This window comes from Pinus tabuliformis, chromosome 1_2, assembly GCF_031772625.1.
Source record: "Pinus tabuliformis cultivar Carrire ecotype Pingquan chromosome 1_2, CPIR1, whole genome shotgun sequence".
NCBI classification, from domain to species: domain Eukaryota; kingdom Viridiplantae; phylum Streptophyta; class Pinopsida; order Pinales; family Pinaceae; genus Pinus; species Pinus tabuliformis.
In genome coordinates this window covers 43,998,088-44,070,176 of record NC_142298.1, presented here as the reverse complement: position 1 = coordinate 44,070,176, position 72,089 = coordinate 43,998,088, and the positions used below count along the sequence as shown (strand labels likewise).

General features: G+C 37.1%; 1 protein-coding gene across 1 annotated transcript; it reads left to right on the top strand.

Annotated features, from left to right (window-relative positions):
- The first annotated feature begins 19,996 nt into the window (after positions 1–19,996).
- On the top strand, positions 19,997–58,112 carry LOC149204344 (uncharacterized). The gene is made up of 2 exons (XM_089397099.1): positions 19,997–24,044; positions 57,751–58,112. Exons 1-2 carry the CDS (start codon positions 19,997–19,999, stop codon positions 58,110–58,112), a joined length of 4,410 nt encoding a protein of 1,469 aa, XP_089253225.1.
- Positions 58,113–72,089: the final 13,977 nt, after the last annotated feature.

Below are 72,089 nucleotides of genomic sequence, written 5' to 3'. Positions count from 1 at the left end.
TGACATACTTTCTTCCTAAAGGTTGTGACATCAATAACATATGTCTTGTAGTTAATTTGTTGTAGCTGCGAGGATATTTTCATGGTCATACCCATGTCTCTTGAGGTTTTGTGAACTCACAAATTTTGTGGCTGTCTACAAGTTCGGAAGCACTTCCTCTGGTTCACAATGTTTGTTAGTTATGCATTAAATGCTTTGCAGAATAATTGTGTGTCGGCAAAGATTTTATGTCAGAACTTACCAAATCCATTTTTCATTTGGAACACTGTGTATAAATGTTAAATCTTACGTCCAACATGCACGAGGGTTTGAGCTATTATAATGTTTTTGGTTTTCGAATTTACAAGATTGTCTGCTCTCTGAAAGACTATGTTTGATGGGATTTCTTGTAATACATAAATTCCGATGTAATTATGAATTCGAGGGTTTCAGGTTGCTAAGCCATTTTGTTGTGGAGAACTTAAGTTATGCTCTTCTCTACAGTTGGATATACATGATCCATGATCTTTTATTAAAAGAATGAATATGTAGTTTTATCTCTATTAGTGTCTTCTCTGGAATGGTCGATAGATTTACTTCTGTTTCCCCGTATTACTGTAATAACTTTGACAATAGATGGACATGTTCTGTATGTTAGACTCAATTTTCTCCTTCTTCATTTATCTGTTTGGACTTCGTGTTACAGTCTTTCCAAAAGGATTAGTCTTATAGTTAGTCGGAAAGAATTACATATTTAAAGATCATTCCTTTCTTTGTCATAGTTCAAAAATATTATTCTTACAGTGAGTCGGAAAGGATTTCTTTTCCAATTTAAGAGGGAAATATGCTTCATATATTGCTTGTATAATTACTGTCTTTTATGCATTACTGTACATTTATTGTTTGCTCCTTTAGTTATAAATTCAACTCTGGTTTCTATTCTAATATACTATTAAGGAACATTTAAATTATTCTGTCAATTTAAATGAGTAATTTTCTATAAATCAATATCATTTCTTAAATTAGATCTATGTTACTTATATGTTTAATTCTTGTAAGCATATAGCTCCAATTTTGTCTGGAAAGTCTCTTCTTCCAGTTGTGAGCCTGGAAATCACATCTAGACTCTCCCTCGAGCACTTTATTTTGTTCACAGTCATATTAGATCCAGCTTCAGTCGAGTGCCTTGGGCCTCAGGACTCCCTGTTAGCCTCAAGTCCTGTACTTTTTAGACTGTTCTAGAGTAATTTCCCACTGGTTTATTCCACCCAGCTCTAGGATTCTTCACTGGACTCTTTCACTTATATATCTCCCTTCCCAGGGAAGACAGTGACTGTTTCTTTATAACTGTTTCTTTTAACTATTGCAAACAATTTCTATTTTTAGTAACATATCTGAACTCCTAATTACCCATTAATTAGGAACCAATTGTATCTCGTCCTTCTAGCCTTAGTCATTATCATAAAGTAAGAAATTAATGCAGTAAGACATAAAAATGAACTTAGTAACTATAGTAATTTTTTCATGTAGCCTGGGGTGTTACATATATTCAAGAAATTTCATGAGAAAGGAATTTTACTTCTTGCTGCTACCATCACCATTTTTACTGAGAAGAAGGGTAGGAAAAATAATTCTTTTATCTCTAAGTAGTATTAATCATAAAGTGAAACAATAAATATATATGTGTATCATCTAAGTCTCAAGGTTATAATAGGTATGAAGTTACTTGACACTGTCCAACATAGACTAACTTAATTCAATAAGAACCAACCCTATATGGGTTGTAGTGTAGAACCAAACTTAAATTTATAACAATAAATAAATAATAACCAACACATGTTGAACTACAAGACTAAAAACTATTGTATACAACCCTAGTCGGCACCCTAGGTTAAGAAAAGGAAGACTCTGAAAGCTTGTGCACCTTTCTTAGTAGATAGAAGCCGAGAGAAGCCCCTTAAAATCGTTCCAGTAATCATTCCAACAAATTGTAATTGGATATTTGTTTGCTTCAAAAATTCCAACAACCCAAGCACTAAGAAATGCATGCATCTAGGGAGCACTGCTTTGCTTATAATAGATGGAGTGGTGATGAATAACAGGTACAATAAATATTTAATGACAATTTGAAATGCTCAGCCAAGAAACCTTTCTCTTATTCCTCCACATTACAATCCTACATGGAGTGGCGGAGTAATAAAACATAAAACGTAATATTTAATGACATGGTGATGAATAACAATAAATATTTAATGACAATTTGAAACGCTAAGCTAATAAACCTTGCTCTTATTCCTCCATGTTGCCATATATTCCTCCACGTTTTAGCATGCAAAACGTTGCAAATGAACCATAATAGGCACAATAAATATTAGTATTGAAAACAAGTACAATAAAAGAACCATTACTCATACTGTTAGCTTTACGAAGTTGGAATTTGAATTTGAAGTGGAATTGGAAGTTATATTCCAAATTTAAATATAGAATTCAAAGTCATAAAATAAATTTAAATACTAAAATCTAAAAATAACACCTTAATTAATCTCAACAAATAATTATAAATATAAAAATTAAAATAAAAACTATATATTATCAATATAATTTATATTGAAATACATTATCAATTTTCATGAATTTATTTGTGAAATGGAAATGTTGTATAACTAATAAGAATCAAATTAAGAAGCATAACTACATTATATAAATTTCAAAATGCTAAATTATAATTAGTCCAATAAAAATTAGAATATTACATTTTTTTTCACATTTATTACAATGTTTTACAAATTTTGCATAGTACTGCACTTTTAATTTTAAAGCTATAAAGAATGAATGAAAAAATGAATTTATTTGGATAAAAAATTGCTTTGTTTAGGTTATCTCTCTAAAAATTATTATTAAGAACATGTAAGGGTGAAATTGATGGACAAGTTAATGAAAGTGAGGGACAAGTGTTATTTGGAATTGGACACACCTTATTAATGTTTTGAAATGGATAATCATGTTATTCTGGAATACACCTTTCCATTACTATGACAAGTGTATGCGTAAGGTTTTGTAATCCTCCTATTGTTGTTATGGTACATGTGTGTAACGTTTTGAAGTCTTCCCATTCTCATTAATCCTGATAGGTGTCAATTAACAAATGGCATGGTAATTTTTTTTTCACAATTATTACAATGTTTTACAGTACATAAATGAATTTTGCACAGTACTAAACTTTTAATTTGAAAGCTATAAAGAATGAATGAAAAATGAATTTATTTGGATAAAAAATTGCTTTGTTTAGGTTATCTCTCTACAAATTATTATTAAGAACATGAAAGGGTGAAATTCATGGATAGGGTAATGAAAGTGAGGGACAAGTGTTATTTGGAATTGGACACACGTTATTAATGTTTTGAAATGGATAATCATGTTATTCTGGAATACAACTTTCCATTACTATGACAAGTGTATGCGTAAGGTTTTGTAATCCTCCTATTTTGTTATGGTACATGTGTGTAATGTTTTGTAGTCTTCCCATTCTCATTAATCCTGATAGGTGTCAATTAACAAATGGCATGGTAAATTTTTAGTCAAGATTTGTAAAAAATTAATTTAAACAAGGTTTAATAATGTGATTTAGATATGCAGGGAAGTTAGTGGTGTGAATTCCATCCATTGATATTGTGGCAATGACGAGAATATACTGGAATCTTTAAATTTAAACCATTCGTTCAATTTTTTTAATTAGTAAAATTATTAAAGTGCCCAATTCCAATAGGAGGGACGCCTATCGACATAATAAAACGTAGAGGTTTATAAAATTTAAATTCATATTGTACCTTCGTAACTATGTATACGTTTTTATAAATTCATACAACTATGTAAAAGCATTATTGGTATGGCGTCAACTACTACAACATATTCACATAGAGATGAGAGGTGTGAAAAAAAGTTAAATCATGGCCCCTGAAATAGTGCCCCCTGTTTATCATATTGGCCTATGCCGATCGCTTTGAAACTTAAGTTCCACCAATACTTTCAAATGCCCCACATTTTGTCAGCTTCTTCTTTTGTTGCTGCTATGTATGTCTCGCCTGTCATGTTCAAGAAACTGTAGGTATCTCACTCCTAAAATCCCCTTGCACCAATAATATATTAACATATCTGAAAATTTGAACCACAACAACAAAAATGGAATGGAAATTGAAATTATTTTTTACTTGTCTCGTTTAGCCATTTTTTCTTGTAGAAGGTATTTGGCGACATGTTAACTGCTGCTTCCGACATTTTCAAATATTCAATTCTAGTGAAAACACGCAATCTATAGGCCATTTTTGTGTTTTTGGGGGAGTCGAGGGAGTAATAGATGAAGGTCCCTGAAGAGTCTTCATGCAATGCCAAGATTCAAAATTCAAATTTGAAACATGGGACTTTGTCTTGCCGACTGTGGAGTGTGCTATGCCAATTTCATGTAATGTGACAGTAACATGGAGGAGAGTTGTGTGGAGGTTGAGGAACTGTCAGAAACCAGGAAAAATAAATCACGTTCGTCAGATTCTATTTCAAAAAGTTGCACTAAAGACAACTCCCATGTGTTTTGATTCGATGCATATTTGTACTCTCGAACTATGTAATATTATAAATATGACAAAGTTTTAACTTTTGTTTCTGATTAACTTAATTTATCTGCCACAAGTCATATTGCAAAAGTGAGAGTTTGGGCTTTATAATTAAAGTCTTGGCAACATTTTTTTTAAAATTGGTTCACATGTTTATATTTCATATAGTTTATGCCGTTGGGTATATACATGAAACATGCTTTGGAATACTTTGATATTTTACAATATACCCCCCTTTAATCTTTCCTCGGGATGTGCGACACTTCTAGATCAATGGTGTGACTAGTCTTAAGGTTACATTTACAGGGAATAATAGAGGAGGTGGTTAGAGGGTAACCACTTGCATTCCCCAGCCATGCCTGGTCATTTTCTCTCTTCCACATGTCGAAACTTGATTTGCAACTACCTTTTCGTTTCTAGGGGAGCCGATGCCCAAAATGGCTTCTTTGGCTTATTTCGATACAATTATCCCTTCTTAGGTAATACCTAACTCGTTTTGGTCCTGTTTTTGGCTAAGGGCGAGGGTTTTTATCTCAGATGCTCTAACTCTATTTTCTTTATGGATTTTTTTCCCTTTTGTTGAAAGGTAGTGAACATGGTTGTTTTATACAACCATTATGATGGTTTCCCATATGCACTTCTTTTGGGAGAGTTGCGCGGTTCTAGCATCATCCTTAATTAAATTTTTAGCAAATACAAATCACCAGAAGGTATAGATCATTTCCTTCTCCAACTATTTCCATTCATTTATTTATACAGTGCTTTGATGTATTTCCTAACCATATGGGTGCACAGGTCAGTTTTGGGGGGTGATTGGACAAGATTCTCAAGTGAAAGTGATGCAGGAGCATTCAACTCAACAATATCATTGTATCTTAGTAGACATAGGGGGTCTTGTATTTTTAAGGAAGTTGGTTTCCTATGTTTTGAATTAATGTAATTATTAATGTTTTGAGTGATTTTAATGAGAAAATCTAGAATAGGGATTTAAATTGAGTATAGTGAGGCATATTAGTAAATATTCCCGAATGTAGGAGAACATGAGAGAATCAGGATATTTGAGAGATTTAGAGATTTGAGAATTAATTGTAAATCATTGATTAGGAGATAATTCATGATTTTGTGGATTGGAGAGGATCCTTAGAGATAAGGAAGAGATTTTAGGGTTTTGTTGAGAAGATTACGGATCTAAACCAGGAATTGGTTGTAGAATCTCTTTTGTATAAATGTAAGCCTAAAAGGCATAGTCAGGGGTTGGTTAGCTAATTAGGCAAGTCAAGTTAGTAGTTAGAGGTTTGAATTGTAACCCTACGGGTAGATTGTGAAACAAAGGCCATTGATATTGGAAATCAGGCATGAGAGAAGAAACTGTGTAAATATATGGTTATTAATACAAACAACTCAATTTTGAGTTTGCGTGTGTGTGGAGTAATTTAATTATAATCTATGTGTGAACTAGAGTAGTTCTATGTAACAGAGGTTGCAGGCGGAGTTTGGTAGAACACAAAGAAGAAGAATGATATGGAGGATCGTATGGATCGTTGAATCTAATTGAATGATCAAAGACAAGCTCTGGAGGTAAAATTAATAAAGAAACACACAAAGTTGAGCTCAGGAGAGAGTTATGTAGAAGAACAACAGAAGGACCAGAACTCTGAAGAAACCCAAAACCACATAAGAACATTGAAGAACTGGCGTAGAAACCCAAGTGAAGAGAAGAGTGAAGAAGTGAAGTGTCGATGCACATGAGTTGTTGGATCTATATGATCAATGGACAAGATTTGTTTGTGATAAGAGGCCAGGATTAAGTCACACATAATGGAACCAAGAAATGAATGGCGAAGATTCAATCTAAGTATTTGAGGAAGGAGAAAGGCGGGAGTCGATCTAGACCGTCAGATCGATAGATTTGGTAGATCAACAATGATCAACGACTAAGTGAGGATAGAGAGTACAGGCTGCCTTGATCGCGGTTGAAGGCCCACAATTTTTATTAGCTGTCGATCGCAAAAGTTAATGCTTATATCACAGTCCGCTACAACATTAAACCTGTAGTTAACCCGCGTGCTAGTTGGAGGGTCATAGACTGTAGGATTTGTTGGCTTCCGTCATCCAACAGATATCGGCCAAAAATATGATCAAACGATAATTTATGAATGGACCCGAACTTTTATAGACCGAGGACTTATAATTTGTATCGCCTCCGGGAGGCAGTTAAACATCGTGCAAGTTTCTTATGCGATATCATTATAGACCGTCAGATCAAATGGGTTTTGATCTACAACGCAGGATCACCGAGAAACTCTATTGATCGAAAAGGACATCAACTGTCGAATTAAAGGTAATATTGATGGTGGAGATTGAGCAATAAGACTTGGGCAGAGTGGACCCGAGAAAGTTATAGGTGAAGTTTTATGTTATTTGAAGTTTGGTTGTGTTATCGCATATTACACGCGAGAGGTGATAAAGTCACAAGTTGGTACGATGCGAGATTGCAACAACTGTTGATCTGGCGGATGAAATCAATGGTGGAAAGCGTGATCACATTCCACAGATCGGAAGTTCTGAATGCAAATTCTTAAGAGTCTTTGAATCTTGTGATAACGATAAAGGAAAGCATTGATAAATGTGAAAAGGCCGAGGAAATGGGGAAAGGTAAGGTTTACATTTGTTTGTGGAATATTTCTATTATAAAAGAATTATAATAGAAATAAAGTGACTAAAGGTTTATGGGGTAATTCAAATATAACCAAGGTTAAAGTGTGGGGTTGGTTATATGTGTGATGCATTAAGGAATAACGAAGTTTTAGTGAAGAGGGTGTATAGAGTCGCGATGAAAGGATTGACTAAGGGACAAACTGGGTTTAGTATCAAATCATTCCGCATGAGATTTAATTAAGGGGGCCTTAAACCTAAATTAATGGAGGCATATGACCAGGCAGGTCATGAAATTCCTGGGGCAAATAGGATATATGCATGATATATGCATACTGTGGGTAACGCAGGTATTTCCTGCGTCATTTGGTATCAGAGAAGAATTGTGACTGAAACATTTGATATTAAAGAACAAAGAAATTCTGTGAAAAATTCTTTGAAAAGAATTTAGAACAAAATTATGCTTTGGAGGTGTGTATATAGATAATTTGCGATGAAAGAAGGCAAGAGGAGATTGGATCTAACAGACACTAAGCACACAAAAATAAAGTATAGCAGAATATTGGGAGAATTGTAGATGCAAGGGAACATAGGACAATCCATTCCAAATGGAAGTGAATGGTAGAACAAGATCGTGTAGAGATCTTGAAGGTGAGATGGTATGTTTTTATTTTAGTTTGATTTGAAGATTGGAGTATGTGGTGTTTATATTGGTACACAGGTAACAACAAAAGAAGGTGAGAAGATTGCAGCAACCTAGAGCAAGGAGTGCTCAATTGGTTCTAGAGGAAAGAACCAGAGAGATGCTAGAAGACTGAGCTCAGAGGAGAGAAGCTTAGTGAGGCATACGTAGCAAGAAGGAGACTTGTTACTGCAGAGGCATTGTTGCAACTCACAAGAAGATCATAAGGGAAATTCCACAGAGGATGTGGGTAGAATTGCTAAGTAATGAAGGAAGTTGATAAGACTTTCTAAGTGAAAGAAGAAGTGATCAGAACTAGTGTTTCATTGTGATTGAAATATGAGAGGACAGTTGTGTTCTTAGAAGATGTAGATGAGTTGAAGCCTAAAGGAGTGGAGAGAAGTGCTCAAAAGAGGTTCCAGAGATAGAGAACCAAGGGCTTGCCAAAAGACCAAGTACCGAGGAAAGCTTGGTGAGGTAAGTGGCAGCAGGGAGGACTTGTTGTTGCAGAGGCTTTAATGCAGCTCATAGTGAGTAAGTGAGGAACTCATAGAGATGGAGGAGAAAATGACTATTGATAGTCACAACAGAGGTTCTGAGGAAAACCATAGTAGAAGAAAAGTGAAGGAGGATGCCAAGGCAAATGCCAAGAGAATGAGTCAAGAGGAATTTGACAAGGAAATTGCAGAGATGAAAGAACAACTCAATGTGTTAATGATGATACTTGAGGAAAGCCATAGATTAGGTTGGGTATTAAAGAAGAAGCCAGTAAAGTGGCATAAGCTACAAAGAAGGATACAACAGAGGCAAGTAAAGTGGTTGATGGGAAAACTCAGAGAGGCTAAGTTGGAAATGGAAGTTTCCATTTGTAAACCAGAACAGGGTGAAATTCTGGGTGAAGATGAAAAATGGAGATCAGTGAGTTATTGGGATAGTTCAAAGCAACATACTGAAGTGTTGCCAAAGGAAGAAGAGACACTGAGGTCTTATGTTTTTAATTATAATGATTTTTTTATGAGTGTAGGTTTTGCAGAGGATTGGCAGCCTTATGAAACTGTCATAAAACTTGATAAAAAGTACCAGAGTTCAAAGGAGAACTTGGATCAACATACAGATGTAATAACAGAGGATGAAGATTACCTTTTGGAGGATAAGTATTCTGGAGCAGAGTATGATGAAGAATGCCTCTTAGATGAGGAAAATATTAAATTGTTGCAGCGTAAAGAAATTATTGATGAGTTAATTTTTGGAGCTGTTACAAAACAAGGGCAATTCCTTGTGGAAAAAGGAGATGAAGATCAGTCTGAAAAGCTGACATGTGAAACATTAGTTGAGGTTTTTGAGCCGTACATTTTTCAAACTGACAATTTTTTTATGAATACAGGGATTATAAGTGTTGAACAGGAACTTATTTCTGTGGAGATGAATGAGGCAGAATTGTCTATGGAAGGTAGTTTGATTGAATTGTTGGGTGATAGTGACCGTGTAAAGGATAAAGTTGGAAATGAAGAGCATTATGATAAGACACTTGCTAAATGTAAGGAGGAAATTGAATTGTTGGAGAAGTTTCTAGGAGGAAATGGCAATAGAAAAGAAGTGGTTACAACAATACTTAACTGTATCAGAGGGTCTTTAAAAGACATGGCGATAGAAAAGTGTTTTAATTTACAAACCAGTAGTTTGTTTGCAGGAACAGTGAATAGAATGAGTGAGTGTGATGCTGTGATCGAAGAAATTGAATAGAATTTATTTGGAAATGAAATGGAAGTTTAGAAGCAATAAGAGGGTAAGGATGTAAGGGTGGAAGTAAGGAATTAACAACTAAAAAGTGAAGGTAACCAACCGAAGATTAAAGGCAAATTTAAAGAAGAGACTATGTTAGCTGAAAACATAGTAAATGATCATCATTCCATCATGATGACAGGCACAACGAAGATAACCAGAGAAGCTATTGAGGCAGTCAATAAAGAAGAAGGACTAAACTCTCATCAAAGGATCAATGAATGGGAGACCGAATTGGAGCTACTAGAGAAATGGTTGAAAGCACTAGTGGGGAAGAAAGAAACTGATGAAGATTGCAAAGGATATGCAAGAGAATAAGAGGAAAGAGTCCAGCAAAGAAGTGAGTTGGACATAGAAATTGAATTGATGATAGATTTTATGAGAAAAGAGTCTCAAAGAAAGGAGACAACAGAAAGAAAGCAAAGCAACAACAAGAAAAAGACAACAACAGACTGTCAAAGCATAGCTAGTGGGGAAATGCAGCATAAAGTGTGGAGACCTGGAGAACAACAACAAACAACAACAACAACCAAGGAAAAACTACAGAACAAAGTATGGGATCCAGGAGGACACAGATCAGAAGCACATGATCAGGAGATCATGATTATTTTCAACCTTGAGAGTCTGATGCAGGAGCATTCAGCTCAACAATATCATTGTATCTTAGTAGACATAGGGGGTCTTGTATTTTCAAGGAAGTTGGTTTCCTATGTTTTGAATTAATGTAATTATTAATGTTTTGAGTGATTTTAATGAGAAAAGCTAGAGTAGGGATTTAAATTGAGTAAAGTGAGGCATATTAGTAAATATTCTCGAATGTAGGAGAACTTGAGAGAATCAAGATAGTTGAGAGATTTGAGAATTAATTGTAAATCCTATATTAGGAGCTAATTCATGATTTTGTGGATTGGAGAGGATCCTTAGAGATAAGGAAGAGATTTTAGGGTTTTGTTGAGAAGATTATGGATCTAAACCAAGAATTGGTTGTAGAATCCCTTTTGTATAAATGTAAGCCTAAAAGGCATAGTCAGGGGTTGGTTAACTAATTAGGCAAGTCAAGTTAGTAGTTAGAGGTTTGAATTGTAAGCCTACGGGAAAATTGTGAAACATAGGCCACTGATATTGGAAATCAGGCCTGAGAGAAGAAATTGTGTAAATATCTGGTTATTAATACAAACAACTCAATTCTGAGTTTGCGTGTGTGTGTGGAGTAATTTAATTATATACTCTGTGTGAACTAGAGTAGTTCTGTGTAATAGAGGTTGCAGGCGGAGTTCAACAGAACACAGAGAAGAAGAATGATATGGAGGATCGTATGGATCTTTGAATCCGATTGAATGATCAAAGAAAAGATCTGGAGGGACAATGAATAAAGAAACACACGAAGTTAAGCTCAAGAGAGAGTTACGTAGCAGAACAGCGGAAGGACCAGAACTCTGAAGAAACCCAAAACCACAGAAGAACATTGAAGAACTGGCGTAAAAACCCAAGTGAAGAGAAGAGTGAAGAAGTGAAGTGTCGACGCACATGAGGTGGAGTTCAATAGAACACAGAGAAGAAGAATGATATGGAGGATCGTATGGATTGTTGAATCCGATTGAATGATCAAAGAAAAGATCTGGAGGGACAGTGAATAAAGAAACACGCGAAGTTAAGCTCAGGAGAGAGTTGCATAGCATAACAGCGGAAGGACCAGAACTCTGAAGAAACCCAAAACCACAGAAGAACATTGAAGAGTTGTTGTGAAAACCCAAGTGAAGAGAAGAGCGAAGAAGTGAAGTGTCGATGCACATGATTCGTTGCATCTATATGATCAATAGACAAGATTTGTTTGTGATAAGCAGCCAGGATTAAGTTGCACATAATGGAACCAAGAAATGAATGACGAAGATTCAATATAAGTATTTGCGGAAGGAGAAAGGCGAGAATTAATCTAGACCGTCAGATCGACAGATCTGGTAAATCGACGGTGATCAATAATTGAGCAGGGGTAGAGAGTACAGGATGCCTTGATCGCGGTTGAAGGCGCACAATTTTTATTAGTCGTCGATCACAAAAGTTAATGCTTATGTCACAATCCACTATGGCATTAAACCTGTAGTTAACCCGCGTGCTAGTTGGAGGGCCGCATACCGTAGGATTTTTTAGCTTCCGTCATTCAATGGATATCGGCCATAAAGATGATCGGATGATAATCTATGAACGGACCCAAACTTTTATAGACTAGGGACTTATAATTAATATCGGCTCCATGAGGGCATTAAACGTCGTGCAATTTTCTGATGCAATATCATTATAGACCATCGAATCAAATGGGTTTCGATCTACGACGCAGGATCACTGAGCAACTCTATTGATCGGAAAGGACATCAACTGTCGGATTAAAAGTATGATCGACATTGGAGATTGAGCAATAAAACTTGGGCTGAGCAGACCCGAGAAGGTTATAGGTGTGGTTTTATGTTATTTGAAGTCCGATTATGTTATCGCATATCGCATGTGAGAGGCGATGAAGTCACAAGTTGGTACGATGCAAGATTACGACAGCCGTTGATCTCGCGGACGAAATCAACGGTGGAAAGCGTGATCGCATTTCGCAGATTGGAAGTTCTGAATGCAGATTCTTAAGAATATTTGAATCCTACGATAGCGATAAAGGAAAGCATTGGTAAATGTGCAAAGGCTGAGGAAATGCGAAAAGGTAAGGTTTACGTTTGTTTGTGGAATATTTCTATTATAAAAGAATTATAATAGAAATAAAGTGACTAAAGGTTTTATGGGGTAATTCAAATATAACCAAGGTTAAAGTGTGGGGTTGGTTATATGCATGGTGCATTAAGGATTAACGAAGTTTTAATGAAGAGGGTGTATAGAGTCGCGATGAAAGGATTGACTAAGGGACAGACTGGGTTTAGTATCAAATCATTCCGCATGAGATTTAATTAAGGGGGCCTTAAACCTAAATTAATGGAGGAATATGACCAGGCAGGTCATTGAAATTCCTGGGGCAAATAGGATATATGCATGATATATGCATACTGTGGGTAACACAGGTATTTCCTGTGTCAGAAAGCCTAGCGTTGTCTCCCTTTGCTAATTTGTTCAGGATTGAATGGTTAGGAAGAGTCGAGTTAGATATTGTTACTTTTCTCTAGGGTTTCAGAGAAGCTAGTTTACTTGTGCAAGGTATTATGCCTTGGCTCCCTCTTCCCATTCATGACTTCACTGATTGCAGTTGGAGTTTTGGTATGGGATGCAAACCCTAACTGATATGGTCACAACTTGGCTCTGTCTACTCCACAATGTATCCCGAAAATTTATTTCCTGTGAACTGTTCCATTTTATCGGTCCAGGATATATATATATATATATATATATATATATATATATAGAGAGAGAGAGAGAGAGAGAGAGAGAGGACAATTAAGAGGATCAACCTACCATTTCTGGTCTCATTGTAGTATTCTATTTTTAATGTTCTCATCCAGATATCTTCGGTGTTCTCGGGAAAAAATCTCTCCTTTGGTGATCTAGTCTCCAGTTTCTATTGCACTTTCTTGCATATTTCATATACTAAATTTATAGTCCTTCTTAGAGGTGCGGTGAGGTGTAGCAAGGACCTCTTCACGACTTTGCGGTCTTCAGGTGGGTATAGATTTGATAATTATTATACATTATTTGACCATTTTTCCCTTCACTAGAACGATACGATCTAATTCTTGGTATGTTATCGTTCTCTCAGGTAGAATGTGTCTACAAGGGCTAGGGAAAATTTTAAGGATACAAATTTATCTTAAATTTTAGAAGCCTTGGTGAATCTTACTAGTCCCTAACATGCAAATATAAAAAAATTGGTGACATTTTTGGTAAAAATATTCAAATGTATAATGGTTTTATATATTCTTTGTAAAATTTTGGCAATTTTTCAGAGAAAATAATTTTATACTATAAAATTTGTGCAAATCATTTTAAGGAAAAATGGAAATTGACAAATATTTTTTTGGAAAAAGCGTGGAAAATTAGCCCACCTGTGAATATTAGCCCCTAAAATTTTCCCTAGCAAGGGCTATGTTGAATATGTGCTTATATCTTCATTTAAGCTTCATGCCACAGGTGCTCACAATTTAACTTTGTTTTCCCTGCAAGGTTCATGCTCTTTTTATGGGTGACCTAGTTTATGCTTGCCCTGGTTCTCTAGGATTGTTCACAGCCTGTTGGCCTTATGTTTTCGTTTATTGTTGCGTATATATTACTTCCAGGGTCCTTTTGGGAAACCCTTGGGTCTATTATATATTGTTAAGTCCCTTCTTGACTGCAAATCAGTGTAATTTCCCTAAATATTTGTAATAAATTTTATAAACTTTGTGATTCTAAACATTGCCACAATTTTTATGGGTTGATAAAGGTACCTTCGGTTTTCTAGTCAATTAGCCCTATAATAATTTGTCTTAATTGTTCTAATATAATTTGTAGTTATTTAACCTAATATCCAAGGTTTGATTGCCACATGCCTTCATCAGATTTCTCAATTCTCCTAATTCAAGATTTGCACACTTTATTTGTATATCATAGTTTACGTTGTTACTGGTGTATCTAAATGTAAATGTGAATTTAAGGTTAATGGGGTCGTTCACAACCCTTAACACTACTTATTTTTCATGTTAATTTTTTTTAATGATTCAATTATATGCTTCATTACTGCTATAATAATATATGCTCCTTACCTATATATTGTTTTTAGCTATTCGATAGATATAGATCCCTGTCAATTGCTCCACACTTTTCCAACTCATACTTTCTAACGACTCCCTTTATTGTTTTATTACCATTGTTCACTTAGGTAAGCGAGTCTTTATCCTTCTTTGATATATTTTACTCAACCTTCCTAACTGTTTAAATATATTTAGGTATTTTCCAGAAACAAGAAATGTCCCACAAATGGCCTACGATTTGTTAGGTTGGAACTAAGCAGTTTCAAAAGGTCTTTCTTTGAATTAGTATGTTCTTTCAATTACATCTTATCTTTCAACAACCATTCCCATCTTTTCATAATAGATCCAATACAAATTTCTTAATGGAAAGATCATTATTTCACAACAAATCATTGTTGTACATATTACAAAATTCTTACAAAAACTTTTATAGTATCTTCCTCTATTCTGGAAAAGAGAAACAAATAACTCATAGTACTTATCTGCTGAGGTTTAGGATGCTTGGGAAAATTATAGAGAAATATGATCACTCCACCCCAACCAACGAGAATGGTTACCTTTACTCTCTCTCGCCTCGTGCCAGTTTCCATTTGCCGAATAGTGGCAGACAAAGAAACTCATATACTCACAAGTCTATTTTAGAGTTTCCACTAGCCACCACCATCTCATGAACACCGTGATCTGGCATCATCCTGCCCTTCCTCAATAACTTCATGTTTAAGGAAGAAAATTCTTTCCAGTATCCCTCTCAGATGCCACATGTATAATTCGTCTGCTCCCTCTTGGCTTTTTTTCCCTACCTGAGATGATTTATCTCTAGGGGTGGGAGTAACTATCCTCTAACTGTCTAGTAAATGGAATGTTCACTTAGTTTTTTTCCTCACAAATTCGCAGACTAACCATAACTAACTTTTGAATAAATCAAAATAAACCTTAAACATTAATTTTTTCCCACCAGGCTTCCACACAACCCATAGTTTACTGACTTACTACAGTAAAAGTAAATTCGATATTTACTTTTCACTTAGGGATATTACTTCTTCCCCCCACCGCCCCCCCCCCCCCCCCCCCCCCCCCCCCCTTGAACGAAACATTGTATTTAATGTTTCTTGCCATCAAAACAGATCGGAATGTGCCTCACACATAAAATCTTAACCTCTCTTGGCTGAGGTGTTACCACTGTACTTACCCTAGGTAATCGCTTTCTCCTGCACCATAATTTCATTTGATTGAGAATACATAGAGGTTCAACCAATGTTGCTATGTTTAGTTTGACCTACACCAACAATTATTATGGTAATTAGTTTCCATCCATCATTTCTTATATATATATATATATATATATATATATAGAGAGAGAGAGAGAGAGAGAGAGAGAGAGAGAGATTTCAATCTTCATCACAAACATGATCAATTGTTGTTTATATTCCCAACAAGGTCATCAATATGCATCACTACCCAACAAGGATCATCAACCTAGACTTCATAAAAGTCAACAACATCATCGTAAACTAATCATTGTACATTAGAGGAATTTTGAGGTCTAAAATGAGCCTCCTACAGAAAATGTACAATCAAAATTCACTTTATGAGAACCAATGACATTTTAGGGGATGACATCATCCCCAATGGTTGAAGTGGCATTGCTTGAGTTAAAGGTACTTACTTGTCACATTCTCAATGGTGTATAAAGACTCATGGTTAACCATGGTAGTGTTCTAAGTACTTTTAAAGTCATAAAGTAAAGTACTCATAATAAATGTCATTTCACACTTTTTTAATAAAATATTAGTATTGTCATTTAATATTTTCATATATTTATTTTTAAATTATATATTCATCTCATTTTATTTAGTATTACAATTTCCAATCATTTATAAGTTAATATCTATACATATATATTATATATATGAAATAAAAATAAATAAAAATGTAACCTTGTAATTTTAGGATAAATCAAATCTATGAATACTATTATAATAATATTAATAGCAATACAAGAATATTAAATTTAAAGAAAAAATGTATATTAATTTTGTATGATTTATGTTTTTTTTAATAAATTGATCTTATAAATTCTACTTAATTTGAATTTATTGAATAATATGTAAAATTATGTTATTATAACATTTTTAAACAAATAAATGTGATAAGGATTATAAAAACAATTATAATATTTTTCCAAACTAGGAAATAATATTTTTTATTATATTAATAAAATATTAATTTTATTAGAATATTTAATGATTAAAAAGTGAATATAATTTTTTGTCCTACAAATTGGCTTATATTTAACTTGAAATTATAAAAAAATATGCAAATTGTGTTGTGATATTTATCTTAAAAAAATAAATAATATTGATTTTTGTATATATATATATATATATATATATATTTATTTATTTATTTATTTTTAACGAGTGAAAGAATATATTACATTAATTATATTATATTATATTATATTTATATTGTATATTAATTACACGTTATTATATAATTTAATGGTATAAGTTAAACAAGGCTGCAAACTAGTATGGTATAATTTAACAAGGCCGCAAACTAGTGTTCCTGCGGCTTGGGTTAATTATTGAAACTTGAAAGATAATGTAAGATATCTTGATAGATGCATCTCAAAATATCAAGAACTATTAAATTACCAATTCCTTGAGATCTTAAAAAAAAAAAATCATTATTAAAATTTTATAATATAATCTATTTTTAAAATATTAAAAAAATTATATATAATATAATTATTATGTCATATAATCAATACAGGTTAGGAGTCATAGATGTCTCAATCCAAACATGAACCTCAGCCAAGTAATATCAAGTTATCAATTTTTTTAAATCTTTTAAAAAATAAAAATGAAAAAAAATATTATTAATTTGTTGTCATATAATTTATGTTACAAATATCTTTTTAAATACATTTTAGTTATACATATAGAACAATTATTATATTATTTATAACATAGGCTAAAAGTAATAAGAAATATAATTTTAAGTTTCTATTAAATTATCAATTCTCTTAAATATTTTAAAAAATAAGAATGAAAAAAAATATTATTACATTTTTATAATATGATATATATATATATATAGAGACTAAATACGAGATGGCTCTGCTAGGGTTTGAGCTAGGAACCCTAGGGCTAGGGCTCAGCTGAGGCAGATGGCGCAGGCATGTAGGCAAGGGTACAGATGCTGGGCTAGCTGGCAGATACAACAGGAAAGGACAGGGCAGGTTTTGGCAGCAAACGACAGCTGGTTTCGGGCTGGGAAACGGTGTAGGCGTAAACGTCAAACGGAGTTTTACACCTCTTCGCAGGAGCATCATCGGGGTTCTGTTCACGGCGTTTTGGTCACAGTATACCCACTAGCGGAGGCATCTAACTTGGGTATCTTTCCTGAAAACGGCATTCGGAGGCGGTTTTATGCAGTTTCCCTTTCGGGCTTCGAGCGCAAGTCGGTTACAGTATTTACGGAGCGCTATTAACCATGGTAATTTCTAGTGATGCGGTTGACCTGGACCCGGCTCCTGAAGATATCCTCACGGTTTGGGGCAAGGAAGTAACGGAGAAGAACCTCAGTGACATTATCGGGCATTCGAACGTTTTCCCTGGTGCGTTTTTTCCGGGAGGAGTCTCGTGGCGTCATAACCCGGTAAAGGGGTTGCTGGAAGAAAGCCTGGAGCTCTCGAGTGGCTGTGGACGAGGAGAAAGGACTCCGGTGGACATTAGCCCTCACTACACTCTCAGTCAGCAGAAGGATAAGCCCGGAACTCTGCCGGTGGGTAAGTCGGTCTCTCCTGCAAAAAACTTTGTTTCTTCGGGAGGGCTTGAGGACATAATCAATTTACCCCACATTCATGGAGTATGGAGGTCGGTGGGTGGCGTGCAAGGTGTCGGGAAAGAACCAGGAGAGCCTCATTCTCAGGAGAAGGTAAGGAGGAAACTGATTGCGAAAGACCGACTTCTGGGTACTCCTGGAAGGGAAGAGGGCATTGCAGGTATTTACAAATCTTCGAATCTGGGGGTAACCGCAAACCCTCTGCAATTTGAGAAACCTTTTTTCGAAGGGCATCCTGTTTTAGGTGAGGCGGGCAGCCCTGTTGAGGGTTTGGTTAAATCTGCTCCAGCCAATGATAACCAAAACCCAAAGGGTGTTGGAAAGACCCATGTGCGGGAGGAAGGCGGACTGCCTTCAGCTGTTTCGGGAAAGGTTCCGGAGCCGACAGTTGAGGAAGTAGAGGGAAACAGGAAGAAGACTAAGGCGTGGAAAAAGAAGCGGGTTTCCAATTTGGTCCTAGGCATGGATGTCCAGGTCGAAGAAGCTTTGGAAGTTGCGGATTGCACTCTTGTGGGCAGAGCAAGAGGGAGGTACGTATCGGGCAAATTTTTAAGGCAATGGGCTGAGAGCCAATGGTCGGAAACCCCAGCTAAGTCTTTTAGAACGGATACCTTGGTCAAAGGATGGTTTTGGGTTAAATTTGATTCTAAGGAAGCCATGGAATGGGTTGAAGCACGAAATTGGGCGTTTGGAAGCAGACCTGTTTATTTCAAACGTTGGACCCCAATGTTCGATGCGGCGAAGGAGAAAGTCGATGAAATTCCTGTTTGGGTGCGGGCTCCAAACCTTCCGCCGTTTCTATGGGTGGACTCAGTCTTCAAATCGATAGGAAATCATTTAGGCACTTTCCTAGATGTGGACAGATCTTATCTGCAGACCTTTGAAAGAGGGGTTGCAAGGATTCTGGTTAGACTCAACCCTTCTGAAGGACTGGTGGAGTCTTTTCCCTTGCAATACAAGGAATATGTTTACGAACAACTGCTAGACTATGAACTTTTTCCTTTCAGATGCCATTGTTGCCATGAATACGGGCATCTAGCGAGGGATTGCCCTTTGGGAAAAAGAAGAAGGGGGTTTCAGCAGAAGGTGGAGGAGTGGGAGGATTTGACGGGCTCACCAAAATCTCAGAAGAAAGAGGAAGTTACTGAGGAGGGCCACCAGGTCGGAGGCACAGATACCATATTGGACGAGGAAATGCAGCAGAACGAGGAGAGCCCCGATCAGCGAAAGGATGAGCAGTCAGGTCGGGATGCTCCTGCGGCAGAGATGGCTGGTCCTTCGGAGGATCCAGCTCCCGGTATGCAGCCCTCTTCTTTTATGCTCCCTGTAAATTCTGTTTCATGTAATGATGAAATCGTGGCAAATTCTTCTAAGATGCAAAATTCAGAGGTTTTCTCTCATTACATAGAATCTTTGTCCGAAGCCATCCCGTCTCTAAATCTGAACAGTGAGGAGCCTTCAAAGAATAGCCTGGGTACGGGATGTCCCTCTGTCTCCCGACCTTATAACTTAAGGTCCCTCCATAAACCCTCCGCCTCCTCTTCCGACATTCAGGTTTCTGTGGGTGGCCTAAGTCCTGAGCCTTCTAGGGGTACCTCTAAGAAAGGTAGAGGTAGGAAATCTTTTTTGTCAAAGACACAAGTTAAGGCAAAGTTTGACGTGGCTGATGGGAAGCAAATGACGATACCCGGGGCGCTTAGAGCAGCAAAAACCCCTGAGACAGTTATCAAATGATCTGTCTGTCCTGGAACTGCAGGGGTTTAGCTAGTAAGCCCAAAAAACTAGCTTTAAAAGATCTCATTACTCGCAATCATCCGGATGTTGTCTTTCTTCAGGAAACCCTGGGCAAGGGTACAGAAGTTGAATTTTCCTTGCAATCCCTTCTGCCGGGTTGGTCCTTTATTGCACTTGATGCTGCTGGTCACTCTGGAGGCCTTGCCATAGGTTTCAAGACCGGGAGATTAAAGATTCAAAACAGCTGGGGTTCAGATCATGTTTTGGGATTGGAGGGTCTCTCGACTGAATTCGACCAGCCTCTACTGCTCATCAATATTTATGGCCCTTGCCAGGGCAGAGTTCCTTTTTGGAATAATTTCTTGTCAAAAGAGATTCTTCTGAATAAGAATCTGATTATTGGGGGTGATTTAAATTTCTCCCTGGGGTTGGCAGAAGCTTGGGGTCCCTCTGCCCGGGAAGATCCCTTAACCGATTTTATCTCAAAGGCCCTCCAAAACGCAAAGCTGATTGATGTTAATATTATAAAGGCAAAGCCGACTTGGAGAAACAGAAGAACGGGTGAAGATAGGATAGCAAAGAGGTTAGATCGTTTCCTCATCAATGAAACTTTGGCGGCTTACATTCCCTTGTTCAGACAATGGGTAGGGGAGGGGGGAAATTCGGATCACCTCCCTATTTTCCTCGAAATCTCAAAGCCCCCAGCAAAGCCGGCTCCTCCCTTCAAATTTAATCCTTCTTGGCTTCAGGAGGAATCATATCAACAACTTTTTAAAAGCACATGGAGACATTCGGGACAATCCTCTCAGGCCAGCAAGGGAGGCCATTTTATGGAAAATCTGAAAAGGCTTAAGAGAGCAACCATTGAATGGGCTTCTGAGAGAAGAAGGAAACAGAACGAGGAGCTGGTAAAAATTGAGGAGGCTCTCGGACTTCTTGAAGACCCAGACTCAGATGCTTACGAGTCACAAGACTCAAAAGAAAAGATATTGTCCTTAGAGAGGAACAGAGCAAAGATTTTGCTGCAGAAAGAAGAGGAGTGGAGACTGAAAAGCAGGGCCATATGGTTAAAAGCAGGAGATGAAAATACAAAGTTTTTTCATAATTATGCTAAAGGACGAAAAATTGCAAACACCATATGGAAGATGAGAGACCCAGAGGGAAGGGAAGTGTCCTCTTTTGAGGAAATCTCTTCTATGGGGAAGAACCATTTTCAAGCCCTCTTTACTAATCCTGGGGGGATCTCTTTGGCCGAAATTATTAGAACAGCACAAGCTTTCCCAAGATTTGTGGATGAAGAAGATGCAGAGCTACTCTTTCGGGAAGTGGAAAAGGAGGAAGTTGAGCGTGTTATAAAGGCAATGCCTAAGGATAAAAGCCCGGGTCCGGATGGCTGGACCATAGAACTCTTCATCCATTTTTTCGATATTATTGGTGATGAGCTTACTGAGGTGGTGGAGGAATCCAGGAAAAAAGGTGAAATTTACAGTCCTTTTAATGCCACTTTCATAGCACTTATTCCAAAAAATGAGAACCCTGCCTCCTTCGAAGACTTCAGGCCTATTTCTCTTTGCAACACAATCTATAAGATAATTGCGAAGATCATTGCAGTACGCCTGAAGCCTTTTCTATCTGAATGTATCTCAAGTGAGCAGTTTGGGTTTCTGGATGGACGGCAAATTCACGAAGCAATTGGAGTAGCACAGGAAACCATCCACAGTATCAGACAAGCAAAGAAGAAAGGGGCAGTTTTAAAAATTGATCTTTCAAAGGCCTATGATAGGATTGACTGGTCATTCCTAAGATTATTACTGACTCACCTGGGTTTCAAATTGGAGTTCATAAACTGGATCATGGGATGTATTTCAAATGTCAATTTTGCGGTGCTGATCAATGGGGCGGCATCCCCTTTCTTCAAAAGCCAGCGAGGACTGAGACAAGGGTGTCCGCTTTCCCCCCTCCTCTTTCTACTGGCAGCAGAGGGGCTGAGCAGGCTGATCCTAAAGGCAAAACAGTCAGGCTTGTTTACAGGTTTGGAGGTTGCTGTAAATCTGTTTATTACACATCTACTTTTTGTTGACGATATTTTGCTATTTTTAAATGGGAATCTAACTGAAGTAAAAGTTCTTAAAGATATCATTGATCTCTTTCTGAAAGCCACAGGACTTCAAGTAAATCACAGAAAATCTCATTTCATTATGGAGGGTTTTACTAGACAAGAGGTCAATGCAATTACATCCATCATGCCTTTTGAAACCTGTCAGATGGATATGCCTTTCAAATACTTGGGGTTTTGGCTAAAACCATCCTCTTACCGAAAACAAGATTGGTTTTGGCTAGTGGCAAAGATTGAACAGAGGATTTCGCATTGGAGCTACAAATGGCTTTCAAGAGCTGGCAGACTGACTTTGGTCAATTCAGTCCTTCAAGCCATCCCTGTTTTTTGGGCAGCACTGACCTGGATTCCCAAAGGGATTATTCACAAAATCAGGCAGATCTGTAGCAGATTCTTATGGTCAGGATCCAAGGAAAGTACTGTGCTCCCATGGGTTGCTTGGGATAAGATCGCTCGACCGAAGGAATGGGGAGGTTGGGGTATCAAACAGCTAGGGGATTTCTGTCAATCCTTGGCGGCAAAATCAGGCTGGCGAATAGTAGTGGCAGATAATCTCTGGACCAGGGTTGTTAAAAGGAAATATATTGATCCAACCCCTCTGGAAGACTGGATTAGAAGTCCAAACAAAAAAGGGAGAAACTGCTCGGTTATATGGAAGGCAACCATGGACGCCTTTAAAATTATTGAACAAGGACTAGCTTGGCAAGTGGGGAATGGTGAAAGTGTGCGCATAGGTAAGGATCCATGGGTGGGGTGCAACGAACTTTATGCCCTCTCTCCTGGTCTGCTTGAACAACTTGACTCAAAAGGTATTCAACAGCTTAATCAGATTGAAAACCCGTTATTGTCTTCCATCTGGGGGCAGGGTTGGAAGTCAGCTGAAGATTTGGAGTTGGACATTCGCTGGAGAGATGAATGGAATGTATTCATACAAGAACTAAAGCGTTCAAATGTCAGACTAAAGGACTCATCTGATTCTCTGGTTTGGGCTCATGCAGAAACAGGTCGCTACTCCCCAAAGGCTGGATATGATTTTTTGATGAGCAGAAAGGGATGGGACCCTCCGGTTTGGTGGGCAAAGCCCCTCTTCAAATTAAAGTGCCCCAAAAAAGCCAGAATTTTTTTCTGGTGTGCGCTTAAAAATAAAATCCCCACATGGGACATCCTCCAAGCTCGTTTCCAGTTGGGGCCAAGCAGATGTCCTCTCTGTAAAGAAGCTTCTGAAACTATCTCTCACCTCTTCGTAAGCTGCCCTTTCTCCATGACAGTTTGGGAGGAAATTTTCAAACTTCAGAAGTTCTCAGGGAAGTGGGAAGGGGCTACTTTATCGGCTGCATGGGAATACTGGTGGTCTCACTACCCAGAAAAAAACTTGAGAAACCTCCCACCTATTGTATGCTGGGGTATTTGGATCTCCAGGAATGGATGCATTTTCAATGGGAAGATCACTCCTGCACCCGTCATTGCCTTACAAGCCTCAGCTATCTTTGCTAGTATACCGGAACCTGAGGGCACTTCTTCTGTAAACCGGCGGGCGGATTTTGTCATCAGAGAGGGCATCCCTTATGCTTTTTTTGACGGAGCTGCCCAAAACAATGTCACGGGAGCTGGAATCATCATTCACCTCACTCCTTCTCATTCCTTAAAAGCCTCTGTTGGACTTGGGTCGGGTACAAACAACTTTGCCGAATTATCGGCCTTAAAACTGCTCCTCTGCTGGCTAATTCATAGAAACATCCTCACTGTTCAGATTTTCGGAGACTCGGCAAATGTGATTCACTGGGTCAATGAGAAATTTATTTGCAGGAACTATATTCTGTTACCTCTGTTGGAAGAAGTGAAAAGTTTAAGGACTCATTTTAATAGTTTCTCCATTGCTCACATTTACAGGGAAAATAATGAAGAAGCCGACCGGTATTCTAAAACAGGTCTGCAGCAAGCTGTGGGAGTTTGGAGGATAACAGAGCAAACCCAGGACCAGATCCGTGTGTCGGATCTCCCCCCTTTTCACTAGTTCTTTTTTGTCTAATACTTCTTTCGGTTTTTGTTTATTGTCGTTTCTGATATGCTTGCCTCTGTGGCAGGAGAGACTATGTTCTACAAACACTCATATATGTTTTGAATATATGTTTTATTTTCTTGTTGTAAAGGGCTGTTTTCCTGTAAAAAAGGAGGCCCAGAATCATATGGTGATAGTTTTTGAAACTCATACATTTTTGATAGAGCCTGGTTAGGCTGGTAACACTTTGAGAACAAAAGTCTTTTTTGATCAAAAAAGACTTGGACAACATGAAAACTCAGAAGAGAGTAACCTCTATGTGGATCGTGAATCCTCTGTAGAATGCACTCGCATTCTTTTTTGTAGCTTTTTTATATCAATCAATAGAAAAGCGCGGTATTTTTTCCTCGGAAAATAAAATATATATATATATATATATATATATATATATATATATATATATATATATATATATACAAACTTATTATTTCATATAATTAACCTAGAATAAGAGTAATAAGAAAATAGTGATGAATTCTTATTATGTGATATATGTTAAAAGTGTTTTTTTTTAAATGCATTATATGTATATAATAATATCTAATAATGTATTGAAAGATTATGATAGATGATATTTGTGAGTAATTCATGTTTTACTTTACTACCATTTGGAAAATGCATATGTCTTGATCAATAAATCAAATTAAGAAAATGTGAGACCACATAACTCTTTGCCACCATCACTCTCCATGTTGTGATATATGCCATAATTGACTATAAAAATTCCTATTCATCACACATTTTCTAGGAGCAAAGGCATCAATGTCATGTTATTGTTTCTTTAAGTAGATGGTGATGGTAGAGAAAAAGGTTGCACTTTACTCTACATAATTCAAGTCTTAGTTTATTTATAGGCAACTAAGGATGGTATCTTCAATGATAACTCATCAATTGCTCCAATAACGACAAATAAGACATTTAGTCATTAATTTGCAATCTTATACAAGTGAAAATAACAAAATCTATTTCTCAACTCAACTTATATGTGTATCCTCAATTCACTTCAATGTTGTATTTACCTATTTCAATATTATACTAATTATATAATTATATAAATATTGATGACAACAACTATGATGATTATACTATTTACTAAGATCAATTCTGATGTAATAGACTTTAAAAAAAAATCATAAAGAAATGAATAGTTTGTTTTATAATTTTATTTTCATAAAAAAAAAATAAAGAATAAAAAAGTAGAGAAGCTTTTTAAATATTTATAATTTTGATGAATTAATAAATTAAGAATGTCAATATTATTACAAATATTAAAAAAATTTAATATGAACACATTTTAAAAGAAAATGTTTTTATTATTTAACTTTTCACTATCACAAAAATAACAAATTATTTTATTCCATGATACTTTATTTTAAAAATTATTTAATATTATATTACATCATTAATATAGTGGAAATTATTTCATATATTAACACTATTAATTTTAATAAAAATCAATATACATTATTTATATATATTAAAGAAATATGCATATTTTTTATTACTTGTGGGTTGACATATTGAATTGCATGATTATTGTTGTTGGAAATGGACATCAAGATAATGGCCAACCATCAAAATAAAGGCCAGAAAAAATACGCTTTGTTTTATGTATATAAATATATAGTTGCACATCATACCTAAAATATTTAGGGGAAAAAAACCGAAAATCATCAACTTTAATAACAATACATATGCGGATAAAGGCCGATCATATTGATCTTGTATAGTATTTAATATGGTAGCCAGTGTGTTGTCAAATTTGAATAAGTTTGGAACTCTTTGAAAATCAAATATGGTAATCTTTGAAAATTCAATTTGTAAAGTTGTTAATTAACAAGTTAGGTAGTAGTGAGTCTGTGAATATATATATAATTTTCCAAAATATAGATTTTAAATTTTTTTGACAAATTGTTATATTTTTAAAAAATTTGATAGAACTTATCATATTAGAAATTTAATAAAGCAAATCATAATTTTGATATATAATGTAATTTGAAAATTAAATTAACAATTAAATTTGTAATTATAATATGTTTTATTATTTTAATGATTATATTTATTTGTCCGCTTGGGCTAGCTGAATTGGAAATGACCGAACCCCAAGCCTTGGGTTCAAATCTTGTGCTATCTCCTAATAAGGTGAGAAGTTGGACATGATGAAGATGTACTCCTACCAAGCTTACAAAAAATAAAATAAAATTTATTTAATTTTGAAAACCATAGTAAAAAAATTAACTTTTTACTTTTATTTGAGAATGTAAGTAATGGTGTGATTTTTCTTTACTTGTACAAATTTTACTTGATTTTTTAAAATATTTTGTTGAAAATAATAAAATTTTAATTTTAAGTTATTTAATATACATAATTTTAATGTTTTAGAATTTTCTAAGAAATTAAATTTATGTTTTCATTTTATAATACAAAATATTATAATTTTAACGAAATCTATGTGTTGATATTCTAACATAAAAATCCAAAAATTATTTGTAACCTAAAATTTAATTAATAATTTTATCACCACCCTAAACAAAAAATTGGAATCATTAGGACCTTAACCACCAGGGCTGCCAGAATATCGGATCCAGACCACCTAAATTATGAACTTGACCATCTTCACAAGGTATTTGAACTAAACAGTTATAATAAGAACACCATTAAGAAAGATATGAACCAATCCCTAAGCAAGAATAACAATAACAATAAAGATCAAAATTTGTCATTCATTTCTACAGTCTCCCTTCCGTACATAAAAGGCACAACTGACAAAATTACTAAAATCCTTAAGAAACACAATATTAATGTAGCCTTCACCCCTCCTAACACCATCAGACAATTATTTAACTCTGTGAAAGATCCCATAAACCCTAACCTTCAGAAAGGTGTTTATATTATTCCTTGCTCATGTGGCAAAGAATATATAGGTGAAACACGTAGGTATTTTAACATCAAAATCAAAGAACACATAGCAGACATAAAGAGAGAAAGGACCTCAAACACACAACAAACATAAGGAGAGAAAGGACCTCAAACACACAACAAACATAAGGAGAGAAAGGACCTCGAAATCTGCCTTAGCAGAACATGTTCACTCTTCCTCTCATTATATCTGCATGGAAAATGTCAAACTAATTAAAAAAGAGGACCATTATCTTGAAAGAAATTAAAGAAACCATAGAAATAGAAAAAATAAAGAACAACCTGAATTGTGATGATGGATTAAAACTAAGTAACACGTGGAAACCTTTAATTGAAATCCTAAGAATTGTAATTAATTAAATTGCAGTTAAATAATTTTCATTATTTAGGTCAATCCCTTTTCATACATAATAAAAATTAATTTCTGAATTTAATCTAACATCCTATTATAAAATCCTATTAAATATATAATTTTCATCTCAACACTTATAAAATATAAAATTTCCTTTGATTATAATAGTTTCTAAATAAATAATAATAATAGTAATTAAATAGTCCATGGATGGTGAATGGGTGCACTGTTAACGCAGTCCTTGCGATAGGTCATTGGTTCAAATCTCCCGTGGTGCTTACCTACAAAAAAAAATAATAATTAAATAAATTAACCTTAATTATATATGAAATTCAATAGATTAAATCTAGGAAAACATTACCTAAAAATGAAATAATTTTGTTTTAAATTATAATTTTAAGAAAATAAAATTAAAGATTAAAATCTGATAAAAGTCAAAAAGTCAAAAAAAAAAAAAAAAGAAAGAAAGAAAGAAAAGAAAAGAAAAAGAAAAAGAAGAAGAAGGTTGAAAATCATTTACAATGTTGATGACATCCCACTGAAGTTAATTTGGCCTGAGGCCCACACCACTCTGCATTGTTAGACAAAACAAAGAAATGAAAGAAGTGACCCAACACCATTTGCATTCTCGCTCGCATGTAGTTGTAACTGAGTGAATTTTAAATCTTGAGATGCGATGTCCACAGATTTTTTTTTTTGAATTTCATTTCACAGTAAATGTTAATTACTTCATATTTTAATAAATAATATAGTAATTGATAATATTATTTATCAGTACATTGATAATTTACTAGTGCTTGCGCATGTATATTTCAAAGGAACGATGAGACATTGTAAGTGTAACGTGTTAAATGAAGTGTGTACTTGCAAGTTATAGATTTGTCAGATTTATAATGTTTAAAAAATAAGATATAAGTATTTTTAGTAAAAAAAAAGAAAAATAAAATTAAAATAATTTCAAAACATATATTAATTATTTTTATAATATAAATATTTATTTATTTATTTTTTTAACTATTAAAATAATTTATAGTCAATGCATTAATGTGTTATAACTTTTCTCTTCGCGTGGATAATAATATAAATTTTAATTAGTAATATATTATATAATTAAGAATTTATATTTATAATTTATTTTAAGTTATTTAAGTATAAGGGAAAAATGTACTAGTTGTTCAATGAAAATGATGTTTTCTTGAAAAGCTCATTCTTATTTATAGTCACATCAATACAATTTTTTTATTAATTTTATTTTGGTACAAATTTTCAATTGAATTTAACCATGGTTACATGGATTGTGGTGCAAAAAGTGAATTTCAAATTCATAAATACTATTTTATTGGTTTGGGTATTATTTTATTATTTCTTTACTAGACTCATTTTAGACCTCAAAATTCCCCTAATGAATTATTTTACTTACCTAATGGGTAGGCCCATTGACAAAAACCCCACTACTTGGTTCCTCTATAAGTTTCATGCCACACAAGTATCAATTCTTCTTGGACTAATTGCTTAAGTATGATAGTATATTCAAAAATCATTTATTGTTTTTTGTCTTGCATGAGAGATTTTACTAAATAACACTATTATACCATCATCTTAATTCAAATGTTACATACACACTGATCATGCATGAATATAGTTTAGGATCCTTTCCTCACCTTACTCAAGATGGCTATATTGTTGTCTTTTGCCTAAGTATCTTAATTAGCTCCATTTTGGGTTTATTTACTACTTCCTTTCAACACAACACTAAAATTCCCCTCGTAGCATTTCTCATCTTGGACTTATTTTCGTGCCACATTACAGGTGGTGGATAAAAGTTGTATGCACTTGATTTTATGCGTAAACATGGAATTTCTCTATTTTGCATTTATGCATACTCCCTTGTTGATATAGTATAGTTTTTTTATTAAATGTTAGTTAGCATGCCATACACTTCATTCAATCAACCAATTACTTTAATTCATTTAACCTATAAGAGCTTATGGATTGTTAAAATAAATAGCAACCTAAACTCAATAAGGGGACAACTATTCATTTCTCAATCATCATTATTGTTATCATCGTTAATTAATTTGTTTTGTTTGTTTGTAATGTTCATAGGAGATTCCCTCATTTTCCCCCCATGATGGTTTGCAACTAAATATTGGTTCTTTAGGCACCATCATACTTCTAGAATACCAAATATGTCACAACAAATCATTACCAAGGTTTTAGGACAATAGCTTACTTTACCATTTTCACAGCAAGTATTACCCTTTTTTTTAAATTCCGTCCCTTTCCTTTTGTGTTTCCCCAGTACCACCAAGACTTAAAGGAATAAGATAATATTATTAGGATTACCATCATGACTTAAGAACACACTTGGAATAATATAGCATACTTACATTCAACCAGAAATTTGTGTCACGAAATTTTCAACATTACTCCTCCACCCAATCTCATCATGCATTATCCTTAACTTTCCTTTTGGGGTTTCCATCCCTTCTGTTCCAGAATTATTGATTGAGGTGCCTGGGGAATCATTTTTCCATTGTGATTGTCAACCTTCTCAACCCATTCTCTTAGTATGGTTATCTTGACATGGGCTTTGTAAACACTAGTTCATTCTAGTTAGTTATTTGACCAAGCCTAGTTTGAGTCCATATAAGTCTTATTTGAGTTGTTAATCTAGGGTAACATTAATTAGTTGCATGTTGCCCTTTCCATGCCTTTATATACAATATACCCATTAATGGAATCTTTTAAATATATAATATACCCATTCATTGTCATGTGTACCTCACATACATATATACATGTGTATATATTCTTAGGTTTTCCTTTTCAATTTATGATATTGGCCAAAAAAAAATAAAAAAATCAAACCAACAAGGCTCGGTTAATAGTTCCCATCATAATTACAACTTTATGATTTTATCTTGTTATGTATATATATAAATATATACTTTTCCTGCAGTTCTACTACATTGATCATGAGGTTTAGCGTGAATTTACTCTTTTTTGCCCTGTTGTAGGAACTTATCTGAAAGCTTTAGATATCATAATCAAAATTATCAGTCATTTCAATTAATCAAAATTCTATTTTCATCTTGTTTTCAATCATATTTATCCTTCTCAATTGCAAGGTGGTTATAGAATGGACCATCTAACGAATCATTCTATCATATAGTATTGTGAGCCTATAACTCACAAAATTCTTATGCCCTCTACTAGGCATTGAAATTTCACAAACAATTGGATTCCTTTCCCATGTTTAGGACAATTGCATTCCTTAGTAAAATTTTATATTTTCAACTCTGGTGTTACTCACTTTACACTTGATAAATTTTGATATCGTGCTAGTCTTTCTCATCAATATCAAACACAATGTTTTGACGTGCTTCCATATGGATTCGGTATCAAGGAGTATCCTTGATATTATTACCATTCCCTTCCACTTCAAAAGTTTTAGCTATATTATTTACTTGTTATTTATGAGGTTGGTTTTCTTCCATCATATCTATTACAACCTATCTCCATATCGTAGTCCTTGATCATGTGCCTTATCCAACAATTCTACCACAACTCGCAGCCACTTGACTGTTATGGTCTTCCATGTTGATGGCTTGTGCTAATTGTTCTTCTATGATAATCATCTTTATGTGCCCCCTTTTTTAAGAGACATTTTTTTTTTGTACAAAGGTTCATTAATTTCCTTTATCAGTTTAGAGTTTATCTCACTCAATCATGAAAGCTGTATCACATGAATTTATTTATACCTATGGTATACTTTTGTATAAAAATTGTGTCCTTTAATATCACTACTATTAATATTTTCCATATTAATTGAAACCATTCCACCCATTCCACTAATCACCCATCATTGACTCATTTTGTACCTATATTTGATAATCGTAAGCATCCTATATCTCCATTCAACTTAGGCAAGGGGTTATCCGTAAATGTGCTCAACTGACTTCCTTGAGATATGTCAGTATACTCTACATTTTTTTGTATATATTACAATATTGTTGATTTTATCTTCTCCTTTTTTGTAGATATGATTCAAAATTTTAAGTATCACCAACAATTTTCTTCACTTCGCCTTCCAACAAGGTTTATATTCTATGTATCAAAATGATCCTTAACAAAAATAATTTCACAACTATTAATTGGCAGTTGTCTTGTAGATAACCCCAGATTCCTCGAATCATCTCGCAAGAAACACCTACCTCGCTTCTCAAATATATCCATAATGTAAGAATGTTACTTTGTTGGGTTAATCAATATTCACCTTCTGATTTGTTGGTGTATATGCTTCCTCATCATTCCATACCATGAACCAACAATAATGGATAATGATTTGCACATGTATCACTTATTGTCAAATAAATCTTTCAACAATTGTTTGTTCTCCTAAGCACTCAATAAATTAGTTTTATAGGTAATAACTTCCATTAGTATTTTATAATTTGGGGTTACACAGATATGTTTATTTAATTCATTTCACATTGTCAGTTCTTAATGGGTGATTTCCACCCTCAATTATTATTATTATTTTTTAAACAACATAGTGAATATGGAACGAAGTTCTCACCTGAGTCTACCCATATCTCAAAATTTGACTTAGGTAAGGGTGCAAATTTTGGTCCCGTAAGTGAATTTTCCACAATTCCAGTTCCTCTTTACCATGAAATACAACGCAGTTTGTTACAATATGTCCTTCAACATGTCGTAGTGTTGAACCCTTCAACTCCGATACAACTTGTAACACGCCTACACCCCCAATTTTTTTTTTTTTTTATTTACCTCTGTTGCAATTATAGATTACCCCACCAAAACTATCAAATTTACTTTTAATATTTATCTTTGTTTTTTTTTCTTTTAACATGGCTTTTCATAAAACAATTCAATATATGTGTGTGTGTGTGTGTGTGTTTAGATTTAGTGCATAAACCTTCATACTCTTGGCCTATGTAATATTATAAATATGACATGTTTTTAACTTTGGTCTTGGATTAATGTACTTGATCCACCACAAGTCATATTAGGATGGTGACAATTTCGGCCTTATAATTAAAGTCTTGCCAACAATATTTATTTATTTATTTATTTTTTAATTTGTTCACATGTTTACATTTCATATAGTTTATGCCTTTGGTTATATACATGAAACACCTTTTGGAAAAATTTGAGCTTTTACCATATATTCTGCTTTAATCCGTCCTCGAGATTCATTCGCCTTGGGATATGAGGAACTTCTAGATCAATGGTGTGACCAGTCTTAGGGTTACATTGATTTGGATCTTGGGGGGAGGCCCCCTAAGGTCTAAAAAATTGAAATGGATCTTGGGGGGGGAGTCCCCCAAGATCTAAAAAATTGAAATGCCAAAAAAAAAATTGAAAGAACACCCAGTAAACAAAATCACCAATAATTTTTTTATTAAAATAGATAATAATTGTAAAAACTACATTATGGTGGAAAATTTGTCCTTTTACAAAATGCGACTTGTTACTTATAGTCTTTTTTTGTTACAATACCACAAGTAAATTCCATGGGTGGGTAAATAACATGGGTTAATGAATACCATGTAGAAATTTTGAATAATATGACATATATTCACAGAGATTATCCTGATTATACACTTATAAGCAGAACATGCATAATACATAACCTCCTCTACGTTGATCATCAATTTACAGAAGCAGAAACATTCACAGGTGTACATAGAAGCATCAATCACACATATCAACACAGTATTTTCCCGGGGAAAGCATCTCGCTAAAAACCCCAACTATCTGTATATTATAGTGATTGAATCATGTAACAATACATAGTACAGTACTCCTCACAATTACTCAGTACTATCTCCACATGCTACACACAATGCAACTCATATCTGAGCTCCAAATCTCCCCCGCTGCTTGCTTGCCTCCACAGCTCAATACCTGCTCAAGAATTGATGGGAATGGCTTACCAAACTCGTATTTGACCTGCAAATAATCACTCACACTCTGTTGGACGTGAGCACAGGCTACAATTCTTGATATTGGCCAATTCATTGGCATACTCAATCCCTCTGATTGTGCAAATCATCATGCACAGCTATAGTCACAACTGATAGCAATCTGATCCTCTAACACCCATCCCTGCTGAATTGAACATGCACTGACATGCAACTGAGTTAACTGATGTATTCTATAGTTGCATTATGAGTTAATAACTTGTGAATTAATTAATAACTAATTCACCCAACTCATCTCTAGTCTATTCATCAGTTAGACTAAATACAACTAGTTTAACAAGGCTAAACTGAACACAACTCCATCAACTGCACCTCCAGTCCACTAAACTCAACTCACTTGAGTTATAACTGAAGTCCTGCATGCAAATATTAGTCATCCCATAGGTAACCACGTATTTCCCTCTGGGATTTGCATATACCACATCCGCAGCTCATCCTGAAGTGCTCCAAGAGAATAAGATCAAGTTTATAGTCCAAATATTATTATGAGACAATAATATTTGACTTTTCTATTTTTGACAGCCAGTCTAAAAATAGACTTTGATCACTCACACTGTGGTCACCCACACTGTGATCACTCATACTGTGATCACCCACACTGTGATCATCCACACTGTGATCATCCACACTGTGATAAAAAATAGAACTTGCACCATAATTTGCCTGCGGGCCCACTTAGTGAAGGCGACTCTTTTCACTAAGCTTCATCATCTTGTTGCATTCTCAACAATCATTTCTTGTTGCACACTTTTCAACACTCCTTCTCAACAAGAAAGGCTTCCTCTCAAACCCGATCCTGTAACTCTGGAATGTTATCCATGCAACACATCTGGCCGGTCCACTTGCTCTGTCATCAGAGTCTCTGTCTGCTATTGCCTCTGTCGACTGAAAACTCTGCATCTCTGTGCTCTTCAGTTTCTGACTGCTCTAGCCTCTGTCACTTTGATCTCTGACTGCATTCGTGCTGCTGCTGGTTCTATCTCCCAGCATTGCATCCGCCCTGCACCTCCCAACTGACCACCCTGTTGGGCTAGAAACACCCTCTGATGCTGAAGCTCTACTTGCTACTGACAAGTGCTCCCTCTTTGACATCTACGCTACTACAACATCTCCATGCATCTCGCACCATTGCACACCTCTCTGTGCCACCTATCACTGTGCAAAACACTTGTGCCTCTCGCATTGCTGCAGCCTGCTAGCTATGCGCCGTCCTGGGATTCCCTGCACTGTCGCTCTCTCTGCCGCTCCATCCGCATCTGTCTCTACCCAATCAGTCAGTTCTTGCTACTACACATCTGGGGCTCCCGTAGCAAGGTCTCATCCAAGAGGTTGGGTACCTAAAGGATCCTGCTCCTCCTCCTTGGGACAATCAATCCACATCACCCCACCTCCTACCTGGAGGTATGGCTGCATGCGATCCCTCAACACACCTAGCTCGAAGTTTCCCCCTACTGGAGGCCTCTGCATGAGTAGATGTCTCTACTCGATCTCCTCTCAGCTTCCTTTGTTGTGGCTCCTCCACAATTGTCTGAGACTTCTTCTGGCTCTGCATGTTGAAAGGTAACATACCTTCCCTCTCAACCACCAAGTCTCCATCAATTGCCTCGCTGCTCAAGGCTTTGCATGCATCTTGAACCTCAAGAGCATACAGGTTCTTGACCCGTGAACCAATCTGCTTCACCTATCTAGTGATGATGTGTCTAAGGAAAACCTTTCCCTTACTGAAGACTACATCATAGCCTCTGTCTTCCAGCATCACGATCGACACCAAGTTTCTCTTCAGTCCTGGTACATACTTGACATCGGTCAAGGTAAGGCGAGCTCCATGCTCCCTTTGAAAAATAACCGTGCCTACACCTGAGACACTATACTTATCATCATTACCCATCCCTATGAGTATATGGAGATGTTTCTCCTCCAAAGTATTGAACAAACTTTTGTCACCGGTCATGTGGAAAGAAGCTCCACTGTCAAGAAACCAACCACTTCCCATCATGGATGAAACCATGCATGCGAAGAGTGTGAAATCCAACTCAAACTGTGAAGCAAGTGAGGCTGCCTCACCTTCAGATCCTTCCCCGGATCCCTTCTTGGACTTCTTCTTTGGGCAATTAGTAGCATAATGACCCAACTCATGACAACGAAAGCATCTCACCTTCACCTTGTCAACCTTCTTCCCACCACTGGAAGAACTGGATTTGGAAAGAGAAACCTTCTCCTTCCCCTTGTTTGCCTTACTTGCTAAGGCACAGTTCTCCTCATCCTGCATGGATGAAGAACTGTCTCTGGTGCTCCGTCTAATCTCCTCCTGCACAAGATACGACCAAAGTCTCTCCCATCCTGGCAGTTTCTCCCTTCCATTCATCAAGTCTTGGTAGCTATGCCAACTCTTAGGAAGGTCAAGGACTGCTAGACTCACCATCCTCATCCTCAACAGTTATCCCCACACTTCCTAGCTCATTCCGACATTGGGTGAACTTCGTGAGATACTGGGGCATATTGTCTCCATTCTCACGGTGAATGTTTATGAGTTTTATCTCTTGCTTTGGAATTAAATTCGAATTCCACCAGCTCAAAAACTCAACCACTTCAGATCTAGAATTCGTGAGAACAAAGTATTTCTTGTACAAAGATCGACTGTATGGGAATTCACCAGATATCTCACCTTCCAAAAGAAGGACGAATCCAGAGGCTACCTGGCCCGATTACAGACTCTGCCTGAAGAAATAAAATGTAAACACTTTCTGAATAATAGATCAGATGATCAATCCTCGCTTGATATCCTGTAAAAATCTCTTCTACAAATCAAGCAACTCTGAGACCATGTAGAAATTTTGAATAATATGACACATATTCATAGAGATTATCCTGATTATACACTTATAAGTGGAACATGCATAATACATAACCTCCTCTACGTTGATCATCAATTTACAGAAGCAGAAACATTCACAGGCGTACATAGAAGCATCAATCCCACATATCAACACAGTATTTTCCCGGGGAAAGCATCTCGCTAAAAACCCCAACTATCTGTATATTATAGTGATTGAATAATGTAACAATACATAGTACAATACTCCTCACAAGTACTGAGTACTATCTCCACATGCTACACACAATACAACTCAGATCTGATCTCCAAATCTCCCCCCCTGCTTGCCTGCCTCCACAGCTCAATACCTGCTCAAGAATTGATGAGAATGGCTTACCAAACTCATATTTGACCTGCAAATAATCACTCACACTCTGTTGGACGTGAGCACAGGCTACAATTCTTGATATTGGCCAATTCATTGGCATACTCAATCCCTCTGATTGTGCAAATCATCATGCACAACTATAGTCACAACTGATAGCAATCTGATCCTCTAACACCTGTCCCTGCTGAACTGAACATGCACTGACATGCAACTGAGTTAACTGATGTATTCTATAGTTGCATTATGAGTTAATAACTTGTGAATTAATTAATAACTAATTCACCCAACTCATCTCTAGTCTATTGATCAGTTAGACTAAATACAACTAGTTTAACAAGGCTAAACTGAACACAACTCCATCAACTGCACCTCCAGTCCACTATGTTAGTGTCAGTCTTTCCAGCCTTCCTCCAGTGATCAAATATGCTCTTACAAAGTGATTTTGAAGTGTCAAGGTCAAATTTTGTCATTTCAGTGAGTCTTCAAGCAAAATTTGGTCACTAGGCATTAGGTCTAGGCTTTGCCCAAATGTTAGTTCATGTCATCATTCATCTGAGCCTATCATCATTCAGAGGGTTTTCATTGTCATGTCAGTGTCTAATGAGTCTTTTTACAACTTATTCATGCTTCAGTTGTGCCTAGGCAAGGTCATTTCCCTCTCCTAGGGTTTTGAAGGCAATTTCTCTTGGGCGGCTAAATAATTAGCAAAACTCATATCCTGATGTTCATACACCTTCCCCTATCCTTAAAGTACCTTATAAAACACTTCCCATCCCTTAGATCTGCCAAATTCCTCATTTTTCCACAAACCCTAGTTTCTAGCTACAACCTGGCAATTTTCTAGGTTGGGCCTGTGTTTTTCCCTTTTGGACCCCTTCCCCTCACTCAATCACTGAGATTCCACTTTCCCCTACTTCTAACATCCCTCCCCACTCCCACAAATTTCCCCAAGAATTTAGAAGCCCCCTATCCCCTTCATCTCGCTCCATTTCGACAAAATTCCTTGCTTCACACATCGGGACAAGTCGCACTCAAATGATGTTCCAGAGTAATAAAAGATGAATTTTGGAAAACTGAGAGAGGTTTTTTCTCATAACATGCCAAAGAATAAAAACCTCCTTCACTTTTTTCACAGGTGTCATTTTTTGAGAGAAATGTCAAGAATACTGTTGCCTCAGGAGAATCAAAGACACCTCTGAAGTGACCTTGGGAAAATCAAATTTTCTCCTAGCTGGGTTGGACAAATGATTTTCTTGATGGATAAAATGATAACTAGACACAAATATCTTTCCAATGAGCTATCATGATCTCAATTTGGGGTTGAGGAAGGCATTCAAAAGTTGACTGCAACAATACTCTTCTTTTAGGCAGCCTCATTTGGCACTTTTTGACGAGTCTTGGGAGATTTGATTTTTGATAGGTCAAATCAACTCAAAATTGAAAAAATCTACTTGTATTGGAAATTAGACTCAAATACCTTTCCAACGAGACATCCTGCGCCCAATTCCGACACCGGGAAGGCCTCCAAAAACCTCATGCAAAAGAGCGACCCGTTGGGAGGTGCGCGACCCGTTGAGAGCCCTCCTGCAGTGTAAAAAATCAACGTGCGCGACCCGTTGAGGATTTCTCCACAAAAACTTGCCAGTGAGCTTCCAAGTGACCACAGACTTGCTCAATCTTCCTCCAAATCATCAAATTTGTTTGAGGTAGGCCTTCTACACTTCAGTTGGTGGTTTGTCATGATTGATGGCTCTCGTGTGCAAAAGTTGAATTGGGCAAGTGGATGAAATTTTAAATGGATCCTCAAACATGTCAAACACTGAAACATATGAGTAGAGTGATGACCATTCATCATCTTCAGAGGTTCAGGTACATAGGAGGCCACATAGAGGTGGAAAAAGTGGCCATCACAGGAGAGAGGAGCCTACTTCTTTGGCAGGTCTACAAGCTTGTCCTTTGGCAGTTTCTTGCTTTCAGTACATGTCCTGTTATGAGTTCTTTGTCTTGCACTTGCATGAAGGACATGTCAACCTTGCCGGGGTGGATTTCACTTTGACACCCGAGGTGATTGCACAGGCTACAGGGATTCCAAATGTTGGGGAGATATGAGAAAGTCCTTGATGAGCTATGGAGGATTCGAGGAGACCGAATCTTGAAAAGAAGGAGGCTCGGTGACCTATTGCTTGCGGAACGAGAGTCCATGCTCATCCAGGTGAATGCACACTTAGAAAGGTTGTTGGCTAAGGCCAACCAAGAGAAAAAGCTGCTAAGGAACATGAAAAATCACTATTGGGCAAGGATGCATGTTTGTAAGACAAAAATGAAAATGTTCCAAAGGAGGTTGTCCGAGGCTCTTAGGCGGAAAAAGAAGACCAATCCACTCCGTAACTTGGCCGAGGCATCCCTCCAAGATCATGGCACTCACTAGCATCAGCTACAGCACAAATCCCAAATTTTTTTGAGAATTTTGGGTAATTTTGGAATTTTTTGGAAATTTACAGGTTTTGGCTCCTCAACGGGTCTCACCCCCGGTGAGACCCTTTGTCATCGTAGCTCCGTTTTGCAAAAAATCAGCATTTTTAGATTTTTCATGCAAAATTACATATGCCCATGGATGGAATTGAGTTTTTATGGGGTTTTGGGCCTCCAGAAGATCAAAATACATGCAAAATTTGACTTTCTGCCCCTTTTTTGAGTTGCAAAAGTAGTCTTGGGAGAATTGACTTTTGACTGGGCAAATGACCTCCAAATCCAAAATTCTAGTTGGGTTGGAAAGTAGACTCAGATATTTTTCCAACGAGCTATCCTGCACCTAATTCTGACACCGATAAGGCCTCCAAACAGAGCTCCAAAGTGCGCGACCCGTTGAGGAAATGTGCGCGACCCGTTGAGGAAACTTTGCCAGATTTGACCAGTTCAGCCCAGAAAACGCAGTTTGGCTCCAGTTTGACTTTTTGAGGTGGATGGTGGTCCTCTTGGATGTAATTGTGACACATTTTGGATATTTTTACTCTTGTTTAACACTTCTAGAAGTTTTATGCATGTAAAGGGTAAAAATTGAATGTATGAACTGGTTTCCAAGTTTATAGAGGCAAGTTGTTTTGACTGCCTATTTTGTAGTGCTTAGTTTAGAAGTGGTTCAAACAGCTCCTAGGATAGTGAGCTCGACCCATGGAGGCAGGAAAAGAGGTTAGATCATCTATATTATGTACTTTCTTGCTCATTTTCATGGTTGGACTCTTGAGGGAGAAGCTATCACTGTATTATTTCACTTATATCTCTGCAATTTTTGGCTAAGGAAGACCAGGGTTTTGCAGTCATCTTTGGGATTCTTGTGGACTCATGTGTTGATGGTGTGTTTCTTCATGTTATTGTAAGCTTTGTTATGTGATTCATTTCCTTTCTATACTGCTGCATATTAAACAAATGAAGTGATAAAGTCAGAATTCATGCTTGCCATGCTCTACTTTTAAATTTGTTTAATTTCTATGTTTTCTGCTGTCTAAAGAGAATTCAAATCCATTGTTTGCTCTCTTTAGCCTTCTTTTCTTTCTTTCTAATCATCCACTTCATCTAAAGACATCAATACAGGTTCCTACCTTGCCCCAAAGACCCCCCTGCAGAAACTGTGTCCAATCCCCGCACCCTAAATTGCAGCTCCTCAATTTGCCACCAAAAACACCAAAAAACCCCCAAAACAACCTTTTTAATCAGTTTACTAGCCTAATATCAGTGTTACCTTATTGGTCATCTCTTCCTATTGAAAATTTACCGAGATTGACCGGAGAGAGCCTTCTCCTGCCCCGTAGGGCTAGCTACGAGGCTAAATGGTTTGATGTAGCCTTGAGGTTTACCTTTCTCAGCCTGAGGTGAAATTTCAAGCGCTAACACACTAAACTCAACTCACTTGAGTTCTAACTGAAGTCCTGCATGCAAATATTAGTCATCCCATAGGTAACCACGTATTTCCCTCTGGGATCTGCATGTACCACATCCGTAGCTCATCCTGAAGTGCTCCAAGAGAATAAGATCAAGTTTATAGTCCAAATATTATTATGAGACAATAATATTTGAATTTTCTATTTTTGACAGCCAGTCTAAAAATATACTTTGATCACTCACACTGTGATCACTCACACTGTGGTCATCCACACTGTGATCACTCATACTGTGATCACCCACACTGTGATCATCCACGCTGTGATAAAAAATAGAACTTGTGCCATAATTTGCCTGCGGGCCCACTTAGTGAAGGTGACTCTTTTCACTAAGCTCCATCATCTTGTTGCATTCTCAACAAGCATTTCTTGTTGCACACTTTTCAACATACCATGGGTGGATGTCACTTACAAAACCATGTATAAATACCATGGGAGGATGAATACCAAGGGTGGATTCCACTTACAATACCATGGGTGAAGGAATACCATGGGTGGATAAATACCATGAGTGGATGAGTACCATGGGTGGATGTCACTTACAATACCATGGGTAAATTCCATGGGTGGATGAATACCATGGGTGGATGACTACCATGGGGGGATCCTATTTTCCATTCGGATCATTCCTCCCTCCTTAAAAAGAAATGGTCCTGATGGAGTGAAGTTCCCTCCTGAGAAGCATGAGTTGAATATGAAGAGCCACTAAATAGGGGTTTTGTTTGGTTAACCCATAATCGTGATAAAAAAATATCTGAGGATAGAGATACCTTGTAATGCTTGTGACCAATTGTGATACTAACAGTGTGCGGCCTAGCAATGGACTTTGATGAAGTGTGGGTTTGTGGATGACCCATAACCATGACAAACAAAGATCTGAGGATAGATATAACCTGTAATGCTTGTAACCAAATGTGATACTAACTCTGTGCAGCTTAGCAAATGGACTTCGATGACAAGGATTTTGTACAGTTGACCCATAACCGTGATGCTGACTGTTAATGAAGTATTAGGTGCCTACATAGCCTAGGGTGGGAGGGTAGGTCTTCAAAGAACCCAAGTCGGATGTTGCTATGTTGAAACTGATGAATGTGAAGCAAGTGCCTACTAAAGCGGGGTGGGAGGGCACGTCTCCAAAGGGAACCCGCTCTGAATGCTGCTCTAGATATGAAAAATAATTTAAAATGGGCATAACACGTTCAATATAACTTAGAATATTTATTATAACTTGTTTTTGGAAATAGAATGACCATTTTTCGTCTTTCCTTGTGATTTAAGTCCCTATCTAAACAATTTGGAATCTTAGATTCACGCTTTAACTATCCCACCGTCACAAAAGTTTTGAAAAAATAGTTGATTTTATATTAGCGATATCTCCCTCATCCGAACTTTGATTCGACTAATTTTTTTTAAAATTGGGTGATGTTGCAAGAGTAGCTAAGATATGCAATAATGTTTTTGAAATTCTGCACTCAAACTGCGAAAAATGATAGGATAGTCGCCATCCATGAATTGTCGTTAGAAAAATTTATGCAACACATTTGATTTCAAATCAGCGATATCTCCCTCATCTTGACTCTGATTCGCTGATTGTTTTTTTCGATTTGGGTATTCTTTCTCCAAGAATCTAGATATGCTATTTTTTTATTATAAAATTTTCACCAAAATTCTCAAATCTGATCTGCAAACTTGCCTCCCAAAAAAATCCTGCAAAAAATGAAGAAAAACAAATATTCTCGTATTTCCCAAGAAAGTGCTCTATGGAGAGTGTAGCATATGCATAAGGTTTGTTGAAGATTGCTGCAAAACTTAGTGTTATCAGAGCGGTCTTCTATTCTATGTTTCTTTGCATGTCCCCAATGAGGTCAGGGTATAAGGAGTTAGGGCTCGAATTGGTTGAAATTTTACAACACCAACCTTGCAAACCCCGATGGCCTCCCATGGTGGAAGAAAAGTAATATGAGGGGGCATAAGATCCTTTCAAAATATTGCACAAGAAAGCCCTTGAGCGACAAAGGAACATGATGATGGATAATTTTTCCCAAATCCTTCGATGGCTACCCACAGGAAACACATCTTCATCAAGCAACCACTCTGGAGGGGCCACTCCTTTTAAGGTACAATTAAACTTTGACATTCCCATATTTGAGGCACAAATAAATGCAGACGTCGTAGATATATGGTTAAATTTGTTGGAAGGATATTTTTTAGTTTATGACTTTTCCAATCGAGAAAAGATTACTTTTTCACTCCTCAAAGTCGCCCCACATGTCAAGGACTGTAGAGTCCCTACTTTACACCTTATCATCCATCATTACCTACTGTTTTCATCACTTTCCTCTCTCTTTTGCCTCATTTTCCACCCAGATCATTACATTAGTTGTCATTAAACATGATCAAGTGAGCTTTGCTAATGGGTGATTGTTTTGTTTAGTTTTTGACATACTTGCAGGTATTCCGCAGCTTTCTGCTGATTCCGCAGCCATCTGCTGATTCCGCAGCCATCTGATGATCCCGCAGCCATTTTGTTGATTTCAAGGTTCCACGTGCTATTTTTCAGAATGAGCCACGTGGGCATGTTGGAATATACGTGCTCGAGGTTCCTGTGCCATCAGTTCAGCCGGCCACGTCATTTGTACCTCCGGTCAAAGGGGGTCAAGTTTCGGTCAAATAAAGGCAGCTTAACGTGGATACGTAAGTTGTTTGATCACGTCGGTGGAAAAGGTGACCTGTCCGTGTTTTGAAAGCCGTGGGGGACATGATCTAATGTTAGATTCATTGCCCATATCGACCAGGACCTCCAGCTTGACCACGAAACCTATGACGTGTTAACTGCACCTTCAATACGCATGCTTTTCAGTTATTTTCTGTTTTATGCTTTACGTATTAGGCCATCTTGCAGATGCCTATATATACTTGCGTCTGCGTACGCTGATGTTAATTTTTCAGATGCTGTAGTGTATGTATTTGTGAGAATTTTGGCACGTTTTCAAACTCTGTTTTTATAAGAGCTGTTCCAACACTTTTGGATTATGTATCTCTGCATATAAAGTAATGGAAACGCTGTTTTGAAGTCTTAAGAGCATCTGAGTTTTCTGTGGATAATATGAATGGAGGACCCCTGTTCGTATTAGCCTTGTAAAGTATTTTCATGTTTATATTTCTGCAATTTCTTTATTTGACAAACATAATTTCCTTTCTTGAGTTATGTACAGCTTGATTTCTCTTTATTGCTACAGCCTTTATTTTCACTGATCAGATTTACTTCTTTGCAGGTTTTCACCCGGGATTAAGTGTGTTGTGTTTGCTTTAATATCTAATGGTAGTTGCAGTTGTCTTGTTCATAATGCTGCCCTTTTTACTCTGTTTTCTAGACTAGTTTTAGCTTAGCCTTACAAGTTGGATGCTAACTAATTTATGCTCTCTTTATCATGAATGGCTTATATTTCAAGAGAACAGAACACTAATAATTGCAGCTTGTATTTGAGTAGTCTTGGCTTGTGATACTAATACTTTTTCCACTTGTTACACATAATCACATATGTAGGAAGCAGTATGTTGGAAAAGGCTTAGTAGTGTTACAATTTGTCAATTAGAGTAGATTAGAGTTTTTATCAATTCTTGGATTTGTCTTCAGCTACCTCCTAATCGTGTTTTACGCAGTACTATGTGGTAGAAGCAGGGAGTTAGGAGGAGATAATCATTAACATCAATCCTTGAAGTGATTTTCTTGTTTCTTTTATTTGCAGCAATATGGATAGAGACTAATGCCATTAGAACGTGGTCATTTACTTTCAAGTCATTTTAATTTATTCATTTCTTTCAAGTTCTTTTCCTTTACAAATTCAGCAAGTAATTGGAAATCACCTTCACACACACTTTCACTCATCTAGAACTCACTTTTCACACACTTGCACTCATCTGTCTATAATCATCACTCCATCTTAGGAAGATAAGTTAAGTTAACCATAAACAACACCCCCAAACGACAAAAGCTCTAAGAAAGTTGCTTAAGTACATATAGTACACCTTCACTTCATCAGCTTACGAGCCCCGGGTTGACAATTAATGACATCAATTTAGGAACACTAAATTGACTAAACATTTTGGCGCCGTTGCCGGGGAAGTGAAATTAAGTAGCCATACTTAGAGAAAAAAAAAAACATAAAAATTTTCAAGGAAAGAAGTTAATAACCTATCCAAGTATGCTCTCCTCTTGCACTTTAAAGTGATCTGGAGGATCAGAAAGGAGAAAGTTATTGATTTAGTAGTCTCTTGAGTATGCTCTCTTCTTGCACCTAGAGTGAACTGGAAGATCAGAAAAAGAACTATTAACTTGACTTGAAGAAAAATAAAAAAATGACATGCATAGAGCTAGAGATTCTAGAGGACGGTTTTTAGCTAGAGCTCGAAGTTCAATTTTTACAAGTCCATCTGCTTCAAGGGATAGACAAGAGACACCCCCCTTATCTCCAACCGAAACTCCTAGTCCTAGAATTCCTGAAATTCAAGAGCCAAGAGTTGACTCTCCTACACCTTCTATTGAGTTTGAACTAGGAAGAGACTCTTCTCTTTCTCCTACAGGAAGACCAATTGTAATTGAGGAATTGGAATCATCTGAAGAGGAAGGAGAAATCTCCTCTCATTCACCTTTTGTAGAGGAACCAAAAGATTTTGAAATCCCTAGGAGAATCATCATGGCAGAGGAAGAAGGAGGAGGTAGAGGTAGAGGTAGAGGAGGAGGAGGAAATAACAATAACAATAATGGAGGTAGAGGTCCCATAGGAGGAGGAAATAGGAATGGGGATAATTCATTTGGGTTTCCCATTGTTAATGAGGATTCCCGAGCCACTATGAAAAACATATCACCATCTGTCCTCCCTAACTTCCATGGGTTAAGGACTGAGGACCCTGAAACATTCTTATTTGAGTTTGAAGTGGTGTGTCGAACTTATGGCTACCTGGATGACTCTCAGAAACTCAAGTTGTTCCCTTCAACACTGAAGGATCAAGCCTTGAAATGGTTCATGGGGTTACTCACTCAATCCATTAGGACTTGGGATGAGATGAAACAAACATTTTTGGATAGGTATTTAGACTATTGCATGCCTACTAATCACAAGGACGAGGTTTTTAAAATGGTACAAAAAGAAGATGAGAGTCTAGAAGATTTACTTGAAAGGTTTCAATATAACTTGAAAAGAGCAAAAATGAATACCTTGGATGAAGAGACCTTAAAAGCCCTCTTATTAAAAGCCATCAGGGATGAATGGATAGACATCTTAAACATGATGGGGAAAGGGGATATTTCTCAACTTTCTCTCAATGACATAGCAGAACTTTGTATCCATCTCTCAAGGGGCAAATCAAAAACTCAAAAAGGGCCTAGAGATCCTTCTCTCCTTAGGGCGAATAAATCTGCAACAAGATCAGTGAGTAGGGCTGAAATCGGCAGTATGCTTGATGAATTTAAAACTGACATCTTAGGGAGTCTTAGTGAACAACTTGATACCCTTAAGATTCACAATAAACAAAAAGCAGAAGCTGAAGCTTTGGCTATCTTTTGCCCGAAATGTAGAAAGAAACATGCTTTAAGGGAATGTCCCTTAGATGCACACGTTGTAGAAACATGTGTAATTTGCTCAGAAACTCATGAGACCAAGAATTGTCCTTCAATCCCTGGCCTCAAAGCAGTCTTTCAAGAGGATCCAGATACACTCGAATCTCTCTGTTTTATTGCAAGGAGACCTTGGCAAGGACAACAGAATCAAGGGTTTAACAACTCTATGAATTCTCAATCCCAACCAAGTTGGAATCCTTGGCAACAACCTTGGCCTCAACCTCAAAATTCTCTCCAAGCGTGGATGCAAAGCATGCAAAATCCTTATGGGAGATTTGCACAATTCTATCAATATCCTCCATCATTTCAGAATCAGCAAGCTCCACAACTTCCAAACCAAGGTCAACAACTATCATTGCCATACCCTCAACAACAACAACCTCCTCCACAAAATCAAAATTCTCAATTAGCACTTCAATCCCAGCAGAAATCCAATCAACTTCCCTCTCAGCCATTACCGAATCCAAATAATAGGAACCCTCAAAATGCTTACATGATGGAAGGTCAACCATTCCCTACCTATATGGTTGTTCCTCTTAATGAAGTACAACTTAGATCAGGTAGAATCCTAGATCAACCTTCCACAAGTGTTCAACAACCAAGCATTTCTGAGGAGGAATCTCTCAAAGTCAATAAAGGTTCTGAAGTATCACTTCAAACCCAAAATATCCAAAAAGAAAAAGTCAATCTCTACAACTCCCCTAGTTGAGCAACCTACACCTACAGCTACACCTCCCTTTCCCGAAAGATTGCAAATTGATAAAGGGGTGGAAAAGCAGATATGGGTGCCTGACTATAACTTCCTAGATGAATTGAAAAATGTATGTATCAAGATCCCCTTGTTACAGGCCATTAAGGAAATTCCCATTCTAGCGAAGACAATAAAGGAGTTGAGTTTGAAGAAAACAGTAAAAAGAACCAGAGATACTAAAAGGATACATCTAGTTGGAAAAATTGCAGACATAATGATGGGTAAGATTACCATGCAAAAGTATGTAGATCTCGGTAGCCCTATTGTCAAAACTCATATTAATGGGGTTGAAATCCCAAATACTCTGATTGACTTAGGAGCCGCGATCAACATCATGAGTAGACAGACCATGGATCAGTTAAAGCTTCCTAACCTTCTCTTTACACCCACTCTACTGCAGCTTGCAGATAGATCAATCATTAAACCTGATGGTGTATTGGAAGACATTCCAGTCTCTCTAGATTCTTGGGAATATCCTGTTGATTTTATGATTTTAACTCCCAAGAACAATCTAGGAGGACATCCTCTTATTTTAGGAAGACCTTGGCTGGCCACAGCTGATGCTTTCATAAGCTGTAGGTCTGGAGACATGTATATATCAGATGGTAATTCCACCAAGAAGTTCAACTTGTATCCCCCAGCAAAAGCTATAACAGAAATAGGAGAAGATGAATGGGTAGAGGATGAAGATACTATACAACCAGTTCTAACCATCTCTGAGATCAGTGAGGATAGTCAAATTCTAAATACATTAGAAAATTTTGAAGTATCTTTAGAATATGACTCTGAACATTTTCAGATAGATGCAGACATTAACTCATGCGGCCAAGTGTAATTTTGAAGCCGAGATCTAAGGACATAGCCGTTGTTCATTCATTAACCCTTCTACCCTCTTACGCTCATATCATTTCACTCCCATTTCCACTCACATGTTTCATTCCATCTACGCTGCTACCATTCACCACACTCTGTTATGCTGTGCTCACTACGCTGCCATTCACCATACTCTGTTTTTTTCCCTCTCCGCTAATTCTAAACACCAGTGGAGGTCTGTTACGGCCGTATTCAAAGTTGAACCCATAATCCACTGTGTTGAGGCCGTAAATTCACTGTGTAAGGCCATTTTAAAGCCGAGCTCCAAAACAGAGCCGTGAATTCACTGTGTAATACCCTTGTTGAAGCCGTGTTCCAGAACAGAGCTGTGAATTTACTGTGTAAAACCCTTGTTGAAGCCGTGTTCTGAAACCAAAGCCGTGAATTGACTGTGTGAAGCCGTTTTGAAGCCGTGTTTCAAATAGAACAGAGCCGTAAAAGCCAATGGGGAAGCTCTTGAGGGCAGAACCGGAAGGTTCAAAGTTTTTGGAGGGTTATCCTCAAGTCAAGGAGGCATTACAAAAGGCAAATTGGTTACAATGCGTACAGAAGTTCAAAGGCTACCATAAGGAGGTGACAAAGGCCTTTGCAAGGTCCTTCAGAGAAAAAGATGGTCACGTGGAGATAGGAGACTTACAATTCACAGTCAATGAAAGCAGCATAGCTCAAGCTACCTCACTTCCACAGACCGGAGAAAGGTGGTTTAAGAACCGGGCAGTTCAAGATCACCAGTGGAAACGAATTTTGAAAAACCCAGGTATGGACACAAGTATCTTTACCAAAGGGATTCCGGTTTCTTATGTTAAAGAAGAGTGGAGCACTTTACTCTTGTTAGTGCAGAAATTTTTCACTTGTGAAGGAAGATTTGGGGTCTTATATGTTTATCATGCAAAGGTGATGATGCATTTTCTAGGAGATGATATTAACCTCCCTTACTTTCTATTTTCAAGTCTTAAGAAAATGTGTGCAATGGTCCAAAAGAACCCTAGAAATGTTGAAGCACATTTATGTCATCACGGTCTTGTGAAATTGCTGATAGAGGAACAATTAAAATAAAAAAGAGACACATGGGAGAGGTTTCTCATAAGAAACCATTTTCAAGAATTAGGAGAAACTTCTGGAGGGTCCCCTCAAGTGCCAAAAAGAAGTAGAAGAAAAAGAGGAGAGGGGGTTAACCAAGAAACCACTGCCCAAACAGAAACTATTGTTCCTGATACCACTATGCCTGAAACAACTGCCCAAGAGGAAACTGTTCAAGAACAGTTTGATGAGGAAACTGATATACAACATCCTGAACAGGATATTGATCCTGGATTTACTGAAGATGATAACCAAGCAGCCCAAGGAATTATCACTGAAACTCTTTCAGAACTTGCTCAAGAAATTGCTCAGAAAAGGAAAGAAGGGAAGAAGAAACGTAAGCAAGATAAAGGTAAATTTGTAGTCCAAGAAACTCCCCTCACTCCTGAGGATACTAGTGAGGAAGACACTCAATCCTTAGCTCAGAGAATGGCCAAACTTCACAAAACTGCTCTTTCCAAAAAGGAGGAAAAACAGAAACAAAAAGTACCAAAAGAAAAACAGCAGAAAGTACCAAAAGGAGAACAGAGTACCACCTCTGTAAGAAGGAGCAGCATATTACAAAATAGAAAAGTAGGGGCCACAAAGGGTAAACAATCATTCTTCATTGACTTAAGCTCACCCCAAAAAGGTGCTGCAAGTCCTGACTTGGAGGAAAGTCCTTCACACGCTGAGCACTTTGAGACTAGTCCTCCACATGAGGAAAGTCCGTTTGAACATGAACTTGAGCATGAACATGGATCTGAATTTGATTATGAACCAAGTCCCAAAAAGTCACCTGAAGTGGACCCGGAGCAGCAAAAAGTGTATAATTATCTGGAAACATTGGAGCAAGCAGCCGCTGGCCCAAGTAATGTTCAGCCTTTAGAACAACAAGTCCACTCCTTGAAACAGGAACTTTTTGAGATTGAGGTTCTAAATCGACATATCATGCAAGAAAATGAGAAGATGAAAGAGCAAGCCAAATTGGATAAGATGATTCATGATAACACCATGTTACATTTAGGCCTGTGGCAAAGAAATAACAAAAAGTTAAGGAAGAGATGCAAAAAGCTAAACAGAGCCTTGATCAACTTAAAGTTTAGATGCTTAGTAAAGAAGCCAAGGGTAAATGTGTCTACACAGAGAAAGAAGAGGAGATTGGATGTCTTGGCAAAAGCATCACAGCAGGTTGATTGATCAGTGTTTTTGCATGAGGACATGCAATGCCCTCGTAGTGGGGGTATGTAGAGTCCCTATTTTACACCTTATCATCCATCATTACCTACTGTTTTCATCACTTTCCTCTCTCTTTTGCCTCATTTTCCACCCAGATCATTACATTAGTTGTCATTAAACATGATCAAGTGAGCTTTGCTAATGGGTGATTGTTTTGTTTAGTTTTTGGCATACTTGCAGGTATTCCGCAGCTTTCTGCTGATTCCGCAGCCATCTGCTGATTCCGCAGCCATCTGATGATCCCGCAGCCATTTTGTTGATTTCAAGGTTCCACGTGCTATTTTGCAGAATGAGCCACGTGGGCATGTTGGAATATACGTGCTCGAGGTTCCTGTGCCATCAGTTCAGCTGACCACGTCATTTGTACCTCCGGTCAAAGGGGGTCAAGTTTCGGTCAAATAAAGGCAGCTTAACGTGGATACGTAAGCTGTTTGATCACGTCGGTGGAAAAGGTGACCTGTCCGTGTTTTGAAAGCCGTGGGGGACATGATCTAATGTTAGATTCATTGCCCATATCGACCAGGACCTCCAGCTTGACCACGAAACCTATGACGTGTTAACTGCACCTTCAATACGCATGCTTTTCAGTTATTTTCTGTTTTATGCTTTACGTATTAGGCCATCTTGCAGATGCCTATATATACTTGTGTCTGCGTACGCTGATGTTAATTTTTCAGATGCTGTAGTGTATGTATTTGTGAGAATTTTGGCACGTTTTCAAACTCTGTTTTTATAAGAGCTGTTCCAGCACTTTTGGATTATGTATCTCTGCATATAAAGTAATGGAAACGCTGTTTTGAAGTCTTAAGAGCATCTGAGTTTTCTGTGGATAATATGAATGGAGGGCCCCTGTTCGTATTAGCCTTGTAAAGTATTTTCATGTTTATATTTCTGCAATTTCTTTATTTTACAAACAGAATTTCCTTTCTTGAGTTATGTACAGCTTGATTTCTCTTTATTGCTGCAGCCTTTATTTTCACTGATCAGATTTACTTCTTTGCAGGTTTCCACCCGGGATTAAGTGTGTTGTGTTTGCTTTAATATCTAATGGTAGTTGCAGTTGTCTTGTTCATAATGCTGCCCTTTTTACTCTGTTTTCTAGACTAGTTTTAGCTTAGTCTTACAAGTTGGATGCTAGCTAATTTATGCTCTCTTTATCATGAATGGCTTATATTTCAAGAGAACATAACACTAATTAATTGCAGCTTGTATTTGAGTAGTCTTGGCTTGTGATACTAATACTTTTTCCACTTGTTACACATAATCACATATGTAGGAAGCAGTATGTTGGAAAAGGCTTAGTAGTGTTACAATTTGTCAATTAGAGTAGATTAGAGTTTTTATCAATTCTTGGATTTGTCTTCAGCTACCTCCTAATCGTGTTTTACGCAGTACTATGTGGTAGAAGCAGGGAGTTAGGAGGAGATAATCATTAACATCAATCCTTGAAGTGATTTTCTTGTTTCTTTTATTTGCAGCAATATGGATAGAGACTAATGCCATTAGAACGTGGTCATTTACTTTCAAGTCATTTTAATTTATTCATTTCTTTCAAGTTCTTTTCCTTTACAAATTCAGCAAGTAATTGGAAATCACCTTCACACACACTTTCACTCATCTAGAACTCACTTTTCACACACTTGCACTCATCTGTCTATAATCATCACTCCATCTTAGGAAGATAAGTTAAGTTAACCATAAACAACACCCCCAAACGACAAAAGCTCTAAGAAAGTTGCTTAAGTACATATAGTACACCTTCACTTCATCAGCTTACGAGCCCCGGGTTGACAATTAATGACATCAATTTAGGAACACTAAATTGACTAAACAAGGACCAATGGGAAAACTACTATGAACAAAAGGGCGAGAGGGAATCCTCACTATTTTCAGCTGCACCCACATGGAATTATTTCCGAGACGACATCAAGGAACAATATTACCTTGTTGGGAGCTATGAAGATAAATACATAAAGTGGACCATGTTGCGGTAGGGAAGAGACCAAGATGTGTCAGAGTTCACAAATTTTTTCCATACCCTTTGCATGAAGCTAGGTATCAAGGATTCTGAGCAGCATTTGGTACTCAAGTATTATGGATATCTACGTAAGTACATCCTAAACGATATGGAGTTCCTAGACATCTCCTCTCTTGGAACCACCTATCGATACACTATTAAGATTGAGAATAAATTGAAACAGAAGAAGCAAGACTTTGAATCTGTAAATATGAAAAAAAGGGAAAGGTGCTCCCAAACCGCAGAACAAAGGGAAAATCCAAGGCGGGGTGACCTAGTACAACCTGCTGAAGCCGAAACCAAAAACAACACCACAAAGACAACGAAGGACATAAGAAAATTGTGTGAGTTCCATAAGAGCCCCACTCACAACACAAGTGAGTGCCGAGCCAAACAGTCACTGGTGTCTGAGTTGAAGGCTTCTGAATTTAGTGCATGTTCTGACTCTGAGTTAGAAACTAACAAGGGGGATGACAAAGGGAAACAAATTATCAATGCAGAGCCTAGTGCCACTCTTGCCACCACCAATATCCAGAAGGATGAGCTCGAAGATCCAGAGAAGGGGGAGCGACTCTTCCACTCATAGATGTGGGTGAATGGTTCTCTACTACAATTTGTTGTCGACAGTGGGAGCCAAAAGAACCTCATTTCAACAAAGGTTGTGAAGCGGTTGGGCCTACCAACCACACCACACTCGCAGTCGTACACCATTGAGTGCTTCACCAAGGGCGAGATCTTCGTATCAGCCAACAATGTCATCTTCCCTATAGCATCAAGCGCATCACAAATGAGGTATTGTGTGATATTTATCCTCTTGAAGTTTGTGATGTTTTATTATGCCAACCATATTTGTGGAAGCAACATGATGTGTATGAGTCTAGGTGTCTCACTGTTATTATTAATTTGGGAAATAAGTTGTACAAGACACCGAAGGTATAACTACCTATCATCGGTTCTTTGATCACTGAGAAGCAATGTAGTAAGATCATTTTCTAGACCACGAAATTTGTTTTCCTTATGATTTGTCCTAAGGGCATGAAGAATATTGTGGCCACAACTTCCAAACAGGGCTCCTCCACACAAAAACAATAGATGGACAAGGTTGTAGAGGAGTACAGGGACATCTTCACCTCAACCACAGGAGTACCTCTACATTATCAGGTCAACCACTCCACCGATCTGACCCTAGTCGCGTTGCTACCCAATCGACCAATATATCGATGCTCTGTTATGATAATGATGATATCAAGAGGCAACTTCAGGAGTTGTTGCAGAAAGGGAACATCAAGCCAAGTTCATCCCCCTATGGGAGATCGATCATATTGGTACAAAAGAAGGACAAGACCTGGAGACTCTGTATTGACTATCAGGTGTTGAACGAGATCACTGTCTAGAATAGGTATCCAATCCCACAGATTGATGACCTTATAGAATAACTCAAGGGGGCCAAATATTTCAGCAAGATTGACTTGAAGTTTTTTTTATCACCAAGTACCGATCAAACCCGTCCATGTGTGGAAGACTTCCTTCAAATCCAAGGAGGAGCTTTTCGAATAGTTTCTCATGCCTTTCGGGTTGACGAATGTCCTTGCAACCTTCATGAGGTTGATGGACAACACGTTGTGACCCTTCACCAACTTATTCATGGTGGTCTATTTGGACGACATCCTGATCTTCAACCATAGTTGGGAAGAACACCTCCATCATATTCGACAGGTTCTCCAAACCCTGCAGCAACATAAGTTGTGTGGAAATTTGGAGGAATGAACTTTTGGTATGACCCAAGTTCAATACTTGGGGTACATCATTGATAAGAAGGGTGTTCATGTGGACCCATCCAAGATACAAGTCATTTGGGATTGGCCAACCCCAACCACTCTAATAGAGCTTCGCATCTTTCTAGGTCTTGCCAACTTCTATGGTAGGTTCGTGTTGAGGTTCTCTCATATAACTTAGCCTTTGAGTCAAGTCACCAATGGAGGAGGGAAATCAAAGTTATTTTGGTTTGAATCCCAATAGAAGGAGTTTGTCAAGTTGAAGCATTGCCTCTACTCTGCACCAGTGCTCACATTACCAGGCCTGCAAAAATCATTTGAGATCGAGATAGATGCCTCCAACTATGCTATTGGTGTAGTTCTTACTCTATAAGGGAATCCAGTGGCATATTACAGTGATACACTTTCAGACACAGTCTAAAAGTATCCCACCTATGACAAAGAGATGCATTCCATTGTACAGTTCTGTTGATAATGGAAGTGTTACATTCTGGGGAAAGAAACAACCATCCACATAGACCACCAACCCCTACAATTCATATAGACACAAGGGAAGTTGTAGAAAGATTTCATAAAAAATGGTCCACATCCCTACAATAGCTTGTTACACATCAATTTGTCACCATGACACTTGATCAATTTATGGATATTTTTACCATCCGTGAACATGTTGAAACCAACTCCTTTATAAGTCAAACAACTCAATATATGTTGAAGTACATGAGAAATTTGGGTCAAATAGCTCTCACACCTTGTTAAGTTCCACCTAGAATTTCCCGTGCATGCGCTGAAAATGACTCTGAGAACAACGCAAAGTTGCACTCTATCTGTAACTATAAACCCGTGCAGGTGAATTCTAGAAAGTAAAAATAAAAAGTACATTCTAGAAACATAGTTGGTTGAATATTTCCCAACTAAAAGCTTCCAGGTGATGACTATTCGAACGATAACCCTCATAAGATGCATCTCCATCCCTCTTCTCATGGTAAGCCAATCCTTCATCAAAGGATATTCATCCTCTTCTTAGGGATCTGAAACTTCACTCTCTTTGATCTATAAAAGGACTAGAGGGTTGAGGGATGCAGGAGGTCAAAATTCAGAGAATACAAACTTATGTTGTTAGTATGAGATTGGAGAGCTTGTCATATGAGGAGGATATTGAAGGCATTTGAAGGGAGCTCATGGCATCAAGACGAAGGTTGTAAAGCTCCTCTTATCTTCTAATTAATACAAATGAGCACTTTCTCCCATTGATTTTGTCTTTTGTGAATGATGAATAGTTTGTAATTGTTTATTATGTTCATTAAGGCAAGTTCAATCCCTAATTTCCTTGATCATTAGGCTAAGTTGTTTGAATTATTATATCGCATGTGCGTTTGATCCTTTTATGGTTTATGTTTGCGTGTCTTATCAAGCATTGAAGAGTTGCATCAAGTCACAACCAGGGATCTTCATTAGGCATTTCGTGAAACTGGTAAGAGGTTTTTGCATTATCTAGACTGCTTATAATTCGAACAAGTTCAACCTAGGGAAACAGACAGTTCATTTTTCATGATTGTTTCTAGTTTCCATTTAGGATCTAGGGAGATCGCTCGCTCTTGTATGCAAGAGGGATTGTCTAGTGTAATAAACTAGCGACCATACTGGGGAGCGTATATGTTCTCATCTTTTTCCTTAGCCTCGCTTTCTGATTTATCCAAACCTAAGTCTTCATAAATTAATGGCCTTTTAGATCTGATTGGTTGATTCTTGAATTTTTATTTTTTCTTTAGGTTTTCCTCCCTGTGTTTTTTTTTTTTGTATACAGAGCGTAGCTCTGCGCCATTTTTATCATAGAAATTGAGCGCATGCGCTTTGTTTTCTACTAGAAACCTGCGTAAGCCTTGAAAATTTTTGAAACTTTCATGCTAGCTTCAACCCAAACCTGAATTTGTCTTTCTGAAAGTGTCATTCTATTTTTTTGGACTATGTGTTGTCTTTTCTGAACTCAGTTTATTGTTTTGTTGATGATTTTTTGAAGATTAGGTATTCTTGAAAGAATATCTTGGGGGTTTTCCTGGTTGATTTGTTGATTAATCAAAACAAGCTTGAATGTATTTTTGTAAGTGATATTCTTACTTTGTTCTCTCAAATACACTGGTTAAGCCTTAAATATTGCTTATTTGTAGTCAAAATCACTTTGAATTTCAAATTAGGGTTTCCGAAGACCTTGTGCTTTTGTGAAAGAATCGTGGTTATTTTCGCTTGATAAAAGGAGTTGCTGCTTTCATCTTGGGAAAATTTTCACGATTGCACTAATATTGTCATGGAATCAAAGCATTCATAGGACAATATGTCTTTTCTCCAACCTTCTTGATTGATTTTTGTATGCTTGAAAGTTTTGAGTGATTAGAATAAAAGAGTGTTTTAGTTTATTTTGATAATTAGGGAAATCTGGAAATTAATTTGTTGACTGCTTTTTTCATTACAAAATAGTGAAATTGGTTGCTTTCAGAAAATTTATAAAAGTTGTGAGTTGCATTTTATTCGTCAAAAATCAAAGAAAACTCTTTCTTTTCTCTAAATATAATTTCATCGAATTTGAAAGTTGCTTTTGCATTTTTGAGTGCATTAAGATTTCGAGTCGTGTCACAACATCATAAGTACCTTCATCGCCCATCGAGTAAAAGAATAGCTTAATAATAAAGCGTTAATTAAAATTCACCTAGAATTTATATTTTTTAGGGCTCTTTTCACCTACAGTAGCTTAAGTGTAGGGATTTGGAATAAGGAAGGAAGTAAACTTTCCAAAGATACAAATGAACAATAGAATCTTGAGTTAGGGAGAGAAAATTCAATTATTTTTGTTTTGCTCTGGGAAGCTCTTCTTGGACATGAGTTAAACACGAAGTCGTGTCGAATCTGGTGAAGTGATCTGACCCACTTCATTGGCCTAGATACATTTATTTACACGTATTACAACGATACCGAAAGGTAACTGGGGTCACTTGAAAGTAAACCTCCAATTGATCATGTGGAGGAGCCTTCAAGGGGATTGAGCTTATTACTATGCCCTGGTGTGTACGTCCGATCTACAACTATCCCCCCAGGTAAAATTGTTTTATTTAGTGAACATAGTGACTATAATCCTAGGGACCTACCTAAGGTGACGATAGAGGGAAGGCCCTATTGTACCTAGAACAGATGTTGGCTAGACTCACTTGGACTCTCTGGAGGTTAATCATTGTTGGATATGGTTTATAGCAGAGTTACTTGTACCAAATCATTTCATTAAGCAGGTTGTCAGGGTAATTGATTCCAAACACTAATTTTCTATAAAAAAATTCACCGTGACCTCTTCGATGTTGGATTTCATCACCAAATAATAAATATTGATCTCTGTGAAGAGTAAGTTTGTATGGTTTGAACTCCTAGATTTTTTAGCATGCGTTACTTTCTGTGTTGTTTTTATTTACTTTTTAGAGACTTTAGGTGTAATTTAGATATTGTGTGATTAATAAATTGAAAATTTTTCATTGTGGTGAAACTACCAAGACAATCACGTAGGATACTCGAGGATCCCCCTGAGTATACATCCACTCAGTTAGAAAAGATTAAAGAAGAAAAATCTAAATCATCTAAAACTGGAACTGCAGCAGAAACTGAAGCTTCTACTATTATTGATTTTGATGTAAGAGGAACTGAAGTTAATCAACCTATAACATCTACTATTTTATGCCTTGACATAACATAAACTGAATTTGATCAAACTCAAAATTTAACATCACACTCACCAACGCCTGATTTACAAATTACTGAACTTGTTCAAACTGAATCAGATATTGGAGAATCTTCCGATAGAAAACCCATTTCCGAACCAAATATTGACGAACCTGAGTCTGATATTTATGAGCCTGAAATTCATACAACTGCTACAACACATATTCTGGAACCTCCACTTTCACCTTGTGTGAAAATTATCATTACTGACAGTCTCCATCCTGGTATTATTGCCATTGAAGAACTTGTTTCGGATGAAGAGGAAGAACCTATAGTTTCTACCAGTGAACTTGCAGATATCTCAGAACTTTTGTTTCGATCTCTTCACCCTACCTATTGGTATTTTACACACTTGAACTTTTTAGGGCAAGGGATTCCGCGTTACACGACTCCTTATTCTATCGTACCCAGTTTTTACTGATCTAGAATGATTCCTATAAGTGTTGTTTTAGATACATCTATGTTTTCCACTTCTTGGAGTCCACATTGTATGGTGCTTTTTTACCACCTGGCTATCACTCTCTCGCATGAGCTTATTTCGGAGCTTCTTCCTTGAACTCATCTTCAAACATGTCAACTGGTGTAATTAACCCTACCAATGAAGTTTTGGCATTTGAACAAGTCATAATATGATTTCTGGTAATGTTGGTAATCCACAAGCTAACCCAATAGGTGGTTATTATCCACCTGGGGGGCAACCATCATATCCTCCACCTAGAGGAAAACCTTTTGGTAGAACTTACCCTGCAGCTGGGGGGAAACCCCCCGCTAGAAACTACTTTAATTATGTTAAAATTCCTCAAACCAGTTTTGGTCAGCTTGTTATGCCTCAACCCGCCATTGGAATGCCTTACCCTAGATTGAATACAATCTGGAACCCTTCTCAATAGTCAATTCTTGTTGCTTCTCAAGTGCCTTTGTATCAACTTGGCCAACCTCTTGGACAACCTATACAACAACTTCCTTTTCAAGGTATGTCTTCTCAAGTCCAACCAACCGTCCAGGCTAACCCATCGACACCTGTGCAAAAATCACTTCAGAAACCCGCCTCGAGCACTCATCAAACCTTGGGGCAGTCTGCCATGTCAACGACTGTTTAGAACCCAGGTTCAAGTTCACCTAAAAATCCCATTCCAGGAGTATCGAAAATAACTATCTCTCTTACATCACAAGTTACTATGCAACCACTTGTTCAGTCTTTACCTCAGGCATATGGTGTTCAATCGATTCCTACAATTTCGTCAGCACCTCAAAATACTTGTTGTTCAGCCTAGCGTCCCACATATGCAAGTACCTTTTCAAGGGCTACCTTTCCAAGCTTAACCCCAGAGTCAATTTGTTCAAGGTACACCTTTTCAAACTCAATTTCTCCAAGGTCAACCCTTGCAAAGTCAACCCTTTCAAGGACAATTTATTCAAGGTCAAATGGGTCAGAACCTTCCCTTCCAGAATTAGCCGTACCTAGGTCATACGTTTCAACAACCTATTCAACTACAATATGGTATGGCTCATCCTGGATACCCAGAGGGTATGCAAATTCCAATTTCTTAGGCTATCCTAGGATATCCTTGATATCCTCCTTCTGGCACAAGACTCACCCCTCAGGGTTATCGATATCCATCGTAGGACCCTAATTGTGAGTTGCCTTTTATTGCAACTTTGGATTTTCCTTACCTCTCTCGGTTAACTAATGATCCACTTTTTTATTTACCCTATTGGAAAGCTATTCCTACTAAGTTGCCCAGTGATATTCCTAAGTTCGAAGGTAAGTCAGGTGAAGATTCATCCAACCATGTCATGATCTACCATATTTGGTGTGCAACCAACTCATTAAATGATGATTCTATTAGATTACGACTTTTTCAACAAACCTTAATTGGTTCGGAAACCAAATGGTATGTAGAATTGTTGTGCGCTTCCTTCAACACGTTTAATGCCCTTGCTATAACCTTTTTGACCCATTTTCAGTTACCCGTTTGGTATGAAAATGGCACTGAACTTTTGACTTCTTTAAAGTAGTCAACATTGACCCATATCTCAGATCACATTCACGAATGGAGACGAAGATGTCGCCTAGTTAAAGTTTACATTCCAGACCAGATTTTGGCCAAATGGTTCATAAAGTCGCTTTTACCAGTAATAACTGAAGATGTGGCTAAAGGGGGTGTTGTAACTAAAAAGCAAGTAATTTCCCACGCTCAATATCTCAATCTTGTTTATACTCAGTCTGGTACTTTGTGTGAAAAGATCCCAGATTTACCCTAATCTACTCCAAGTAATCCACCTCTTCTAGGATTATATGTCGCAGATGGCATGATAGGTTTTGTGAGTGAGAAATATAAGAACAAAAAGAAAAATTCTAAGAATTTCAGGTTTCGGCTCTATCTGATTCACTTGATGAAGATCCTTCTCCCGGAATTATTTCCGAAATCAACATTGTAGATTCATATACTAGCAAGGGTAAGTCATCTACAAATAAGAAAAAGGGAAAAGGCAAAACTAAACAAGACAACCTCTCTAAGGAGAAATCAACTAAGAACAAACCATCTGATGAAAAGAGGAAACCTCAATATCCTTCCTTAATTTCTGAGGAAGATCATTACACTAAGGAGTGCCCTCATTAGGCCGAAGTTTCCAAATTTGTCAAAAGTTTGTCCACACCTGCTTTTTTGAATGATCCTTTTCCTCCTCAAGATAGTAAAATGGTCTCTCATGACCAATCCTCCTCATCCCCATCGGCAGATATCATGATGATGTCTTCGAGAGTTATGGTAGCAATGAGATCCAAAGATTATGTGTCAAAGAGTCCTGTTGAAAATGGAGATGACTCCAGCTCACTTGAACAAACTTCCATACCTACTCCTCCTTCTTCTGAACCATTACATATTGAAAAACCAAATCCTGATATGATAATTCATTTGCATCCTGAGGGTATGCTTCGTAAGTCAACCTTTAATCCTCATGAGAGGGCTGCCCACACTTATAACATCGTTAAATTTCTGGCTATGTCACCTTTGGCCATGTATGCCCTTGAAGTGTTGCAAACTTTTCCAGCACAAAGGAAATTATTATTATCAGCCATAGGAGCTTTAGATCCTCAAGACTCCCATTTGATTATTTTCAATCTCGAGAATCATGTCCCGTGTCTCCCACATCAACTGGCTTTTTAGATACCAGTTCACGTCAAAACTCGATGAGTTTTTTAAACAGTGATTGACGAAGGAGCATCAACATGTATTATGTCCATTGCCTATTGGAAGGCCTTAGGTTCTCCAACAATCAATCAATCTCCCACAATTTTAAAAGCCTTTAATGGAAGAGGTTTTCGTCCATATGGACTTTTAAATGATTTTCTAATCGAGTTAGAGGGAAAAGTAGTTGCAATAGACGTTGAGGTTGTTGATGCTCAACTTGACTATAATTTTTTTTTTGGTCAGAGTTGGACTTATGCCATGACGGAAGTAGTCTCGTCATATTTTAGGATGATTATGTTTCTTCACAAAGGAAAAATTGTGAAAGTAGATCAATTTTCCTATTATACCTCTGACCCTAATTCTACTGGAAATATCCCATTTGTTGAAAAATCCACCACTCCATATGAAGAGGTTGGTGTTGGCATGCTCAAAGACTCATCTTTGATGGGAAATTTCGCATTCCTCCACTCGTTCTTCTTCATAATGAAGCATAGATCAACATGATTACATCAAGTACTTTCGAAATGGGAGATCCATGGAAAGTACCATCAGAATCAGAAATGATCTTATATGGCGATGAAATTCCTCGTAGTCCTTTTGAGTTAGCTTATGAGTCCATTCAGTATTTTTCCAACCCATCAACTTTTAATGATGATCAAATGAATATGATCATTGATCAATATTCTCATTTGTCACGATTGGAACCAATCTCTATGCCTGATCCTTTTAACAAAAAAAATTTAACTGATGAAGGGATTATGGAAGTTATGATCTTGGATGAAATTTCGTGGAATGATACTCATCATCGTTCAACTTTCTTACCATCCTTTGATAAAATTGAGAATAAATTCTCATCATTATTTTCATCTGAGACCCTTAACGATCCTCAAAATCCAATATCTACCCTTTCTTCCAGTTCTGAATAGAATTTAGGGAACATATTAACAATGATGCCTATCGATATCTCAGTGAAACCTAGAATAATTGAAAATATTCATATAGGAGCCTCTTGTTCATTAGAAGAGATTTCAACTTACAAAGCGCTATTTCAGGAATTTTGTGACATTTTTGCCTGGTCTTATGAAGAGATACCAAGAATCGAACCTAGCATTATTGTACATGAAATAAAAACTTATCTGGATGCTAAGCTAGTTAAACAACGATTGCATCCAATATGTCCGCAAAAAGTTGATGCTATCAAAACTAAGGTTGAGAAATTGTTGAAAGCAGGATTCATTTACCCTGTTCCTTTAACCGATTGGGTATCAAATATTGTGATCGTTAACAAAAAACAAGGAACTATTTGAGTGTGTGTTGATTACCGAGATATCAATAAAGCTTGTCCCAAGGACAATTATCCAACTTTGTATATCGATCAAATTGTCGACGATTGTGCTAGAAATGAATTTTTTCCTTTATGAATGGATTTTTTGGCTACAATTAAACAAACATACTCCCAGTCAATCAATATAAACACATTTATATGCCCACAGGGAACTTTTGCTTATCACAAACTCCCATTTGGACTAAAAAATGTTGGCGCAACTTTTCAATGAGCAATGTATTACTCATTCCACGATATCATGCATATTGTTTAGCCTTATTTAGATGACCTCCCGACTCATTCCATGAAACGACAGGATCACCCATTGCACTTAAAAGTGTTTTTCATTAGGTGTAGGCATTACAATATTCACTTGAATCCACACAAATGTGTCTTTTGTGCACAATCCAGTCGGATTCTAGGTTTCATCATTTCGAAGGATGGAATTCGTGTCGATCCCCTCGAGGTAGAGGCAATTTTGAATTTGTTTCTTCCTTCTAGCCTTACTCAACTCCAAAGTTTGCAAGAGAAAGCAAACTTTTTGCGTAGATTCATCCACAATTATGCTGAACTAACACAGGGTTTTACTCAACTGTTGAAAAAGGGTATTCCATTTTTTTGGGATGAGCTTGTTGATAAATCTCTTTATGCATTAAAGCATGCACTGACTAATGTTCCTTTATTGCATCCACTCAATTATCATCGAGACTACTTTCTGTACTTAGCTGCATCTGATGCCACCATTGGGATGATGTTAGTCCAAGAGGATGATTCTAACAACGAACATGTGATTTACTATTTGAGTAGGAATCTCATTAAAATTGATATTAAATACGCACATATGGAAAAACTAGCCTTGGAAGCTCTACAATTTGTTCAATGATTCTGTCACTATATACTTCTTTGAAATACCATTGTTATTTCAGATTGCAACCCCATGATGTACATTCTCACGAAACAACTGCTAGGGGGAAAATATTCGAAGTGGATAGACATTCTACAAGAGTTTGATTTGGAATTTGAAAAATCCAAATCAAAGAAATCCTTGGTTTTCGCCAAACTATTGTGTGACTTACCCCATAATGATATAGAAACTATAGTAGAAGAATCTTTTGCTGACGAATCTCTCTTTTTGAATTTTTGACCGGAGAATCCACAGTAGTAGAATTTTTACACCAACGTTTCAAATCCCAAATGGGATCCATCATCAGGGTAAAGAGAAAGATGATGAGAAAGATGAAAAAGAAGAGCCAGATGGAGGATAGATCTGAAGCTCTTCTTTTTATCCTTACTCTAAAACTTTCAAGTGCAAGGATTTCACTCCAAGTATCCCCTCCGTACAGGGATAAGATATTGGATTTCAGAGATCTGTGGTTTGTGCTTCTTGAATTTTTGACCGGAGAATCCACAGTAGTAGAATTTTTACACCAACGTTTCAAATCCCAAATGGGATCCATCATCAAGGTAAAGAGAAAGATGATGAGAAAGATGAAAAAGAAGAGCCAGATGGAGGATAGATCTGAAGCTCTTCTTTTTATCCTTACTCTAAAACTTTCAAGTGCAAGGATTTCACTCCAAGTATCCCCTCCGTACAGGGATAAGATATTGGATTTCAGAGATCTGTGGTTTGTGCTTCTTGAATTTTTGACCGGAGAATCCACAGTAGTAGAATTTTTACACCAACGTTTCAAATCCCAAATGGGATCCATCATCAGGGTAAAGAGAAAGATGATGAGAAAGATGAAAAAGAAGAGCCAGATGGAGGATAGATCTGAAGCTCTTCTTTTTATCCTTACTCTAAAACTTTCAAGTGCAAGGATTTCACTCCAAGTATCCCCTCCGTACAGGGATAAGATATTGGATTTCAGAGATCTGTGGTTTGTGCTTCTTGAATTTTTGACCGGAGAATCCACAGTAGTAGAATTTTTACACCAACGTTTCAAATCCCAAATGGGATCCATCATCAGGGTAAAGAGAAAGATGATGAGAAAGATGAAAAAGAAGAGCCAGATGGAGGATAGATCTGAAGCTCTTCTTTTTATCCTTACTCTAAAACTTTCAAGTGCAAGGATTTCACTCCAAGTATCCCCTCCGTACAGGGATAAGATATTGGATTTCAGAGATCTGTGGTTTGTGCTTCTTGAATTTTTGACCGGAGAATCCACAGTAGTAGAATTTTTACACCAACGTTTCAAATCCCAAATGGGATCCATCATCAGGGTAAAGAGAAAGATGATGAGAAAGATGAAAAAGAAGAACCAGATGGAGGATAGATCTGAAGCTCTTCCTTTTATCCTTACTCTAAAACTTTCAAGTGCAAGGATTTCACTCCAAGTATCCCCTCCGTACAGGGATAAGATATTGGATTTCAGAGATCTGTGGTTTGTGCTTCTTGAATTTTTGACCGGAGAATCCACAGTAGTAGAATTTTTACACCAACGTTTCAAATCCCAAATGGGATCCATCATCAGGGTAAAGAGAAAGATGATGAGAAAGATGAAAAAGAAGAGCCAGATGGAGGATAGATCTGAAGCTCTTCTTTTTATCCTTACTCTAAAACTTTCAAGTGCAAGGATTTCACTCCAAGTATCCCTTCCGTACAGGGATAAGATATTGGATTTCAGAGATCTGTGGTTTGTGCTTCTTGAATTTTTGACCGGAGAATCCACAGTAGTAGAATTTTTACACCAACGTTTCAAATCCCAAATGGGATCCATCATCAGGGTAAAGAGAAAGATGATGATGGATCCCATTTGGGATTTGAAACGTTGGTGTAAAAATTCTACTACTATGGATTCTCCGGTCAAAAATTCAAGAAGCACAAACCACAGATCTCTGAAATCCAATATCTTATCCCTGTACGGAGGGGATACTTGGAGTGAAATCCTTGCACTTGAAAGTTTTAGAGTAAGGATAAAAAGAAGAGCTTCAGATCTATCCTCCATCTGGCTCTTTTTTTTCATCTTTCTCATCATCTTTCTCTTTACCCTGATGATGGATCCCATTTGGGATTTGAAACGTTGGTGTAAAAATTCTACTACTGTGGATTCTCCGGTCAAAAATTCAAGAAGCACAAACCACAGATCTCTGAAATCCAATATCTTATCCCTGTACGGAGGGGATACTTGGAGTGAAATCCTTGCACTTGAAAGTTTTAGAGTAAGGATAAAAGGAAGAGCTTCAGATCTATCCTCCATCTGGCTCTTCTTTTTCATCTTTCTCATCATCTTTCTCTTTACCCTGATGATGGATCCCATTTGGGATTTGAAACGTTGGTGTAAAAATTCTACTACTGTGGATTCTCCGGTCAAAAATTCAAGAAGCACAAACCACAGATCTCTGAAATCCAATATCTTATCCCTGTACGGAGGGGATACTTGGAGTGAAATCCTTGCACTTGAAAGTTTTAGAGTAAGGATAAAAAGAAGAGCTTCAGATCTATCCTCCATCTGGCTCTTCTTTTTCATCTTTCTCATCATCTTTCTCTTTACCCTGATGATGGATCCCATTTGGGATTTGAAACGTTGGTGTAAAAATTCTACTACTTTGGATTCTCCGGTCAAAAATTCAAGAAGCACAAACCACAGATCTCTGAAATCCAATATCTTATCCCTGTACGGAGGGGATACTTGGAGTGAAATCCTTGCACTTGAAAGTTTTAGAGTAAGGATAAAAAGAAGAGCTTCAGATCTATCCTCCATCTGGCTCTTCTTTTTCATCTTTCTCATCATCTTTCTCTTTACCCTGATGATGGATCCCATTTGGGATTTGAAACGTTGGTGTAAAAATTCTACTACTGTGGATTCTCCGGTCAAAAATTCAAGAAGCACAAACCACAGATCTCTGAAATCCAATATCTTATCCCTGTACGGAGGGGATACTTGGAGTGAAATCCTTGCACTTGAAAGTTTTAGAGTAAGGATAAAAAGAAGAGCTTCAGATCTATCCTCCATCTGGCTCTTCTTTTTCATCTTTCTCATCATCTTTCTCTTTACCCTGATGATGGATCCCATTTGGGATTTGAAACGTTGGTGTAAAAATTCTACTACTGTGGATTCTCCGGTCAAAAATTTCAAGAAGCACAAACCACAGATCTCTGGAATCTCTCTTTCTCATTAGTACATTAGTTCTATGGTATGGAGACATCATTATATATCTCCAAATGCAAAATTTTAGGCCTGAGTTATCCAAAATTGATCGTCGACAAATTCAATACCAATCCCAACAATACAACATTATTGGCGACACTCTTTATCGTCGTGGTGCTGATTCTATATTCTGGCGTTGTTTAACTTTTCAAGAAGTTGAAAAAATTTTGAATGACTGTCACGCTGGAGCATGCAACAGTCACATGTCTGGGTATGCTACTTCCCAAAAGATATTATGTGCTGGCTATTTTTTGCCGTCAATGTATAAAGACTTCATCACTACAGTCAAAAAATGCCATAATTGTCAAATTTATGATTGCGATATGCGAGCACCTCCCGCTCCTCTTCACTCAATCGTAGTTGTCGATCCTTTTTCCAAATGGGGCATCAAATTCCTCACTTGTAACCCTCACTCAACCAGGGGGCATGGATATATCATCCTTGCAGTCGATTACTTTACAAAATGGGCTGAGGCCATGCCTACATATCAAGACGATGACGAAATTGCAACTATTTTCATTTTCAATCATGTGATTTCTCGATTCAGCATTTCAAAGCTATTGTTACATATCACAGTAGTCATTTTTGTAACTTTATGATGATCGAACTATACACGCAACTCAGCCTCTGCCATGATAGATCTACTCCATATTATCCACAAGCTAATGGTCAGGTCAAAGATGTAATAAATTTTTAACCAATATGATTAAACGGATATTTGTTATGCAAAGGAAACTAACAATCTATGATCTTTTCAGCACTATGGGCCTATTGTACTACTGTAAAAACATCGTTCGGTTTTACCCCTTTCCAACTTGTTTATGGTTTGGAAGCTGTATTACCTATTGAATGTGAAATTCCATCTCTTAAACTAGCTATCAAATTATTACCTGCTACCTTTGTAGACGAAGAATGCTTTGTACATTTAGCCCATCTAGATGAAAATCGTTGTAATGTTGTATTGGCTAGTGAAGCTCACCAGAAACGTGTCAAAGCCCAATACGATCAAAATGTTAATCCTCGTACATATTCAGAAGGTGGCCTAGTCTTGGTATATGATCAAGCTCATGACAAGCTAGGTGCAGGGAAATTCGAACCCATGTGGCATGGCCCTTACATGATAAAACATGTATTAGATAAAGCTACCTATGAGTTGGTTGATTACAATGGTGTTCCTTTGGGAAAGCCCATAAATGGCCTTTACCTAAAGAAATATTTTTGGATAAAATTTTGGTGAATATTTGTACATTATTTACCATTTTTAGGTACATGTGATAAATTAGTGTTTTTTACTACTTGTCCTGCTTATCTCGTTTTTACACTTGATTTACAGATGTCGACATTTTCTTCGACTTACATTGGATTTGTTGATGGCACTAGTCGTAGTACTCAAAATTTATCTTCTGCAGCCTGGGTTATATATTGACGAAATATGTCTCGGTCAAACAACGAACAATATAGCGGAATATAATGCAGTGATTGAGCTTTAGTTGATGCCATTACATTTGGTATCCAACGTTTGATTGTTAGGTTAGATTCGCAGCTCGTATTATTACATTTAAATGGTGTATATTCAGTAAGAGTCCGACCATGTTAAGGATGTTTTTACAAATCCATCTCTTGGAAAGGAAATTTGATTATATCAAATATCAACACATTCCAAGATATTTAAACATTTGCAACATTTGTAAATTAAAAACAATATTCATTCATACATTGATTGAGATAAACATAGATAAAAGTAGTAGATTTTTCATTAAAAATAGAGTTTAGATATGTCTACAAAATATGTCATCCGAGGACATGAAGGCTCCGTGGCCGTTTATTTTCCAAATACGCTGACACCAAAAAGTCAAAAATGGTCCTATAAACTAGAACATCTAGGCATGGTGATGCTCATGATAACACACGATAGCACGATCAACTCGACGTAGCAAACGTCTGAGAGGCCCTGGAACCCCAGCTACGTGCCTCTGATGGGCATGTGGAATGTCATCAACTCCAGCCTTTGGGATGTTGGGAGTCAACCTCTCAAGTTTGTGCTCCAACTTTGTCAGGATGTCATCTGCCTCTAGGTTCGCTGCCACAACTACTATAGTGATCCAGGTGGATATTGGTGGCCACCTGCCAAGTCCACCTGGACCCCCACCATTGTCCTTCTCAACATTTTCAGTTTCCTTAATTGTAGCACAACTTACTATTTTTAGCAGTTTTTCGGGTCCTGAACTTCCAGAGCCGTTTTGAGGCCCTAAACGACGTTTTTTGGGGAATCTGGGGGCAACATGGGTCCATGGAATGGACCGATATTGCCCGTTCCAACAATGATAGTGCTCGGATAGATCTTTCTAATGAGCTATTGTACGCATCAAACGGAGATCATATGCCAAAGTTACGACCCCGGGAAGTTGATGTACCAATTTACCCCAAACGGGGCCCACAGTTTTGGCGTTTCATCTCCTAGGGTTAGGTTTTGGAATGTTAAGGGTTCTCCATTGTTTCTCAACAATAAATAGGCCTTCGAGCCTCATTGTAACACAGTTCAGAGGCATGTAGCCATCACATCTCTTCTCAGAGATAAGCTACCATCGCCCTAGCTGGTCTTTTTCCATTTCTGGTTGTAAGCATATTTCAGTATTTTCCATTAATGAAATGAAGTATTATTTCCGCTGCATCTTTGTGTATATGGTTATCTCTGTAATTTGGGCATCAAAATTTATTTTAAAGATAGCCCATGGTGCCTACGCGGCAGCCCTTTTATGGACAGGGTGCAGCTGCACCGAAATTTATAGCAAAATTCTGTGCAGGCTAAGAATTTCCGTATGGAAAATTTTATCGGCCTGCGTGAGCCCGATTGAATGAAACCTGTGCATGGACGAGGGCACATTTTGGACAAATCTTTGTCCAAAAAAACCAAATGAAAGCTTAAAATGAAAAAATAAATGGATATAAAGCTAAGTTATGGAGATATCTTCTACCTAGAGGAAACAATGCGTGATTTCATCCACCAGTTGGCTCGGAATCAGTCCTAGAAGTTTCACGGTGAAAACCCCTCTCTCTCCTCTCAAGTGGTGAAAATGCAAATGGTAAAAATAAATTAATTTTCCCCACTTTTATAAGTTCTTTAGCTTAAAAAATATATTTTTTATATTTTGAATCGTTTTGAGAGGGAAAACACCTTTTGGAGCAGTTATGACGGTTTATTGAGTTTAAATGTGTAGGATCATTTACAGAGTCAAGATAAATCATTTTTGACATTTTAGCACACTTTTATCACTTTTTATGCTCTTTACAATTTATGAAAAGCGAAAATCATGGAGTCTTCTTTTAAGCACTTTTCAGAGCTTTTCAAAAACGAAAATATTGTCGAGTACTTGCCTGTTCAAACTCATAAAAGTAAATGAACAACCGTCCACTCAGTATAAGTTTACCCCTTTTATGGACTGAGCTAGGACTATTTATGAAAAAGGTATACGTTGATCAAACATGGTCAATAGAGTTCTCTCTTGTATTATTTTATCCTTTTTCGGACCCGAGAGACTAAACTGACAAAAAAGAACCTGATGGAGTCTACCTATGTTTTTCTTCTGACTCTCTAAAAATGAAAAATGTCGAGCTTTACTTTCTTCGAGCTCATTAAAATTTTATGGTTAAAGAGATGAATGAGTTTTCTTTTTGTGTCTTTTTCAAAGTCTTAAAATAAAATGACATCGAGTTACCCCTTTACTGGACTCGTAAAAAATTAAATAGTATAGGACTCATTAAGCACGATGAGACCGAACCATTCCTTCTTAAGGTTCGTTAAAAAATACTTCAATGGACTCATTCGAAGGATGAGCTTACAGTCCAAGCATATTTTATCCTCCTCAAGATTGTAAAAAATAAAGAGGTACTTGCCAGTAATGGCGGGGGAAAATTGGGGAAAGTATTCATTCTACATCATCGGTTTTGGATGAGCTTACAGTCCAAGCATATTTTATCCTCCTCAAGATTGTAAAAAATAAAGAGGTACTTGCCAGTAATGGCGGGGGGAAATTGGGGAAAGTGTTCATTCTACATCATTGGTTAAAAGGTAGCATGTCGCTCTTAAACACAACACTCTGTCACATTCATGTCCGGGTTTGGAAATCCATTTTCCTTACATTTAATCAAACCTCATTGAAAGTCTTCATGGTTTTGGGTATTATCATTAATTCAAATGCTACCAAATCATTATAGTGTCGTTATGTGTTCAAGAGAAGTTCAACCTTGGTTCAAATTCTTTTGCAAAATCTTTACCTTCATTCGCATTAGCCATCCTTGAGTCAGTCCTTGCAATTATTTTTAAAACTCGATATCATGTTTCATGTCGTACGCTTTCCTACGACGAATTGCTTCCTATCGACTTCAGCTCATTATCTAGGAAGTTGATTTAGAAACTTTCAGTACCTTGAAGCCTACATGCCTTAATGGCAAGTTTTTCACTGTCAATGACAGGTTCTCATCATTGGCCTTCGATCAAACGATTCTACGAGTGTTCAACTTCATATCACATATTCGCACTTCATAGATTATACTGGGATTACCTTGAAAACCATTGTCATTATTGGTGGTTTCTCTCGCGCTTGTTAATGGTTCACATCATTGACCGGTAATCAAGTGGTTTCTACCATGTTCAACTTCGAGACATTCACTCGCATGGTTAAAATCGTACTGTGGATCGATAGATGGAGATCAAGACCTTGGATCTAGTTTCAACAATCTAGGTTGCGAGGAAATTTTATATTCGTGATTAGGTAGACAAATGGTTGTGTCCATGTTGTGTCTACCATCTATATGAGCTTAGTTTTTCCATGCTTTTTCATTGAGTTTGCTTTACTTTGAGTATGGGAATGCCTACCTCAAAAATGGTTTTTGATATAAATTTTGCATTATGTTCCCTTGAATGTTCCTTGTAGGTTTCCGACCATTGCCTCTGATCCGATCCTTTGAATGATAAAGTACTTCAATATTTTAAACTTATTTTTCAGACTTCACACTTTAGGGGGAAATATTTTACATGTCAATTTGTCATCATGACACTTGATCAGTTTATGGATATTTTTACCATCTATGAACATGTTGAAACCAACTCCCTTAGAAGTCAAACAACTCAATATATGTTGAAGTACATGAGAAATTTGGGTCAAATAGCTCTCACACCTTGTTAAGTTCCACTTGCTCCAATTTCTCTAGCGTTTCCCGTGAATGTGTTGAAATTGACTCTGAGAAAAACGCAGAGCTGCACCTTGTCTGTAACTATAAACCCATGCAGGTGAATTCTAGAATGTAAAAATAAAAAGTACATTCTAGAAACATATTTGGTTGAATATTTCCCAACTAAAATCTTCCAGGTGATGATTATTCAAACTATAACCCTCATAAGATGAAACTCCATCCCTTTTCTCATGGTAACCTACTTCTTCATTAAAGGAGGTTCATCCTCTTCTTAGGGATCTGAAACTTCCCCCTCTTTGATCTATGAAAGGACTAGAGGGTTGAGGGATGAAGGATGTCAGAATTCATAGAATACAAACTGAGGCTGTTAGTTTGAGATTGGAGAGCTTGTCATCTGAGGAGTATATTGAAGGAATTTGGGAGGGACCTCACGAAATCAAGGCAAAGGTTGTAAGGCTCCTCTTATCTTCTGATTAATACAAATGAGCACTTTCTCCCATTGATTTTGCCTTTTGTGAATGATGAATAGTTTGCAATTG

Excerpts from the sequence above, each read along its gene's own strand:
- LOC149204344 (XM_089397099.1), top strand. The coding sequence starts at position 19,997 with ATGATCTGTCTGTCCTGGAACTGCAGGGGTTTAGCTAGTAAGCCCAAA. Across the intron at positions 24,045-57,750 it reads CGACCGGTATTCTAAAACAG|ATATTGGAGAATCTTCCGAT; the intron begins GTCTGCAGCAAG and ends AAACTGAATCAG.